Source organism: Xiphophorus couchianus, chromosome 19, assembly GCF_001444195.1.
Source record: "Xiphophorus couchianus chromosome 19, X_couchianus-1.0, whole genome shotgun sequence".
Lineage (NCBI taxonomy): Eukaryota > Metazoa > Chordata > Actinopteri > Cyprinodontiformes > Poeciliidae > Xiphophorus > Xiphophorus couchianus.
The window spans coordinates 23924362-23996450 of record NC_040246.1 but is presented as its reverse complement, the minus strand read 5'-3'; the positions used below and the strand labels follow the sequence as shown (position 1 = coordinate 23996450).

General features: G+C 48.8%; 5 protein-coding genes across 6 annotated transcripts; 2 read left to right on the top strand and 3 right to left on the bottom strand.

Annotated features, from left to right (window-relative positions):
- Positions 1–32193: 32193 nt before the first annotated feature.
- gnmt (glycine N-methyltransferase) lies at positions 32194–36919 on the bottom strand. Its single transcript, XM_028000987.1, has 6 exons — positions 36616–36919; positions 36002–36129; positions 35765–35878; positions 35555–35697; positions 34370–34491; positions 32194–32701 (listed from the first exon to the last, which is right to left on the bottom strand). Exons 1-6 carry the CDS (start codon positions 36822–36824, stop codon positions 32530–32532), a joined length of 888 nt encoding a protein of 295 aa, XP_027856788.1. The 5' UTR covers positions 36825–36919; the 3' UTR covers positions 32194–32529.
- A 1485-nt stretch (positions 36920–38404) lies between these two features.
- LOC114134466 (uncharacterized) lies at positions 38405–42840 on the bottom strand. Its single transcript, XM_028001087.1, has 3 exons — positions 42147–42840; positions 41275–41427; positions 38405–41205 (listed from the first exon to the last, which is right to left on the bottom strand). The coding sequence occupies exons 1-3, from the start codon at positions 42838–42840 to the stop codon at positions 40235–40237; spliced, it is 1818 nt and encodes a 605-aa protein (XP_027856888.1). The 3' UTR covers positions 38405–40234.
- On the top strand, positions 42782–45571 carry LOC114134377 (complement component C1q receptor-like). Its single transcript, XM_028000974.1, has one exon. It carries the CDS (start codon positions 43106–43108, stop codon positions 44912–44914), a length of 1809 nt encoding a protein of 602 aa, XP_027856775.1. The 5' UTR covers positions 42782–43105; the 3' UTR covers positions 44915–45571.
- Positions 45572–47528: 1957 nt separating this feature from the next.
- Positions 47529–55456, top strand: LOC114134373 (calpain-A-like). Its single transcript, XM_028000967.1, has 22 exons — positions 47529–47658; positions 48938–49191; positions 49372–49444; positions 49510–49631; positions 50127–50260; positions 50348–50525; positions 51009–51083; positions 51358–51443; positions 51519–51593; positions 51689–51849; positions 52091–52245; positions 52402–52413; positions 52487–52695; positions 52976–53015; positions 53099–53167; positions 53978–54020; positions 54099–54160; positions 54235–54303; positions 54392–54470; positions 54902–55018; positions 55128–55180; positions 55282–55456. The coding sequence occupies exons 2-22, from the start codon at positions 48955–48957 to the stop codon at positions 55306–55308; spliced, it is 2076 nt and encodes a 691-aa protein (XP_027856768.1). The 5' UTR covers positions 47529–47658; positions 48938–48954; the 3' UTR covers positions 55309–55456.
- A 2537-nt stretch (positions 55457–57993) lies between these two features.
- Positions 57994–71676, bottom strand: LOC114134374 (calpain-8-like). 2 transcript variants are annotated; one of them, XM_028000968.1, is made up of 22 exons: positions 71545–71676; positions 68422–68752; positions 68275–68344; positions 68086–68204; positions 66721–66854; positions 66470–66644; positions 66183–66257; positions 66026–66111; positions 65839–65913; positions 65580–65740; positions 64550–64695; positions 62932–62943; positions 62638–62846; positions 62471–62510; positions 62323–62391; positions 61636–61693; positions 59809–59870; positions 58798–58866; positions 58592–58670; positions 58374–58490; positions 58245–58297; positions 57994–58174 (listed from the first exon to the last, which is right to left on the bottom strand). In XM_028000968.1, the coding sequence occupies exons 2-22, from the start codon at positions 68656–68658 to the stop codon at positions 58148–58150; spliced, it is 2073 nt and encodes a 690-aa protein (XP_027856769.1). In that variant the 5' UTR covers positions 68659–68752; positions 71545–71676; the 3' UTR covers positions 57994–58147. The 2 variants fall into 2 exon arrangements, with proteins under 2 accessions (XP_027856769.1, XP_027856770.1); XM_028000969.1 differs by lacking the exon at positions 71545–71676 and adding an exon at positions 71343–71538.
- Positions 71677–72089: the final 413 nt, after the last annotated feature.

Genomic DNA, 72089 nt, shown 5'->3' with positions numbered 1-72089 from the left:
ATCCAACCAACCATCATCCATCCATCCAGCATCCAACCAACCATCATCCATCCATCCAGCATCCAACCAACCATCATCCATCCATCCAGCATCCAACCAACCATCATCCATCCATCCAGCATCCAACCAACCATCATCCATCCATCCAGCATCCATCCAACCATCATCCATCCATCCAGCATCCAACCAACCATCATCCATCCATCCAGCATCCAACCAACCATCATCCATCCAACCAGCATCCATCCATCCATCCAGCATCCATCCAACCATCATCCATCCAGCATCCAACCAACCAGCATCCAACCAACCATCATCCATCCATCCAGCATCCAATCAACCATCATCCATCCATCCAGCATCCAACCATCATCCATCCATCCAGCATCCAACCAACCATCATCCATCCAACCAGCATCCATCCATCCATCCAGCATCCATCCAACCATCATCCATCCAGCATCCAAGCAACCAGCATCCAACCAACCATCATCCACCCATCCAGCATCCAATCAACCATCATCCATCCATCCAGCATCCAACCATCATCCATCCACCAAGCATCCATCCATCCAGCATCCATCCAACCATCATCCATCCATCCAGCATCCAACCAACCATCATCCATCCATCCAGCATCCAACCAACCATCATCCATCCATCCAGCATCCAACCATCATCCATCCATCCAGCATCCAACCAACCATCACCCATCCATCCAGCATCCAATCAACCATCATCCATCCATCCAGCATCCAACCATCATCCATCCATCCAGCATCCAACCAACCATCATCCATCCATCCAGCATCCATCCAACCATCATCCATCCACCCAGCATCCATTCAACCATCATCCAGTCATCCATCCAGCATCCAACCAACCATCATCCATCCATCCAGCATCCATCCAACCATCATCCATCCATCCAGCATCCAACCAACCATCATCCATCCATCCAGCATCCAACCAACCATCATCCATCCACCCAGCATCCAACCAACCAGCATCCATCCACCCAGCATCCAACCAACCAGCATCCATCCATCCAGCATCCAACCAACCATCATCCATCCATCCAGCATCCATCCAACCATCATCCATCCACCCAGCATCCATTCAACCATCATCCATTCATCCATCCAGCATCCAACCAACCATCACCCATCCATCTAGCATCCAACCAACCATCATCTATCCAACCAGCATCCATCCATCCAGCATCCATCCAACCATCATACATCCAACCATCATCCATCCAACCAGCATCCAACCATCCAGCATCCAACCAACCATCATCCATCCAGCATCCAACCAACCATCACCCATCCATCCTGCATCCATCCATCCAGCATCCAACCAACCATCATCCATCCATCCAGCATCCAACCAACCATCATCCATCCATCCAGCATCCAACCAACCATCATCCATCCATCCAGCATCCATCCAACCATCATCCATCCAACCATCATCCATCCAACCAGCATCCAACCAACCATCATCCATCCAACCAGCATCCTTCCAACCATCATCCATCCAACCAGCATCCAACCATCCAGCATCCAACCAACCATCATCCATCCAGCATCCAACCAACCATCACCCATCCATCCAGCATCCATCCAACCATCACCCATCCATCCAGCATCCATCCAACCATCATCCATCCAAACAAAAAGCATCCATCCAACCAGCATCGAACCAAACATCATCCATCCAACCATCATCCAACCAACAATCATCCATCCATCATCCATCCAAACATCCAGCATCCAACCAACCATCTTCCATTCATCCATCCAGCATCCAACCAACCATCACCCATCCATCCAGCATCCATCCAACCAGCATCCTTCCAACCATCATCCATCCAACCAGCATCCAACCATCCAGCATCCAACCAACCATCATCCATCCAGCATCCAACCAACCATCCACCCATCCATCCTGTGTCCATCCATCCAGCATCCAACCAACCATCATCCATCCATCCAGCATCCAACCAACCATCATCCATCCATCCAGCATCCAACCAACCATCATCCATCCATCCAGCATCCATCCAACCATCATCCATCCAACCAGCATCCTTCCAACCATCATCCATCCAACCAGCATCCAACCATCCAGCATCCAACCAACCATCATCCATCCAGCATCCATCCAGCCATCATCCATCCAACCAAAAAGCATCCATCCAACCAGCATCCAACCAAACATCATCCATCCAACCATCATCCAACCAACAATCATCCATCCATCATCCATCCAAACATCCAGCATCCAACCAACCATCTTCCATTCATCCATCCAGCATCCAACCAACCATCATCCATCCATCCAGCATCCATCCATCCAGCATCCAACCAACCATCATCCATCCATCCAGCATCCAACCAACCATCATCCATCCATCCAGCATCCAACCAACCATCATCCATCCACCCAGCATCCATACCAACCATCATCCATCCATCCAGCATCCAACCAACCATCATCCATCCATCCAGCATCCAACCAACCATCATCCATCCAACCATCATCCATCCATCCAGCATCCAACCAACCATCATCCATCCATCCAGCATCCATCCAACCATCATCCATCTATCCAGCATCCAACCAACCAGCATCCATCCAGCATCCAACCAACCATCATCCATCCATCCAGCATCCATCCAACCATCATCCATCCACCCAGCATCCATTCAACCATCATCCATTCATCCATCCAGCATCCAACCAACCATCACCCCATCCATCTAGCATCCAACCAACCATCATCTATCCAACCAGCATCCATCCACCCAGCATCCAACCAACCAGCATCCATCCACCCAGCATCCAACCAACCAGCATCCATCCATCCAGCATCCAACCAACCATCATCCATCCATCCAGCATCCATCCAACCATCATCCATCCACCCAGCATCCATTCAACCATCATCCATTCATCCCATCCAGCATCCAACCAACCATCACCCATCCATCTAGCATCCAACCAACCATCATCCATCCAACCAGCATCCATCCATCCAGCATCCATCCAACCATCATCCATCCAGCATCCAACCAACCAGCATCCATCCAACCAAAAAGCATCCATCCAACCAGCATCCAACCAAACATCATCCATCCAACCATCATCCAACCAACAATCATCCATCCATCATCCATCCAAACATCCAGCATCCAACCAACCATCTTCCATTCATCCATCCAGCATCCAACCAACCATCACCCATCCACCCAGCATCCATCCAACCATCATCCATCCAACCATCATCCATCCAACCAGCATCCAACCAACCATCATCCATCCAACCAGCATCCTTCCAACCATCATCCATCCAACCAGCATCCAACCGTCCAGCATCCAACCAACCATCATCCATCCAGCATCCAACCAACCATCACCCATCCATCCTGCATCCATCCATCCAGCATCCAACCAACCATCATCCATCCAGCATCCAACCAACCATCATCCATCCATCCAGCATCCAACCAACCATCATCCATCCATCCAGCATCCATCCAACCATCATCCATCCAACCAGCATCCAACCAACCATCATCCATCCAACCAGCATCCTTCCAACCATCATCCATCCATCCAGCATCCAACCAACCATCACCCATCCATCCAGCATCCATCCAACCATCACCCATCCATCCAGCATCCATCCAACCATCATCCATCCAACCAAAAAGCATCCATCCAACCAGCATCCAACCAAACATCATCCATCCAACCATCATCCAACCAACAATCATCCATCCATCATCCATCCAAACATCCAGCATCCAACCAACCATCTTCCATCCATCCATCCAGCATCCAACCAACCATCTTCCATCCATCCATCCAGCATCCAACCAACCATCATCCATCCATCCAGCATCCAACCAACCATCATCCATCCATCCAGCATCCAACCAACCATCATCCATCCATCCAGCATCCAACCAACCATCATCCATCCATCCAGCATCCAACCAACCATCATCCATCCATCCAGCATCCAACCAACCATCATCCATCCATCCAGCATCCATCCAACCATCATCCATCCATCCAGCATCCAACCAACCATCATCCATCCATCCAGCATCCAACCAACCATCATCCATCCAACCAGCATCCATCCATCCATCCAGCATCCATCCAACCATCATCCATCCAGCATCCAACCAACCAGCATCCAACCAACCATCATCCATCCATCCAGCATCCAATCAACCATCATCCATCCATCCAGCATCCAACCATCATCCATCCATCCAGCATCCAACCAACCATCATCCATCCAACCAGCATCCATCCATCCATCCAGCATCCATCCAACCATCATCCATCCAGCATCCAAGCAACCAGCATCCAACCAACCATCATCCACCCATCCAGCATCCAATCAACCATCATCCATCCATCCAGCATCCAACCATCATCCATCCACCAAGCATCCATCCATCCAGCATCCATCCAACCATCATCCATCCATCCAGCATCCATCCAACCATCATCCATCCATCCAGCATCCAACCAACCATCATCCATCCATCCAGCATCCAACCATCATCCATCCATCCAGCATCCAAACAACCATCATCCATCCACCCAGCATCCATCCAACCATCATCCATTCATCCATCCAGCATCCATCCAACCATCATCCATCCACCCAGCATCCATTCAACCATCATCCATTCATCCATCCAGCATCCAACCAACCATCACCCATCCATCTAGCATCCAACCAACCATCATCTATCCAACCAGCATCCATCCACCCAGCATCCAACCAACCAGCATCCATCCACCCAGCATCCAACAACCAGCATCCATCCATCCAGCATCCAACCAACCATCATCCATCCATCCAGCATCCATCCAACCATCATCCATCCACCCAGCATCCATTCAACCATCATCCATTCATCCATCCAGCATCCAACCAACCATCACCCATCCATCTAGCATCCAACCAACCATCATCCATCCAACCAGCATCCATCCATCCAGCATCCATCCAACCATCATCCATCCAGCATCCAACCAACCAGCATCCATCCAACCAAAAAGCATCCATCCAACCAGCATCCAACCAAACATCATCCATCCAACCATCATCCAACCAACAATCATCCATCCATCATCCATCCAAACATCCAGCATCCAACCAACCATCTTCCATTCATCCATCCAGCATCCAACCAACCATCACCCATCCACCCAGCATCCATCCAACCATCATCCATCCAACCAGCATCCAACCAACCATCATCCATCCAACCAGCATCCTTCCAACCATCATCCATCCAACCAGCATCCAACCGTCCCAGCATCCAACCAACCACCATCCATCCAGCATCCAACCAACCATCACCCATCCATCCTGCATCCATCCATCCAGCATCCAACCAACCACCATCCATCCAGCATCCAACCAACCATCATCCATCCATCCAGCATCCAACCAACCATCATCCATCATCCACAACCATATCCATCCATCCAGCATCCATCCAACCATCATCCATCCAACCAGCATCCAACCAACCATCATCCATCCAACCAGCATCCTTCCAACCATCATCCATCCATCCAGCATCCAACCAACCATCACCCATCCATCCAGCATCCATCCAACCATCACCCATTCATCCAGCATCCATCCAACCATCATCCATCCAACCAAAAAGCATCCATCCAACCAGCATCCAACCAAACATCATCCATCCAACCATTATCCAACCAACAATCATCCATCCATCATCCATCCAAACATCCAGCATCCAACCAACCATCTTCCATCCATCCATCCAGCATCCAACCAACCATCTTCCATCCATCCATCCAGCATCCAACCAACCATCATCCATCCATCCAGCATCCAACCAACCATCATCCATCCATCCAGCATCCAACCAACCATCATCCATCCATCCAGCATCCAACCAACCATCATCCATCCATCCAGCATCCAACCAACCATCATCCATCCATCCAGCATCCAACCACCATCATCCATCCATCCAGCATCCATCCAACCATCATCCATCCATCCAGCATCCAACCAACCATCATCCATCCATCCAGCATCCAACCAACCATCATCCATCCAACCAGCATCCATCCATCCATCCAGCATCCATCCAACCATCATCCATCCAGCATCCAACCAACCAGCATCCAACCAACCATCATCCATCCATCCAGCATCCAATCAACCATCATCCATCCATCCAGCATCCAACCATCATCCATCCATCCAGCATCCAACCAACCATCATCCATCCAACCAGCATCCATCCATCCATCCAGCATCCATCCAACCATCATCCATCCAGCATCCAAGCAACCAGCATCCAACCAACCATCATCCACCCATCCAGCATCCAATCAACCATCATCCATCCATCCAGCATCCAACCATCATCCATCCACCAAGCATCCATCCATCCAGCATCCATCCAACCATCATCCATCCATCCAGCATCCAACCAACCATCATCCATCCATCCAGCATCCAACCAACCATCATCCATCCATCCAGCATCCAACCATCATCCATCCATCCAGCATCCAAACAACCATCATCCATCCACCCAGCATCCATCCAACCATCATCCATTCATCCATCCAGCATCCAACCAACCATCATCCATCCATCTAGCATCCAACCAACCATCATCCATCCAACCAGCATCCATCCATCCAGCATCCAACCAACCATCATCCATCCATCCAGCATCCATCCAACCATCATCCATCCATCCAGCATCCAACCAACCATCATCCATCCAACCAGCATCCATCCATCCATCCAGCATCCATCCAACCATCATCCATCCAGCATCCAACCAACCAGCATCCAACCAACCATCACCCATCCATCCAGCATCCAATCAACCATCATCCATCCATACAGCATCCAACCATCATCCATCCATCCAGCATCCAACCAACCATCATCCATCCATCCAGCATCCATCCAACCATCATCCATCCACCCAGCATCCATTCAACCATCATCCTGTCATCCATCCAGCATCCAACCAACCATCATCCATCCATCCAGCATCCATCCAACCATCATCCATCCATCCAGCATCCAACCAACCATCATCCATCCATCCAGCATCCAACCAACCATCATCCATCCACCCAGCATCCAACAAACCAGCATCCATCCACCCAGCATCCAACCAACCAGCATCCATCCATCCAGCATCCAACCAACCATCATCCATCCATCCAGCATCCATCCAACCATCATCCATCCACCCAGCATCCATTCAACCATCATCCATTCATCCATCCAGCATCCAACCAACCATCACCCATCCATCTAGCATCCAACCAACCATCATCTATCCAACCAGCATCCATCCATCCAGCATCCATCCAACCATCATCCATCCAACCATCATCCATCCAACCAGCATCCAACCATCCAGCATCCAACCAACCATCATCCATCCAGCATCCAACCAACCATCACCCATCCATCCTGCATCCATCCATCCAGCATCCAACCAACCATCATCCATCCATCCAGCATCCAACCAACCATCATCCATCCATCCAGCATCCAACCAACCATCATCCATCCATCCAGCATCCATCCAACCATCATCCATCCAACCATCATCCATCCAACCAGCATCCAACCAACCATCATCCATCCAACCAGCATCCTTCCAACCATCATCCATCCAACCAGCATCCAACCATCCAGCATCCAACCAACCATCATCCATCCAGCATCCAACCAACCATCACCCATCCATCCAGCATCCATCCAACCAGCATCCATCCAAACAAAAAGCATCCATCCAACCAGCATCCAACCAAACATCATCCATCCAACCATCATCCAACCAACAATCATCCATCCATCATCCATCCAAACATCCAGCATCCAACCAACCAGCATCCATTCATCCATCCAGCATCCAACCAACCATCACCCATCCATCCAGCATCCATCCAACCAGTATCCTTCCAACCATCATCCATCCAACCAGCATCCAACCATCCAGCATCCAACCAACCATCATCCATCTAGCATCCAACCAACCATCCACCCATCCATCCTGTGTCCATCCATCCAGCATCCAACCAACCATCATCCATCCATCCAGCATCCAACCAACCATCATCCATCCATCCAGCATCCAACCAACCATCATCCATCCATCCAGCAACCAACCAACCATCATCCATCCATCCAGCATCCATCCAACCATCATCCATCCAACCAGCATCCTTCCAACCATCATCCATCCAACCAGCATCCAACCATCCAGCATCCAACCAACCATCATCCATCCAGCATCCATCCAGCCATCATCCATCCAACCAAAAAGCATCCATCCAACCAGCATCCAACCAAACATCATCCATCAAACCATCATCCAACCAACAATCATCCATCCATCATCCATCCAAACATCCAGCATCCAACCAACCATCTTCCATTCATCCATCCAGCATCCAACCAACCATCATCCATCCATCCAGCATCCATCCATCCAGCATCCAACCAACCATCATCCATCCATCCAGCATCCAACCAACCATCATCCATCCATCCAGCATCCAACCAACCATCATCCATCCATCCAGCATCCAACCAACCAGCATCCATCCATCCAGCATCCAACCAACCATCATCCATCCAACCATCATCCATCCATCCAGCATCCAACCAACCATCATCCATCCATCCAGCATCCATCCAACCATCATCCATCTATCCAGCATCCAACCAACCAGCATCCATCCAGCATCCAACCAACCATCATCCATCCATCCAGCATCCATCCAACCATCATCCATCCACCCAGCATCCATTCAACCATCATCCATTCATCCATCCAGCATCCAACCAACCATCACCCATCCATCTAGCATCCAACCAACCATCATCTATCCAACCAGCATCCATCCATCCAGCATCCATCCAACCATCATCCATCCAACCATCATCCATCCAACCAGCATCCAACCATCCAGCATCCAACCAACCATCATCCATCCAGCATCCAACCAACCATCACCCATCCATCCTGCATCCATCCATCCAGCATCCAACCAACCATCATCCATCCATCCAGCATCCAACCAACCATCATCCATCCATCCAGCATCCAACCAACCATCATCCATCCATCCAGCATCCATCCAACCATCATCCATCCAACCATCATCCATCCAACCAGCATCCAACCAACCATCATCCATCCAACCAGCATCCTTCCAACCATCATCCATCCAACCAGCATCCAACCATCCAGCATCCAACCAACCATCATCCATCCAGCATCCAACCAACCATCACCCATCCATCCAGCATCCATCCAACCATCACCCATCCATCCAGCATCCATCCAACCATCATCCATCCAACCAAAAAGCATCCATCCAACCAGCATCCAACCAAACATCATCCATCCAACCATCATCCAACCAACAATCATCCATCCATCATCCATCCAAACATCCAGCATCCAACCAACCATCACCCATCCATCCAGCATCCATCCAACCATCATCCATCCAACCATCATCCATCCATCCAGCATCCAATCAACCATCATCCATCCATCCAGCATCCAACCATCATCCATCCATCCAGCATCCAACCAACCATCATCCATCCAACCAGCATCCATCCATCCATCCAGCATCCATCCAACCATCATCCATCCAGCATCCAAGCAACCAGCATCCAACCAACCATCATCCACCCATCCAGCATCCAATCAACCATCATCCATCCATCCAGCATCCAACCATCATCCATCCACCAAGCATCCATCCATCCAGCATCCATCCAACCATCATCCATCCATCCAGCATCCAACCAACCATCATCCATCCATCCAGCATCCAACCAACCATCATCCATCCATCCAGCATCCAACCATCATCCATCCATCCAGCATCCAAACAACCATCATCCATCCACCCAGCATCCATCCAACCATCATCCATTCATCCATCCAGCATCCAACCAACCATCATCCATCCATCTAGCATCCAACCAACCATCATCCATCCAACCAGCATCCATCCATCCAGCATCCAACCAACCATCATCCATCCATCCAGCATCCAACCAACCATCATCCATCCAACCAGCATCCTTCCAACCATCATCCATCCAACCTGCATCCAACCATCCAGCATCCATCCAACCATCATCCATCCAGCATCCAACCAACCATCCACCCATCCATCCTGTGTCCATCCATCCAGCATCCAACCAACCATCATCCATCCATCCAGCATCCAACCAACCATCATCCATCCATCCAGCATCCAACCAACCATCATCCATCCATCCAGCATCCATCCAACCATCATCCATCCAACCAGCATCCTTCCAACCATCATCCATCCAACCAGCATCCAACCATCCAGCATCCAACCAACCATCATCCATCCAGCATCCATCCAACCATCATCCATCCAACCAAAAAGCATCCATCCAACCAGCATCCAACCAAACATCATCCATCCAACCATCATCCAACCAACAATCATCCATCCATCATCCATCCAAACATCCAGCATCCAACCAACCATCTTCCATTCATCCATCCAGCATCCAACCAACCATCATCCATCCATCCAGCATCCATCCATCCAGCATCCAACCAACCATCATCCATCCATCCAGCATCCAACCAACCATCATCCATCCATCCAGCATCCAACCAACCATCATCCATCCATCCAGCATCCAACCAACCATCATCCATCTAACCATCATCCATCCATCCAGCATCCAACCAACCATCATCCATCCATCCAGCATCCATCCAACCATCATCCATCTATCCAGCATCCAACCAACCAGCATCCATCCAGCATCCAACCAACCATCATCCATCCATCCAGCATCCATCCAACCATCATCCATCCACCCAGCATCCATTCAACCATCATCCATTCATCCATCCAGCATCCAACCAACCATCACCCATCCATCTAGCATCCAACCAACCATCATCTATCCAACCAGCATCCATCCATCCAGCATCCATCCAACCATCATCCATCCAACCATCATCCATCCAACCAGCATCCAACCATCCAGCATCCAACCAACCATCATCCATCCAGCATCCAACCAACCATCACCCATCCATCCTGCATCCATCCATCCAGCATCCAACCAACCATCATCCATCCATCCAGCATCCAACCAACCATCATCCATCCATCCAGCATCCAACCAACCATCATCCATCCATCCAGCATCCATCCAACCATCATCCATCCAACCAGCATCCAACCAACCATCATCCATCCAACCAGCATCCTTCCAACCATCATCCATCCAACCAGCATCCAACCATCCAGCATCCAACCAACCATCATCCATCCAGCATCCAACCAACCATCACCCATCCATCCAGCATCCATCCAACCATCACCCATCCATCCAGCATCCATCCAACCATCATCCATCCAACCAAAAAGCATCCATCCAACCAGCATCCAACCAAACATCATCCATCCAACCATCATCCAACCAACAATCATCCATCCATCATCCATCCAAACATCCAGCATCCAACCAACCATCTTCCATTCATCCATCCAGCATCCAACCAACCATCACCCATCCATCCAGCATCCATCCAACCATCATCCATCCAACCATCATCCATCCAACCAGCATCCAACCAACCATCATCCATCCAACCAGCATCCTTCCAACCATCATCCATCCAACCAGCATCCAACCATCCAGCATCCATCCAACCATCATCCATCCAGCATCCAACCAACCATCCACCCATCCATCCTGTGTCCATCCATCCAGCATCCAACCAACCATCATCCATCCATCCAGCATTAACCAACCATCATCCATCCATCCAGCATCCAACCAACCATCATCCATCCATCCAGCATCCAACCAACCATCATCCATCCATCCAGCATCCATCCAACCATCATCCATCCAACCAGCATCCTTCCAACCATCATCCATCCAACCAAAAAGCATCCATCCAACCAGCATCCAACCAAACATCATCCATCCAACCATCATCCAACCAACAATCATCCATCCATCATCCATCCAAACATCCAGCATCCAACCAACCATCTTCCATTCATCCATCCAGCATCCAACCAACCATCATCCATCCATCCAGCATCCATCCATCCAGCATCCAACCAACCATCATCCATCCATCCAGCATCCAACCAACCATCATCCATCCATCCAGCATCCAACCAACCATCATCCATCCATCCAGCATCCAACCAACCATCATCCATCCATCCAGCATCCAACCAACCATCATCCATCCAGCATCCAACCAACCATCATCCATCCAACCATCATCCATCCATCCAGCATCCATCCAACCATCATCCATCCATCAAGCATCCAACCAACCATCATCCATCCATCCAGCATCCATCCAACCATCATCCATCCATCCAGCATCCAACCAACCATCATCCATCCAACCAGCATCCATCCATCCATCCAGCATCCATCCAACCATCATCCATCCAGCATCCAACCAACCAGCATCCAACCAACCATCATCCATCCATCCAGCATCCAATCAACCATCATACATCCATCCACTATCCAACCATCATCCATCCATCCAGCAGTCAACCAACCATCATCCATCCAACCAGCATCCATCCATCCATCCAGCATCCATCCAACCATCATCCATCCAGCATCCAAGCAACCAGCATCCAACCAACCATCATCCACCCATTCAGCATCCAATCAACCATCATCCATCCATCCAGCATCCAACCATCATCCATCCACCCAGCATCCATCCATCCAGCATCCATCCAACCATCATCCATCCATCCAGCATCCAACCAACCATCATCCATCCATCCAGCATCCAACCAACCATCATCCATCCATCCAGCATCCAACCATCATCCATCCATCCAGCATCCAAACAACCATCATACATCCACCCAGCATCCATCCAACCATCATCCATTCATCCATCCAGCATCCAACCAACCATCATCCATCCACCCAGCATCCACCCAACCAGCATCCATCCACCCAGCATCCAACCAACCATCATCCATCCACCCAGCACCCATCCAACCATCATCCATTCATCCATCCAGCATCCAACCAACCATCATCCATCCACCCAGCATCCATCCAACCATCATCCATCCAACCATCATCCATCCAACCATCATCCATCCAACCAGCATCCAACCAACCATCATCCATCCAACCAGCATCCTTCCAACCATCATCCATCCAACCAGCATCCAACCATCCAGCATCCAACCAACCATCATCCATCCAGCATCCAACCAACCATCACCCATCCATCCAGCATCCATCCAACCATCACCCATCCATCCAGCATCCATCCAACCATCATCCATCCAACCAAAAAGCATCCATCCAACCAGCATCCAACCAAACATCATCCATCCAACCATCATCCAACCAACAATCATCCATCCATCATCCATCGAAACATCCAGCATCCAACCAACCATCTTCCATTCATCCATCCAGCATCCAACCAACCATCATCCATCCATCCAGCATCCATCCATCCAGCATCCAACCAACCATCATCCATCCATCCAGCATCCAACCAACCATCATCCATCCATCCAGCACCCAACCAACCATCATCCATCCATCCAGCATCCAACCAACCATCATCCATAGATCCAGCATCCAACCAACCATCATCCATCCATCCAGCATCCAACCAACCATCATCCATCCATCCAGCATCCAACCAACCATCATCCATCCATCCAGCATCCAACCAACCATCATCCATCCATCCAGCATCCAACAAACCATCATCCATCCAACCAACCAGCATCCATCCAACCATCATCCATCCAGCATCCAACCAACCACCATCCATCCATCCAACCATCATCCATCCAGCATCCAACCAACCAGCATCCAACCAACCATCATCCATCCATCCAGCATCCAATCAACCATCATCCATCCATCCAGCATCCAACCATCATCCATCCACCCAGCATCCATCCATCCAGCATCCATCCAACCGTCATCCATCCATCCAGCATCCAACCAACCATCATCCATCCATCCAGCATCCAACCAACCATCATCCATCCATCCAGCATCCAACCATCATCCATCCATCCAGCATCCAAAAAACCATCATCCATCCACCCAGCATCCATCCAACCATCATCCATTCATCCATCCAGCATCCAACCAACCATCATCCATCCACCCAGCATCCAACCAACCAGCATCCATCCACCCAGCATCCAACCATCCAGCATCCATCCATCCAGCATCCAACCAACCATCATCCATCCATCCAGCATCCATCCAACCATCATCCATCCACCCAGCATCCATTCAACCATCATCCATTCATCCATCCATCATCCAACCAACCATCACCCATCCATCTAGCATCCAACCAACCATCATCCATCCAACCAGCATCCATCCATCAGGCATCCATCCAACCATCATCCATCCAGCATCCAACCAACCAGCATCCATCCAACCAGCATCCAACCAAACATCATCCATCCAACCATCATCCAACCAACAATCATCCATCCATCATCCATCCAAACATCCAGCATCCAACCAACCATCTTCCATTCATCCATCCAGCATCCAACCAACCATCACCCATCCATCCAGCATCCATCCAACCATCATCCATCCAACCAGCATCCAACCAACAATCATCCATCCATCATCCATCCAAACATCCAGCATCCAACCAACCATCTTCCATTCATCCATCCAGCATCCAACCAACCATCACCCATCCATCCAGCATCCATCCAACCAGCATCCTTCCAACCATCATCCATCCAACCAGCATCCAACCATCCAGCATCCAACCAACCATCATCCATCCAGCATCCAACCAACCATCCACCCATCCATCCTGTGTCCATCCATCCAGCATCCAACCAACCATCATCCATCCATCCAGCATCCAACCAACCATCATCCATCCATCCAGCATCCAACCATCATCCATCCATCCAGCATCCATCCAACCATCATCCATCCAACCAGCATCCTTCCAACCATCATCCATCCAACCAGCATCCAACCATCCAGCATCCAACCAACCATCATCCATCCAGCATCCATCCAGCCATCATCCATCCAACCAAAAAGCATCCATCCAACCAGCATCCAACCAAACATCATCCATCCAACCATCATCCAACCAACAATCATCCATCCATCATCCATCCAAACATCCAGCATCCAACCAACCATCTTCCATTCATCCATCCAGCATCCAACCAACCATCATCCATCCATCCAGCATCCATCCATCCAGCATCCAACCAACCATCATCCATCCATCCAGCATCCAACCAACCATCATCCATCCATCCAGCATCCAACCAACCATCATCCATCCACCCAGCATCCAACCAACCATCATCCATCCATCCAGCATCCAACCAACCATCATCCATCCATCCAGCATCCAACCAACCATCATCCATCCAACCATCATCCATCCATCCAGCATCCAACCAACCATCATCCATCCATCCAGCATCCATCCAACCATCATCCATCTATCCAGCATCCAACCAACCAGCATCCATCCAGCATCCAACCAACCATCATCCATCCATCCAGCATCCATCCAACCATCATCCATCCACCCAGCATCCATTCAACCATCATCCATTCATCCATCCAGCATCCAACCAACCATCACCCATCCATCTAGCATCCAACCAACCATCATCTATCCAACCAGCATCCATCCACCCAGCATCCAACCAACCAGCATCCATCCACCCAGCATCCAACCAACCAGCATCCATCCATCCAGCATCCAACCAACCATCATCCATCCATCCAGCATCCATCCAACCATCATCCATCCACCCAGCATCCATTCAACCATCATCCATTCATCCATCCAGCATCCAACCAACCATCACCCATCCATCTAGCATCCAACCAACCATCATCCATCCAACCAGCATCCATCCATCCAGCATCCATCCAACCATCATCCATCCAGCATCCAACCAACCAGCATCCATCCAACCAAAAAGCATCCATCCAACCAGCATCCAACCAAACATCATCCATCCAACCATCATCCAACCAACAATCATCCATCCATCATCCATCCAAACATCCAGCATCCAACCAACCATCTTCCATTCATCCATCCAGCATCCAACCAACCATCACCCATCCACCCAGCATCCATCCAACCATCATCCATCCAACCATCATCCATCCAACCAGCATCCAACCAACCATCATCCATCCAACCAGCATCCTTCCAACCATCATCCATCCAACCAGCATCCAACCGTCCAGCATCCAACCAACCATCATCCATCCAGCATCCAACCAACCATCACCCATCCATCCTGCATCCATCCATCCAGCATCCAACCAACCATCATCCATCCAGCATCCAACCAACCATCATCCATCCATCCAGCATCCAACCAACCATCATCCATCCATCCAGCATCCATCCAACCATCATCCATCCAACCAGCATCCAACCAACCATCATCCATCCAACCAGCATCCTTCCAACCATCATCCATCCATCCAGCATCCAACCAACCATCACCCATCCATCCAGCATCCATCCAACCATCACCCATCCATCCAGCATCCATCCAACCATCATCCATCCAACCAAAAAGCATCCATCCAACCAGCATCCAACCAAACATCATCCATCCAACCATCATCCAACCAACAATCATCCATCCATCATCCATCCAAACATCCAGCATCCAACCAACCATCTTCCATCCATCCATCCAGCATCCAACCAACCATCTTCCATCCATCCATCCAGCATCCAACCAACCATCATCCATCCATCCAGCATCCAACCAACCATCATCCATCCATCCAGCATCCAACCAACCATCATCCATCCATCCAGCATCCAACCAACCATCATCCATCCATCCAGCATCCAACCAACCATCATCCATCCATCCAGCATCCAACCAACCATCATCCATCCATCCAGCATCCATCCAACCATCATCCATCCATCCAGCATCCAACCAACCATCATCCATCCATCCAGCATCCAACCAACCATCATCCATCCAACCAGCATCCATCCATCCATCCAGCATCCATCCAACCATCATCCATCCAGCATCCAACCAACCAGCATCCAACCAACCATCATCCATCCATCCAGCATCCAATCAACCATCATCCATCCATCCAGCATCCAACCATCATCCATCCATCCAGCATCCAACCAACCATCATCCATCCAACCAGCATCCATCCATCCATCCAGCATCCATCCAACCATCATCCATCCAGCATCCAAGCAACCAGCATCCAACCAACCATCATCCACCCATCCAGCATCCAATCAACCATCATCCATCCATCCAGCATCCAACCATCATCCATCCACCAAGCATCCATCCATCCAGCATCCATCCAACCATCATCCATCCATCCAGCATCCATCCAACCATCATCCATCCATCCAGCATCCAACCAACCATCATCCATCCATCCAGCATCCAACCATCATCCATCCATCCAGCATCCAAACAACCATCATCCATCCACCCAGCATCCATCCAACCATCATCCATTCATCCATCCAGCATCCATCCAACCATCATCCATCCACCCAGCATCCATTCAACCATCATCCATTCATCCATCCAGCATCCAACCAACCATCACCCATCCATCTAGCATCCAACCAACCATCATCTATCCAACCAGCATCCATCCACCCAGCATCCAACCAACCAGCATCCATCCACCCAGCATCCAACCAACCAGCATCCATCCATCCAGCATCCAACCAACCATCATCCATCCATCCAGCATCCATCCAACCATCATCCATCCACCCAGCATCCATTCAACCATCATCCATTCATCCATCCAGCATCCAACCAACCATCACCCATCCATCTAGCATCCAACCAACCATCATCCATCCAACCAGCATCCATCCATCCAGCATCCATCCAACCATCATCCATCCAGCATCCAACCAACCAGCATCCATCCAACCAAAAAGCATCCATCCAACCAGCATCCAACCAAACATCATCCATCCAACCATCATCCAACCAACAATCATCCATCCATCATCCATCCAAACATCCAGCATCCAACCAACCATCTTCCATTCATCCATCCAGCATCCAACCAACCATCACCCATCCACCCAGCATCCATCCAACCATCATCCATCCAACCAGCATCCAACCAACCATCATCCATCCAACCAGCATCCTTCCAACCATCATCCATCCAACCAGCATCCAACCGTCCAGCATCCAACCAACCATCATCCATCCAGCATCCAACCAACCATCACCCATCCATCCTGCATCCATCCATCCAGCATCCAACCAACCATCATCCATCCAGCATCCAACCAACCATCATCCATCCATCCAGCATCCAACCAACCATCATCCATCCATCCAGCATCCAACCAACCATCATCCATCCATCCAGCATCCATCCAACCATCATCCATCCAACCAGCATCCAACCAACCATCATCCATCCAACCAGCATCCTTCCAACCATCATCCATCCATCCAGCATCCAACCAACCATCACCCATCCATCCAGCATCCATCCAACCATCACCCATTCATCCAGCATCCATCCAACCATCATCCATCCAACCAAAAAGCATCCATCCAACCAGCATCCAACCAAACATCATCCATCCAACCATTATCCAACCAACAATCATCCATCCATCATCCATCCAAACATCCAGCATCCAACCAACCATCTTCCATCCATCCATCCAGCATCCAACCAACCATCTTCCATCCATCCATCCAGCATCCAACCAACCATCATCCATCCATCCAGCATCCAACCAACCATCATCCATCCATCCAGCATCCAACCAACCATCATCCATCCATCCAGCATCCAACCAACCATCATCCATCCATCCAGCATCCAACCAACCATCATCCATCCATCCAGCATCCAACCAACCATCATCCATCCATCCAGCATCCATCCAACCATCATCCATCCATCCAGCATCCAACCAACCATCATCCATCCATCCAGCATCCAACCAACCATCATCCATCCAACCAGCATCCATCCATCCATCCAGCATCCATCCAACCATCATCCATCCAGCATCCAACCAACCAGCATCCAACCAACCATCATCCATCCATCCAGCATCCAATCAACCATCATCCATCCATCCAGCATCCAACCATCATCCATCCATCCAGCATCCAACCAACCATCATCCATCCAACCAGCATCCATCCATCCATCCAGCATCCATCCAACCATCATCCATCCAGCATCCAAGCAACCAGCATCCAACCAACCATCATCCACCCATCCAGCATCCAATCAACCATCATCCATCCATCCAGCATCCAACCATCATCCATCCACCAAGCATCCATCCATCCAGCATCCATCCAACCATCATCCATCCATCCAGCATCCAACCAACCATCATCCATCCATCCAGCATCCAACCAACCATCATCCATCCATCCAGCATCCAACCATCATCCATCCATCCAGCATCCAAACAACCATCATCCATCCACCCAGCATCCATCCAACCATCATCCATTCATCCATCCAGCATCCAACCAACCATCATCCATCCATCTAGCATCCAACCAACCATCATCCATCCAACCAGCATCCATCCATCCAGCATCCAACCAACCATCATCCATCCATCCAGCATCCATCCAACCATCATCCATCCATCCAGCATCCAACCAACCATCATCCATCCAACCAGCATCCATCCATCCATCCAGCATCCATCCAACCATCATCCATCCAGCATCCAACCAACCAGCATCCAACCAACCATCACCCATCCATCCAGCATCCAATCAACCATCATCCATCCATACAGCATCCAACCATCATCCATCCATCCAGCATCCAACCAACCATCATCCATCCATCCAGCATCCATCCAACCATCATCCATCCACCCAGCATCCATTCAACCATCATCCTGTCATCCATCCAGCATCCAACCAACCATCATCCATCCATCCAGCATCCATCCAACCATCATCCATCCATCCAGCATCCAACCAACCATCATCCATCCATCCAGCATCCAACCAACCATCATCCATCCACCCAGCATCCAACAAACCAGCATCCATCCACCCAGCATCCAACCAACCAGCATCCATCCATCCAGCATCCAACCAACCATCATCCATCCATCCAGCATCCATCCAACCATCATCCATCCACCCAGCATCCATTCAACCATCATCCATTCATCCATCCAGCATCCAACCAACCATCACCCATCCATCTAGCATCCAACCAACCATCATCTATCCAACCAGCATCCATCCATCCAGCATCCATCCAACCATCATCCATCCAACCATCATCCATCCAACCAGCATCCAACCATCCAGCATCCAACCAACCATCATCCATCCAGCATCCAACCAACCATCACCCATCCATCCTGCATCCATCCATCCAGCATCCAACCAACCATCATCCATCCATCCAGCATCCAACCAACCATCATCCATCCATCCAGCATCCAACCAACCATCATCCATCCATCCAGCATCCATCCAACCATCATCCATCCAACCATCATCCATCCAACCAGCATCCAACCAACCATCATCCATCCAACCAGCATCCTTCCAACCATCATCCATCCAACCAGCATCCAACCATCCAGCATCCAACCAACCATCATCCATCCAGCATCCAACCAACCATCACCCATCCATCCAGCATCCATCCAACCAGCATCCATCCAAACAAAAAGCATCCATCCAACCAGCATCCAACCAAACATCATCCATCCAACCATCATCCAACCAACAATCATCCATCCATCATCCATCCAAACATCCAGCATCCAACCAACCAGCATCCATTCATCCATCCAGCATCCAACCAACCATCACCCATCCATCCAGCATCCATCCAACCAGTATCCTTCCAACCATCATCCATCCAACCAGCATCCAACCATCCAGCATCCAACCAACCATCATCCATCTAGCATCCAACCAACCATCCACCCATCCATCCTGTGTCCATCCATCCAGCATCCAACCAACCATCATCCATCCATCCAGCATCCAACCAACCATCATCCATCCATCCAGCATCCAACCAACCATCATCCATCCATCCAGCAACCAACCAACCATCATCCATCCATCCAGCATCCATCCAACCATCATCCATCCAACCAGCATCCTTCCAACCATCATCCATCCAACCAGCATCCAACCATCCAGCATCCAACCAACCATCATCCATCCAGCATCCATCCAGCCATCATCCATCCAACCAAAAAGCATCCATCCAACCAGCATCCAACCAAACATCATCCATCAAACCATCATCCAACCAACAATCATCCATCCATCATCCATCCAAACATCCAGCATCCAACCAACCATCTTCCATTCATCCATCCAGCATCCAACCAACCATCATCCATCCATCCAGCATCCATCCATCCAGCATCCAACCAACCATCATCCATCCATCCAGCATCCAACCAACCATCATCCATCCATCCAGCATCCAACCAACCATCATCCATCCATCCAGCATCCAACCAACCAGCATCCATCCATCCAGCATCCAACCAACCATCATCCATCCAACCATCATCCATCCATCCAGCATCCAACCAACCATCATCCATCCATCCAGCATCCATCCAACCATCATCCATCTATCCAGCATCCAACCAACCAGCATCCATCCAGCATCCAACCAACCATCATCCATCCATCCAGCATCCATCCAACCATCATCCATCCACCCAGCATCCATTCAACCATCATCCATTCATCCATCCAGCATCCAACCAACCATCACCCATCCATCTAGCATCCAACCAACCATCATCTATCCAACCAGCATCCATCCATCCAGCATCCATCCAACCATCATCCATCCAACCATCATCCATCCAACCAGCATCCAACCATCCAGCATCCAACCAACCATCATCCATCCAGCATCCAACCAACCATCACCCATCCATCCTGCATCCATCCATCCAGCATCCAACCAACCATCATCCATCCATCCAGCATCCAACCAACCATCATCCATCCATCCAGCATCCAACCAACCATCATCCATCCATCCAGCATCCATCCAACCATCATCCATCCAACCATCATCCATCCAACCAGCATCCAACCAACCATCATCCATCCAACCAGCATCCTTCCAACCATCATCCATCCAACCAGCATCCAACCATCCAGCATCCAACCAACCATCATCCATCCAGCATCCAACCAACCATCACCCATCCATCCAGCATCCATCCAACCATCACCCATCCATCCAGCATCCATCCAACCATCATCCATCCAACCAAAAAGCATCCATCCAACCAGCATCCAACCAAACATCATCCATCCAACCATCATCCAACCAACAATCATCCATCCATCATCCATCCAAACATCCAGCATCCAACCAACCATCACCCATCCATCCAGCATCCATCCAACCATCATCCATCCAACCATCATCCATCCATCCAGCATCCAATCAACCATCATCCATCCATCCAGCATCCAACCATCATCCATCCATCCAGCATCCAACCAACCATCATCCATCCAACCAGCATCCATCCATCCATCCAGCATCCATCCAACCATCATCCATCCAGCATCCAAGCAACCAGCATCCAACCAACCATCATCCACCCATCCAGCATCCAATCAACCATCATCCATCCATCCAGCATCCAACCATCATCCATCCACCAAGCATCCATCCATCCAGCATCCATCCAACCATCATCCATCCATCCAGCATCCAACCAACCATCATCCATCCATCCAGCATCCAACCAACCATCATCCATCCATCCAGCATCCAACCATCATCCATCCATCCAGCATCCAAACAACCATCATCCATCCACCCAGCATCCATCCAACCATCATCCATTCATCCATCCAGCATCCAACCAACCATCATCCATCCATCTAGCATCCAACCAACCATCATCCATCCAACCAGCATCCATCCATCCAGCATCCAACCAACCATCATCCATCCATCCAGCATCCAACCAACCATCATCCATCCAACCAGCATCCTTCCAACCATCATCCATCCAACCTGCATCCAACCATCCAGCATCCATCCAACCATCATCCATCCAGCATCCAACCAACCATCCACCCATCCATCCTGTGTCCATCCATCCAGCATCCAACCAACCATCATCCATCCATCCAGCATCCAACCAACCATCATCCATCCATCCAGCATCCAACCAACCATCATCCATCCATCCAGCATCCATCCAACCATCATCCATCCAACCAGCATCCTTCCAACCATCATCCATCCAACCAGCATCCAACCATCCAGCATCCAACCAACCATCATCCATCCAGCATCCATCCAACCATCATCCATCCAACCAAAAAGCATCCATCCAACCAGCATCCAACCAAACATCATCCATCCAACCATCATCCAACCAACAATCATCCATCCATCATCCATCCAAACATCCAGCATCCAACCAACCATCTTCCATTCATCCATCCAGCATCCAACCAACCATCATCCATCCATCCAGCATCCATCCATCCAGCATCCAACCAACCATCATCCATCCATCCAGCATCCAACCAACCATCATCCATCCATCCAGCATCCAACCAACCATCATCCATCCATCCAGCATCCAACCAACCATCATCCATCTAACCATCATCCATCCATCCAGCATCCAACCAACCATCATCCATCCATCCAGCATCCATCCAACCATCATCCATCTATCCAGCATCCAACCAACCAGCATCCATCCAGCATCCAACCAACCATCATCCATCCATCCAGCATCCATCCAACCATCATCCATCCACCCAGCATCCATTCAACCATCATCCATTCATCCATCCAGCATCCAACCAACCATCACCCATCCATCTAGCATCCAACCAACCATCATCTATCCAACCAGCATCCATCCATCCAGCATCCATCCAACCATCATCCATCCAACCATCATCCATCCAACCAGCATCCAACCATCCAGCATCCAACCAACCATCATCCATCCAGCATCCAACCAACCATCACCCATCCATCCTGCATCCATCCATCCAGCATCCAACCAACCATCATCCATCCATCCAGCATCCAACCAACCATCATCCATCCATCCAGCATCCAACCAACCATCATCCATCCATCCAGCATCCATCCAACCATCATCCATCCAACCAGCATCCAACCAACCATCATCCATCCAACCAGCATCCTTCCAACCATCATCCATCCAACCAGCATCCAACCATCCAGCATCCAACCAACCATCATCCATCCAGCATCCAACCAACCATCACCCATCCATCCAGCATCCATCCAACCATCACCCATCCATCCAGCATCCATCCAACCATCATCCATCCAACCAAAAAGCATCCATCCAACCAGCATCCAACCAAACATCATCCATCCAACCATCATCCAACCAACAATCATCCATCCATCATCCATCCAAACATCCAGCATCCAACCAACCATCTTCCATTCATCCATCCAGCATCCAACCAACCATCACCCATCCATCCAGCATCCATCCAACCATCATCCATCCAACCATCATCCATCCAACCAGCATCCAACCAACCATCATCCATCCAACCAGCATCCTTCCAACCATCATCCATCCAACCAGCATCCAACCATCCAGCATCCATCCAACCATCATCCATCCAGCATCCAACCAACCATCCACCCATCCATCCTGTGTCCATCCATCCAGCATCCAACCAACCATCATCCATCCATCCAGCATTAACCAACCATCATCCATCCATCCAGCATCCAACCAACCATCATCCATCCATCCAGCATCCAACCAACCATCATCCATCCATCCAGCATCCATCCAACCATCATCCATCCAACCAGCATCCTTCCAACCATCATCCATCCAACCAAAAAGCATCCATCCAACCAGCATCCAACCAAACATCATCCATCCAACCATCATCCAACCAACAATCATCCATCCATCATCCATCCAAACATCCAGCATCCAACCAACCATCTTCCATTCATCCATCCAGCATCCAACCAACCATCATCCATCCATCCAGCATCCATCCATCCAGCATCCAACCAACCATCATCCATCCATCCAGCATCCAACCAACCATCATCCATCCATCCAGCATCCAACCAACCATCATCCATCCATCCAGCATCCAACCAACCATCATCCATCCATCCAGCATCCAACCAACCATCATCCATCCAGCATCCAACCAACCATCATCCATCCAACCATCATCCATCCATCCAGCATCCATCCAACCATCATCCATCCATCAAGCATCCAACCAACCATCATCCATCCATCCAGCATCCATCCAACCATCATCCATCCATCCAGCATCCAACCAACCATCATCCATCCAACCAGCATCCATCCATCCATCCAGCATCCATCCAACCATCATCCATCCAGCATCCAACCAACCAGCATCCAACCAACCATCATCCATCCATCCAGCATCCAATCAACCATCATACATCCATCCACTATCCAACCATCATCCATCCATCCAGCAGTCAACCAACCATCATCCATCCAACCAGCATCCATCCATCCATCCAGCATCCATCCAACCATCATCCATCCAGCATCCAAGCAACCAGCATCCAACCAACCATCATCCACCCATTCAGCATCCAATCAACCATCATCCATCCATCCAGCATCCAACCATCATCCATCCACCCAGCATCCATCCATCCAGCATCCATCCAACCATCATCCATCCATCCAGCATCCAACCAACCATCATCCATCCATCCAGCATCCAACCAACCATCATCCATCCATCCAGCATCCAACCATCATCCATCCATCCAGCATCCAAACAACCATCATACATCCACCCAGCATCCATCCAACCATCATCCATTCATCCATCCAGCATCCAACCAACCATCATCCATCCACCCAGCATCCACCCAACCAGCATCCATCCACCCAGCATCCAACCAACCATCATCCATCCACCCAGCACCCATCCAACCATCATCCATTCATCCATCCAGCATCCAACCAACCATCATCCATCCACCCAGCATCCATCCAACCATCATCCATCCAACCATCATCCATCCAACCATCATCCATCCAACCAGCATCCAACCAACCATCATCCATCCAACCAGCATCCTTCCAACCATCATCCATCCAACCAGCATCCAACCATCCAGCATCCAACCAACCATCATCCATCCAGCATCCAACCAACCATCACCCATCCATCCAGCATCCATCCAACCATCACCCATCCATCCAGCATCCATCCAACCATCATCCATCCAACCAAAAAGCATCCATCCAACCAGCATCCAACCAAACATCATCCATCCAACCATCATCCAACCAACAATCATCCATCCATCATCCATCGAAACATCCAGCATCCAACCAACCATCTTCCATTCATCCATCCAGCATCCAACCAACCATCATCCATCCATCCAGCATCCATCCATCCAGCATCCAACCAACCATCATCCATCCATCCAGCATCCAACCAACCATCATCCATCCATCCAGCACCCAACCAACCATCATCCATCCATCCAGCATCCAACCAACCATCATCCATAGATCCAGCATCCAACCAACCATCATCCATCCATCCAGCATCCAACCAACCATCATCCATCCATCCAGCATCCAACCAACCATCATCCATCCATCCAGCATCCAACCAACCATCATCCATCCATCCAGCATCCAACCAACCATCATCCATCCAACCAACCAGCATCCATCCAACCATCATCCATCCAGCATCCAACCAACCACCATCCATCCATCCAACCATCATCCATCCAGCATCCAACCAACCAGCATCCAACCAACCATCATCCATCCATCCAGCATCCAATCAACCATCATCCATCCATCCAGCATCCAACCATCATCCATCCACCCAGCATCCATCCATCCAGCATCCATCCAACCGTCATCCATCCATCCAGCATCCAACCAACCATCATCCATCCATCCAGCATCCAACCAACCATCATCCATCCATCCAGCATCCAACCATCATCCATCCATCCAGCATCCAAAAAACCATCATCCATCCACCCAGCATCCATCCAACCATCATCCATTCATCCATCCAGCATCCAACCAACCATCATCCATCCACCCAGCATCCAACCAACCAGCATCCATCCACCCAGCATCCAACCATCCAGCATCCATCCATCCAGCATCCAACCAACCATCATCCATCCATCCAGCATCCATCCAACCATCATCCATCCACCCAGCATCCATTCAACCATCATCCATTCATCCATCCATCATCCAACCAACCATCACCCATCCATCTAGCATCCAACCAACCATCATCCATCCAACCAGCATCCATCCATCAGGCATCCATCCAACCATCATCCATCCAGCATCCAACCAACCAGCATCCATCCAACCAGCATCCAACCAAACATCATCCATCCAACCATCATCCAACCAACAATCATCCATCCATCATCCATCCAAACATCCAGCATCCAACCAACCATCTTCCATTCATCCATCCAGCATCCAACCAACCATCACCCATCCATCCAGCATCCATCCAACCATCATCCATCCAACCAGCATCCAACCAACCATCATCCATCCAACCAGCATCCTTCCAACTTTTCCATCCAACCAGCATCCAACCATCCAGCATCCAACCAACAATCATCCATCCAGCATCCAACCAACCATCACCCATCCATCCTGCATCCATCCATCCAGCATCCAACCAACCATCATCCATCCATCCAGCATCCAACCAACCATCATCCATCCATCCAGCATCCAACCAACCATCATCCATCCATCCAGCATCCATCCAACCATCATCCATCCAACCATCATCCAACCAACCATCATCCATCCATCCAGCATCCAATCAACCATCATCCATCCATCCAGCATCCATCCAACCATCACCCATCCATCCAGCATCCATCCAACCATCATCCATCCAACCAAAAAGCATCCATCCAACCAGCATCCAACCAAACATCATCCATCCAACCATCATCCAACCAACAATCATCCATCCATCATCCATCGAAACATCCAGCATCCAACCAACCATCTTCCATTCATCCATCCAGCATCCAACCAACCATCATCCATCCATCCAGCATCCATCCATCCAGCATCCAACCAACCATCATCCATCCATCCAGCATCCAACCAACCATCATCCATCCATCCAGCACCCAACCAACCATCATCCATCCATCCAGCATCCAACCAACCATCATCCATAGATCCAGCATCCAACCAACCATCATCCATCCATCCAGCATCCAACCAACCATCATCCATCCATCCAGCATCCAACCAACCATCATCCATCCATCCAGCATCCAACCAACCATCATCCATCCATCCAGCATCCAACCAACCATCATCCATCCAACCAACCAGCATCCATCCAACCATCATCCATCCAGCATCCAACCAACCACCATCCATCCATCCAACCATCATCCATCCAGCATCCAACCAACCAGCATCCAACCAACCATCATCCATCCATCCAGCATCCAACCAACCATCATCCATAGATCCAGCATCCAACCAACCATCATCCATCCATCCAGCATCCAACCAACCATCATCCATCCATCCAGCATCCAACCAACCATCATCCATCCATCCAGCATCCAACCAACCATCATCCATCCATCCAGCATCCAACCAACCATCATCCATCCAACCAACCAGCATCCATCCAACCATCATCCATCCAGCATCCAACCAACCACCATCCATCCATCCAACCATCATCCATCCAGCATCCAACCAACCAGCATCCAACCAACCATCATCCATCCATCCAGCATCCAATCAACCATCATCCATCCATCCAGCATCCAACCATCATCCATCCACCCAGCATCCATCCATCCAGCATCCATCCAACCGTCATCCATCCATCCAGCATCCAACCAACCATCATCCATCCATCCAGCATCCAACCAACCATCATCCATCCATCCAGCATCCAACCATCATCCATCCATCCAGCATCCAAAAAACCATCATCCATCCACCCAGCATCCATCCAACCATCATCCATTCATCCATCCAGCATCCAACCAACCATCATCCATCCACCCAGCATCCAACCAACCAGCATCCATCCACCCAGCATCCAACCATCCAGCATCCATCCATCCAGCATCCAACCAACCATCATCCATCCATCCAGCATCCATCCAACCATCATCCATCCACCCAGCATCCATTCAACCATCATCCATTCATCCATCCATCATCCAACCAACCATCACCCATCCATCTAGCATCCAACCAACCATCATCCATCCAACCAGCATCCATCCATCAGGCATCCATCCAACCATCATCCATCCAGCATCCAACCAACCAGCATCCATCCAACCAGCATCCAACCAAACATCATCCATCCAACCATCATCCAACCAACAATCATCCATCCATCATCCATCCAAACATCCAGCATCCAACCAACCATCTTCCATTCATCCATCCAGCATCCAACCAACCATCACCCATCCATCCAGCATCCATCCAACCATCATCCATCCAACCAGCATCCAACCAACCATCATCCATCCAACCAGCATCCTTCCAACTTTTCCATCCAACCAGCATCCAACCATCCAGCATCCAACCAACAATCATCCATCCAGCATCCAACCAACCATCACCCATCCATCCTGCATCCATCCATCCAGCATCCAACCAACCATCATCCATCCATCCAGCATCCAACCAACCATCATCCATCCATCCAGCATCCAACCAACCATCATCCATCCATCCAGCATCCATCCAACCATCATCCATCCAACCATCATCCATCCAACCAGCATCCAACCAACCATCATCCATCCAACCAGCATCCTTCCAACCATCATCCATCCAACCAGCATCCAACCATCCAGCATCCAACCAACCATCATCCATCCAGCATCCAACCAACCATCACCCATCCATCCAGCATCCATCCAACCATCATCAATCCAACCAAAAAGCATCCATCCAACCAGCATCCAACCAAACATCATCCATCCAACCATCATCCAACCAACAATCATCCATCCATCATCCATCCAAACATCCAGCATCCAACCAACCATCTTCCATTCATCCATCCAGCATCCAACCAACCATCATCCATCCATCCAGCATCCATCCATCCAGCATCCAACCAGCATCCAACCATCCAGCATCCAACCAACCATCATCCATCCAGCATCCAACCAACCATCATCCATCCATCCAGCATCCAACCAACCATCATCCATCCATCCAGCATCCATCCAACCATCATCCATCCAACCATCATCCATCCAACCAGCATCCAACCAACCAGCATCCATCCAACCAGCATCCTTCCAACCATCATCCATCCAACCAGCATCCAACCATCCAGCATCCAACCAACCATCATCCATCCAGCATCCAACCAACCATCACCCATCCATCCAGCATCCATCCAACCATCATCCATCCAACCAGCATCCAACCAAACATCATCCATCCAACCATCATCCAACCAACAATCATCCATCCATCATCCATCCAAACATCCAGCATCCAACCAACCATCTTCCATTCATCCATCCAGCATCCAACCAACCATCACCCATCCATCCAGCATCCAACCAACCATAATCAATCCAACCTGCATCCCACCAACCATCATCCATCCAACCATCATCCATCCAACAATCATCCAACCAACCATCATCCATCCAACCTTCATCCATCCAACCATCATCCATCCATCCAGCATCCATCCAACCATCATCCATCCATCCAGCATCCAACCAACCATCATCCATCCATCCAGCATCCAACCAACCATGATCCATCCACCCAGCATCCATCCATCCAGCATCCAACCAATCGTCCATCCAACCATCATCCATCCAACCTTCATCCAACCAACCATCATCCATCCAGCCAACCAACCAGCATCCAGCAACAGTGTTGCTAATGAGAGCAGCGTTAGCTTCTGAGTGGCGCTGTAACAAAAACAAACTCTTCCTCCAGTCAACACTTAATATCAACAATTTTTATTTAATTATAAAGCATAAATATTTGGAGTCATTTTAAAGGTTAAGTTACAATTTAAATTAGAAACAACACTTTAAAACTAAATATTTAGTCAACAAGCTAAGCTTTAGCTCCAACCTAAAGAATTAGCTCTGAGCTACTAAATATTTAGCTATTGCTGAGTTTGAAACTGACATTTATAAATGAATGAATGATACGCTGAAAAAATAACTTTAAAAATGAACCCTCAGTTTTGTTTCTTTTATGACAAAATAACCCAAATTATTGGCATTAGGTTTTGACTGAAACATGAGAGAATATTGAAGCGTCACTCGGAGCAGAACCCGGCCTGCGGGTCGGCCAATCAGAACCCGGTCCCGGTGTTCTGTTGTCTCCTTCACTGGTTATCCAACACACACACACACACACACACACACACACACACACACACGATGGGGTGTGGGCGATTTACCATCATTTGTCAACAAAGAACTGTGGCAGCTCTGCGTTGCCATGGGAACTGTGTTGGCGAGGACTGGCTTTACATCACAATGTCTGGAAATGGCCTCCATTCAGAACCAGAAAAACGGTAAGAACCCAAACCCGACCAGAACCAGAACCCAAACAGAACTGAGCTGCGTCCAGTTTCCACTGGAAGCAGGCATGCGGTGAAATGGCGCCCTCTAGTGTCCTGGATGAGTTTTGAAGTGTTTTCTACTCAACACGGTTTTGCTGCAGAGGTCCAAAAGGTTCTGGAGCATTTACTGATTTATCTTCAGCACCAAAGAGCAGTAACACAATCCGGTCTGGTCCAGTTCAGGTTGGGTTCCGGGTCTGACTGAAACCGCTGGAGGAGATGCTCCAAGGTTGTAGGGTCTCCATGGCGACGGCTGCAGATGAAACGGGTCCAGCTGGGTCCATCCAGAACCACCTTGCCGCCACTGCAGAGCATAAGGCCTTTCAACCATGACTCAGCAAAACACGACAAGCAGCCTCATACTTCAGAGTTTTATTAAAAGATCAAGAATCAGAACCACTTCTGGACCGCAGATTAATCAGAACATTGTTTCAGAACCGGCCGGCCGGCCAACAGCAGCTCTTCAAATATCTTTGGCAGATTCATCGTCTTCAGTAATTTCATCACTGCGACGTTTTGGTCGGTGTTGCTTCGGTTCGGACCGCCGGCAGAAAGAGTAAGAGGTCTAAAACATGAGGAAGCAGCTTCCTGTTGGCTCTCAGCAGCTTCAAGGCAGAAAGGAAACCGGTCTCTGCTCAGAGGAGGAATTATTGCCGAGACGCCCGGACCCGGCTCGGCCTAGAAGAACCGGCTTCAGGTTGTTCTCTTGCAGACGTGGATGAAGTAGCAGGGCGGCGGGTCCTGGCCCGGCCGGAAGGCCTTGAAGTCTCCGTAGACGGTGTGCTCCATGTTGGCGCTGAAGGCGTCGCTCAGCAGCTCGCCGAAGCTCTGCAGGCGGTGAGGGTAGTAGGACAGCCGGAACTTACTGCACAGAACCAGAACAGGGATTACTCAGGACGGTTCTCAGAGTCGTTTACTGACATTATTCTGGTTGTCGGGTCAGACTGGAGAAAAACAGCTCAGCGACCGTCTGGACCGACCGCCTGGACCCCGCCTGGCGACAGACCGCCTGGCGACCGACTGCCTGGCGACCGACCGCCTGGGGACCGACTGCCTGGCGACCGACCGCCTGGACCCCGCCTGGCGACAGACCGCCTGGCGACCGACTGCCTGGCGACAGACCGCCTGGCGACCGACTGCCTGGCGACCGACCGCCTGGACCCCGCCTGGCGACAGACCGCCTGGCGACCGACTGCCTGGCGACCAACCGCCTGGGGACCGACCGCCTGGACCCCGCCTGGCGACCGACCGCCTGGGGACCGACCGCCTGGCGACCGACCGCCTGGCGACCGACCGCCTGGACCCCCGACCGCCTGACCCCGCCTGGCGACCGACCGCCTGGCGACCGACCGCCTGGACCCCGCCTGGCGACCGACCGCCTGGCGACCGACCGCCTGGACCCCGCCTGGCGACCGACCGCCTGGCGACCGACCGCCTAGACCCCGCCTGGCGACCGACCGCCTGGCGACCGACCGCCTGGACCCCGACCGCCTGGACCCCGACCGCCTGGACCCCGCCTGGCGACCGACCGCCTGGACCCCGACCGCCTGGACCCCGACCGCCTGGACCCCGACCGCCTGGACCCCACCTGGCGACCGACCGCCTGGCGACCGACCGCCTGGACCCCGCCTGGCGACCGACCGCCTGGCGACCGACTGCCTGGACCCCGCCTGGCGACCGACCGCCTGGCGACCGACCGCCTGGACCCCGCCTGGCGACCGACCGCCTGGGGACCGACCGCCTGGCGACCGACCGCCTGGCGACCGACCGCCTGGCGACCGACCGCCTGGACCCCGACCGCCTGGACCCCGACCGCCTGGACCCCGACCGCCTGGACCCCACCTGGCGACCGACCGCCTGGCGACCGACCGCCTGGACCCCGCCTGGCGACCGACCGCCTGGCGACCGACCGCCTGGACCCCGCCTGGCGACCGACCGCCTGGACCCCGACCGCCTGGACCCCGACCGCCTGGACCCCGCCTGGCGACCGACCGCCTGGCGACCGACCGCCTGGACCCCGCCTGGCGACCGACCGCCTGGCGACCGACCGCCTGGACCCCGCCTGGCGACCGACCGCCTGGACCCCGACCGCCTGGACCCCGACCGCCTGGACCCCGCCTGGCGACCGACCGCCTGGCGACCGACCACCTGGACCCCGCCTGGCGACCGACCGCCTGGCGACCGACTGCCTGGACCCCGCCTGGCGACCGACCGCCTGGCGACCGACCGCCTGGACCCCGCCTGGGGACCGACCGCCTGGCGACCGACCGCCTGGCGACCGACCGCCTGGACCCCGACCGCCTGGACCCCGCCTGGCGACCGACCGCCTGGCGACCGACCGCCTGGACCCCGACCGCCTGGACCCCGACCGCCTGGACCCCACCTGGCGACCGACCGCCTGGCGACCGACCGCCTGGACCCCGCCTGGCGACCGACCGCCTGGCGACCGACCGCCTGGCGACCGACCGCCTGGACCCCGCCTGGCGACCGACCGCCTGGCGACCGACCGCCTGGCGACCAACCGCAAGCTCACCTGACTTCAGGAAGCTTCTGCAGCGCCGCCTGAGGCACCTGGATGGTGTAGTCCAAGGTGATCATGTGAGGCTTACTGTTCACCCATAGAACCGAGGTGGTGATGTCCTGGGTCAGGTCGCTCTGCAACAGAACCACAGAACGGGTCAGACACGGTTCTGCTCAAGGCTCTGATTAGACCTGCTTCTGTGGCGTTAACTCTGATGAAACAAGCCAAAGCTAACTAGCTAAAGCTAATGAAACAAGCCAAAGCTAACTAGCTAAAGCTAATGAAACTAGCCAAAGCTAACAAAAGCTAATGAAAGTAGCCAAATTTAATTAAAGTAGGCAGAACTAATGAAATTAGCCACAGCTAATTAAACAGCGAGAAAATCATCTCCAGATTATTTTAATCCGCATTAAAGAAACTAAATCTGCAATATGGGAAATTTATCAAAGTTTAAAATAATATTACATGATATTAATCAGGTGAATTCCCATAAATAAATCAAATATGGCAAAATATAAAAACAGAAAATAAAAATAAACTGAAAATAAAAACATGTAACCTGTCTGCAAAGTGTCAATTACAAATTAAATATGAATACTTGGAAAACAAAAATTTATTTAAAAAGTGATAAAAATGAGAATAATAAAACTAAAACAGATATAGTTTAACATCTTAGCTTACACTTAATAATAAATTAAAAATGAAAAAAAATGAAAAATGAAAAAGATTTTTCTAGTTTTATAGATTCACTGATAAAATCGTTCATCCAGAATCAGTTCTGATATTTGGTTCTGTTCGGACCGGTCCTGTTCAGCAGCAGAACCGGTTCTGGTCAGCACCACCAAGCAGGCCCTGGGTTCCAGTTAGCATGCTAACGATAGCATAAAAAGTTAGAATTAGCATGCTAACAGCTAGCATGCTAACACTAGCAAACAGGGTTACTACCACTAGGCAGCATGTGAACAATAACAAGGTTGAAGTTAGCACGATAACACTAGCATAGTTCTGTATGCTAGTGTAGGGTTAGCTCTGTTAGCAGAGCTAGCATCAGCATGCTAGTTAGCTATGACTCTTTAGTTGTTTTGCCTGGATGAGATGAATCCATGTGGAGCTCTGAGCCTCTGAACCAACGTTTAGCTTTTGCTGTCTGGATTTCTGAAGCCGTGAAAAACGCAGAGAGAACCGACTTCCTGTTACCTTGTAGTAAATGTTCTTGCCCTGCGGGGCGCGCCCCGTCTCCAGGATGTAGTCGTAGTTACGGTGATCGATGATGAGGATCCCGCCGGGTCGCACCATGCCGGCGATGTTACGGAGCGCCAGGCGCTGCTCGCTCTGGTCCCCTACGATGAACAGCAACGCATCACTGTCTGAAGGTCAAAGGTCAACACCACACAGTACTGTCCAAACCTTTGAAGTCCGGCAGGTGAGCGAAGGAGTTCCCGAGGCAGATGACGGCGTCGTAGCCGTCCGCGGGTCTGTGGATGTCATCAGGCAACGTCAGCCAGTTGGCCTCTTCGATCACTGGACACACACCGAGAAGCTTCAGGACCGGTTATGGTTCTGGTCAGTAGAACTGGTACTGTTCGGTAGAACCGGCTCTGATCGGTATAACCGGTTCTGTTTCCGGTCGGGTTCTGGTCCTACCCCACTGGTCGAAGGCGGCCTCCTTGCGGCGCTCCCAGCGCGCCTTCAGGGCGAACTTCAGCATCTTGTCGCTGGCGTCGACGCTCACCATCTGGAAACCTTCCTCCACCAGCATGATGGAGTCCACTCTGCACAGACGGGACAGAACCGGGTCAGAACCGTGTCGGATCTTGCCGTTATTTACACTGGTGTTTTATTGAAGGCTGCCGTTGTTCGTGTGGTTCATAAATCATCTTGTTGCTAAGTGACAGCTGCTAACGTTTCTGGATTTAAAGGCCTGCGTCACCAGCCCAACATTTCCAGTTTGTGTACCGTTGCATTGCTCCTCTTTGTTGTGTTGTTGCCAGTTTGCTAAAGAAAGCAACCTGGAAGGTAAACATCCTGCCTGAGCTGGTGGCCGCATGGGGCCCTTCTGGCCCCTAAAACATCTGGAGACACACCTGGATTGATCTATTATTCACTCAGCTTCAGGTCGCTCAGAAAATCTCAGAGAACATTCAAAATAAAACATCATCCGGGTCACCTGAAACCCATCAGCTCAGCAACAAGTGGAAAACGTCACTACCGTAACTCATGGAGATGTCGCGCACAGCGAACCGCGGCTGGCCGCTTACCCGGTCCCGCAGGCCACGTCCAGCACCTTCCGCACGCCGTGCCGCTTCAGCAGGGAAACCACCCAGCTCTTGTATTCCTGGGTCCGGCTCTGGATATCTCCGATGTACAACTCCCACACTTTGGCCGCTTTCCCGTCCGCGTACTGATCCGGAAGTCCCTCGGCGGCCACGCCGAGAGAGCGGGTCCTGAAGACGCTGTCGACCGACATGCTGCCCGCCTGTTCCCCGCTGCCAGGGTAGTTCTGTGGGTAGAAGATGAGCTGGAGGCAGCCTGCCCCTCCGGCGGGTTGCTGGTGTTTATATAGGAACCGCAGCACGACAAACTTTCAGCCAATGGCGCTCTGCTGCGGAAGGACGCCTACTTTCTCATTGGCTGGCTCTCGGACGCTCCGCCCCTTTATTGTTGACGTCAGCGGAAACTCCTCTTCAACTCTGCCCTGAGTTTAGTCTCGAAGGTTCTCCTGAAGCCGAGCTTTCTCATTGATTTTGCGCTAAAATCTGAGCAGATGTTTAGAGTTTTAAAGAGTTTTAAAGTGTTTTGCAGGTTTTTAGAGGTTTTGAGCTCACGCTGGATGTTATGAGGATTCTGGGTTCGTTTCCCGTTTCTTACCTGAACTCACCTCTGACCCCGCCTGTCATCTGGAACATTTCGTACCGTTAACTGTGGAACATGAGGCGTGTTTTAGTATTTCAGTGAATTCAGATGACAGATTGTTAAAATAATATTCAGAGGTAATTATTGAAGCAGTCGCAGAGTCCAGGAGCAGAAGTGGAGCTGGACCTATTCAGAACCTGCTCTGATAAAATAAACAAACGGTTTAATTATTAACAAAGATGATAAAAACGGACAGAAAAATATCCAACATTTTAATACTGAGTGTAGTGACTGCGATCACGGCGGCCGGATGCTAACTTACAGTTCACTCATTCTTCCCTAAAAATGAACCATTTTCAAATGATCATTAAATAAACACAAAACCACTGTTTCTTTTCTTCGTCCTTATGATCTATGTTGATTATGAAATGCTAACAATATTCAGAGAAAAATCAGCGTTGACAGCAGAATAATTCAGTTTTTCTTCATGAGGGATGATAATCTGAGGTCTGTAGGTTTAATGCACAAAAAGCTAAAGAAATACATAAAATTATTTCTGTTATTGGAGTATATAACCAAATTGATAAAAATATATAACCAAATGAAAAACAACCTGATTTTAGGATGATTAAGTTATATCCCGACATGAATGTAGATAATTTAATAATCTTTATAACCAAACTGATCAAACAGAAAAACTCCAGGTAACAGAAAAAGAGCGTTACCATGGAAACCATTAAACCCCGTCAGCTTGAACACTTCCTGTTTATGCAGAATAATAAACATATTTTCTTTTCAGAAGTAATATTATTTACCACTAAATTATGGAAAAACTAATAATAACAATAATATTTAGTAACAAACAAATTCAAACAAATGATGCTAAACTTAAAATTCAAACTGAAAGTGAATGAAATCAGATTTTAGACAAAAACATTAAATGAACTAAAATATTTTCTAAAGAAAACAGAATGTTATATTGTTGATTAATATGTGGACAACTGAAAAAATGAAACAAGAAAAAATAATTTTAACTGCATCAGATTATTTTCTTCCTACTAATGAAATCTTTCTTACGTTGCATTTTTTACAATGTTATGATTTATGACGACGAATTAAGACAGAAAGTTTATTGGATATTAAAAATAACTTCCTCAGAGGGATTCATGTGTGAAAATATTTCTGAGTCAAAACTGAGTTTTTCCACTCTTTAATAAAATTAAGTAATTTGATAAACTAATACAACAAGGATTGATTATTGATTTAGATTCCTTGGAGGTTTAGAGAAATCTGCAGAAAAGATTTTCCTGTTTTCATTTTAATAATTCTTCAGAAAGTCTTTGTGTTGTTGCGTGGACAGGAAGTTAAATGTTATATTTTTTTAGCATTGTGTGTTTCTGACTTGTGGATATTAAAAAGTAAATCTCTTAAACTGCTGCAGGATGAAGCCTGAGCCGTTTCTGCCCCGCAGGTTCAACATTCAGCAACCGCTGAGCCTCCTCCCGCTCTGATTGGCTGAGCCTCCTCCCGCTCTGATTGGCTGAGTGCAGCTCGGCTCGGCTGCAGCCGGTACCGTCCGGGTTCGGTTGGAGCAGCCAGTCTTATCAGCGCCGAGCCGCAGCTTCAGCCGACCCGGTTCACTCTGAGCAGAACCTAAGCACCGGGTCAGCGGCCGCCCTACTGGGCCGGTTCCGGTCCGGTTCGACCTGAACCGGCAGGCCTGCAGGTGGAGAACTGAAGCAGTTTTCCTCCGCTAGAGGGCGCCGCATTCAGGGGACGAGAGGCTCCAACCAGCAGCAACATTATGGGATGCATCACCATGGAAACATCAAATCTACAGCTGGAGAATTTCTTCAAAATGTTAGCCACTGTTCTGGACCTGAACAGAACTCAGCGGGTCGGTTCTGCTCGGTTCTGTATGGAGCTAAATTAGGGCCATGTAGTTTTTTTTTCTTTGAAACGGAAACAAATCTGAATTTAAACTGAACTGAAAAAAATAACAGAACAAAATGTTTTGAAACGTTTTTTCCCCTCAGATGAGAAAAAGCGATTGAACAAACTAAAGTCCAACTCGGCTCCGTGGGGCAATGAGAAATAAAAGCCGTTGAACAAAAACAGAAATACTTTGTGTAAAAGCTTTAAACATGAGCAATAAAAACAAACAGTTACAGTTTGATTTAAAATCCTAGTAAAAGCAGAAAATATAAAATAACATTTACTTATTGATTACTTTAGGAATCAGATCATTTCATTAGAATGAATGTTCAGTTTGTCTCTATAGCATCAAGATTTGATCATTTCTCATAAACTAAATGTCTGGACATTTCTAAACATTTCCTCTGAAGGATTTTTCTGAAATTGCATTAAAGCTGCAGTTTATAACTTTTCTAAAAATATTTTCTACATATTTGTTTATACTGCCGAGACAATCTGCTCTTCCTTCTCTGAGCGCTAACTCCAAACGATCAGAGGCAGGAGGCGGGTCTTAGCGCTAGCGATGCTCCGATTGGTCCGTGCTGATTTGCCTCATTTTACCAACATTTTAGACAAAAAAAATTGATATTGGCCAAAATCGGAACTGGCAGGTCAGGACTTTTAATAGATCGGTGCAGCCAGACTTAGCGCTGTTAATCACAACCTTCTGTGGCGCTGCTCATCTCCCCCTGCTCTCTGCTACATTCAGCTAGCACAGGCTGTCATGAATGCTAAGGCTAGTTAGCATAGCCACCGATGACGGCCAAGTTGTTTCTCTGCCATTAGCACATTTAGCAGCAAGTACATGGTGGTGATTAGCAGCACTAAGCTCCGCCTCCTGGCTCTGACTGACTGTTTTCGGAGGAGATTGATGTTTCAGATGATCTGTCTCCTAACAAACTGTTATGGTAACCATGGCAACAGTTTGAAGAAAAGTTACAAACATAATTCTACATGGAGAGAAGGCGGCCATTTTAATGTTTAACTACCACCCTGAATGCCGACTGCCAGGTTCTGTCCTCCACAGCGTAAAGGTTCCAAAGCTGTGGTTCAGAGGTCCGGGGGAGGAGCGGAAGCGGCCGGCTGCTGGCCGGAGCTTCGCTCTCTGTGTTTCTGACGCCGAACAACGTAAAGTCTGAGCAGAAACACGGCTGCCACCAGAACCACGGCGGCCCCCACCCAGACCCAGAGGAAGGGCCCCGGCAGAGCCGAGGCGGCCCTCAGAGTGCTGTTGCGATCCGCCGGGGTCACGACCTCACCTGCTGCCACGGCGACGCACCGCACCTGTCCCGTCAGCAGGAAGCCTCGGCGGCAGGAGCACAGGAAGCTGCCGAAGGTGTTGAGGCAGATCTGGTCGCACTGCCCCATGTGACACTCGTCGATGTCCTCACACCGCCGCTCCTCCAGCAGGAAGCCGTCCGCGCAGCGGCACGCCGCGCCGCCCGCCGCGCACACCGCCGGACAGCTCTGCTGGGCGCAGTGCTGCCGGCAGCGCCGCGGGTCCTCGCTGTCCGGGACGTAACCATGGAAACAGGAGCATCTGACCCCGCCCTCGGCGTCCGCACACCGTTGCTGGCAGGGGGCGTCGTCGCACCGGAAGGGGCCGTTGAAGAAGAGCTCCTGCTCCCAGCATGCATTGCTGTCTGCGGTTCCGCACAGAAACCCGTCTGGTCTGTCGGAACACGGCTGCTCCGTCCAGACCCGGTACCGGGCCAGCGCCACGCAACTGGGCGAGCAGACCACGGCGCCGGCCTCCCACCGGACCCAGGACGAGTTGAAGGTGCCGTTGGCAGCACCGGAGGTCCAGCGATACCCTCTAAGCGGTTCTGCCGGGTCGCTGCAGGACCCGGCCGGCAGCCGCAGTCCCATCCAGAAGCTACCGGACAGAACCGGAGCCAGGCGGGCCAACAGCCGGTGGCTGCTTTCAGCCTGCAGCGTCAGCAGCTCTCCGCCCCGCCTGTGGCACGCCGCCGACGCCGAGTCAAAGTCCAGTCCAGCCCGGTTCACCGTCAGGCAGCGGCCTTCAGAACACAGAGGCAGGCAGGCCTGCTGCCGGCCCGGCCTCCAGAACCGGCAGCATCAGAACCCACAGCAGAAGAGCCATTCCAGCAGCCAGCCGCTGAGGTTCTGAGCCTCGACCCGCCTGAGGCATCCGCTCCGGAAACCCGGGCCCCAACCGGTCCCGGGGGCCCAGAGAGCAGGAAGGAAACCAGAGGCAGAGACCCGGATCGGAACCAGCACGGCTAAAACAAACACTCCCATTCTGTTCAGGGATCTGGTCACAGCTGGGCTGAACAGAACCACCAGAACCAGCAAAACCCAACAAAACCAACAGAACACAATGGGACTGAACAGAACCAGCAGAACTTCTAACCGTGTCTGTTGAGTCTGAGAAGGAAGCAGAACGTTTAGTTTTTTTTTTTACCCCTCCAGGGTCTTTGTGGCTCTAGTGTCCCTTATATCTGACAGCAGGCTGACAGGAAACGGGGGAAGACATGCAGCAAATGTCGTCGGGTCCGGGAGTCGAACCCGCGACGGCCACGTCGAGGACTCTAGGCCTCCAAATACGGGTCGCACTAACCGCTACGCCACCACGGCACGCCCCAGAACGTTTAGTTAAAACCTGACAGAACCAGCAGCCCGGCCATGTTCCTCTGTGGGTCAGCACCAGAACTTTAAACCGGCTGGGAGCCGGAGGAGAGACAGGAAGGACTGAGACAGCAGGAGGATTTATCCAGCAGGTCAAAGGTCGTTACAGTAACAGAGCAGGTGAGACTAAAGCAGGAAGGATTTCCTGCAGATCAGCTAGAAAAGTTTCTGTAATCAAACACAAACGGCCTCAACGTGAGTCGCAGCCTGATGACGAGTCAAACGAGTCGCCTGGAGTTTTTCCTTCCATTTCACTAAGAAGGTTTCAGCATCAGGCCGATACTGTGGTGCAGAAAACCAGTTTCTGTCTTACAGCAGTTTAAAACCAGAGAGTTACTGGGGAGACCATCACTGACCAGGAAAACATGAGGACGTAAAAACAGGTCCAACACTTCCAACAGGTCCAACACTTCCAACAGGTCCAACACGTCCAACAGGTTCAACAGGTTCAACAGGTCCAACACATCCAACAGGTCCAACACGTCCAACAGGTCCAACAGGTCCAACAGGTTCAACAGGTCCAACACATCCAACAGGTCCAACAGGTCCAACAGGTCCAACAGGTTCAACACGACCAAGACGTCCAACACGTCCAACAGGTCCAACAGGTCCAACAGGTCCAACACGTCCAACAGGTCCAACAGGTCCAACACATCCAACAGGTCCAACAGGTCCAACAGGTCCAACAGGTTCAACACGACCAAGACATAACATAACAGGAACATAACAGGAACATAGCAGACCAGGACCGGGACCAGGAGACCGGGATCAAGACCGGGACGGGGACCGGGAGACCGGGACCAGGACCAAGACCGGGACGGGGACCGGGAGACCGGGACCAGGACCGGGGGACCGGGACCAGGAGACCGGGAGACCAGGACCGGGACCAGGACCGGTACCAGGAGACCAGGACCGGGAGACCGGGACCGGGACCGGGACCAGGACCGGGACCAGGACCGCGACCAGGAGACCGGGACCAGGAGACCATTGTTGGCTTCATTGTACATTATAAAAAGTTGCTCAGCTGATTTCTTGCAAGGAAACAATGGTAAAGGTCAAAGGTGAATTCCCAGCAGCAGCTCTGTCCTGCATTGTGAGGCGGCACAATAACAGCTTTCTGTTTCCAGCCTCTGGAGTCGGCTGCAGCCGGAGACATCTGGAGGCGCAGTCATAACAGAACCCTGCCTCTCATTGTTTTCTGCTGCAGAACGGAACCGGCCCGGTTTCTGCTGCTGGACAACACTTCCGTCTTCAGTTTGGCTCCCAAACAGGATGCCTGCTGAGAGCACCAACATCTCAGCAGGCTCACATCAGTTCTCCTTCAGCCATGACTGGACCGCTGCAGACCGGTCTCCGTTCTCCCTGAAACTCTGCACAGATCCAGCTTTGTTGCTCTACACAGCAGCCATGTTGCTGATCTTCCTCCTGCCGCTCATTAGCAGCTTGAAGGGATCAACTGGAGCCAAACAGGAGATGCTGTGCACCTCTAAAGCCTGCTTCGTCCTGAACATGGAGCCCGTTGGCTTTCACAAGGCCCAGAACCTCTGCGAGGACGACGGCGGGTACCTGATGACTCTCAGAGACAGAAAGGAGGAGGAAGATCTGCGCTCACTTCTCTTGCTGGTTGAAAAACAACATCCTGACCAGGTTTTAAAGGTCTGGATCGGATTGAAGCTGAAGAAAAAGGACTGCGTTCTCCCTGACAAGCCTCTCCGAGGATTCAAATGGGTCTCTGGGGACGAAGATTCCCAATATTCCAACTGGGAACAAGAGCCTCTCGTCACATGCACCTTTGAGAGATGTGTGAAGGTGGTTTACACCTTCTCAGTCCAGGATCAGCTGAAATGGACCCAAGGAGTTTGTAGAAAAGAAGCTTCTTATGCTTGTAAGTTTTACTTCCAGGGAATGTGTCCCTCTCTGGTTCTGCAGGGGCCTGGAAAGATCGTCTATGAGTCGATTTTTTTAAAACAGCCTCTAAAAACTGAGCTGAAGCTGCTTCCGTACGGGACGAGGGCCGGAGTCTTTTGCGGTGGCCAGGAGACGACGTCCTCTCAGTGCATAAAGCTGGACGGCGCCTACGTCTGGAGCCCTCCGGGGCCGTTCTGCAAGCCAGAAACCCAGAACTGTCAGAAGAACAACGGAGGCTGTGCACAGGAGTGCCGGCAGGAAGGAGGAGCTGTTCGCTGCTCCTGCAGAGAAGGTTGGGAGCTGGAAGAGGACGGGTTCTCCTGCCGGATAACGGACCTGTGCCAACCCGATACCTGCGAGCACAGCTGTGTGACGGGCCAGGCCGGCGTTTCCTGCAGATGTCCCAGTGGCTTCAGACTGAGTGAAGACCAGCGGAACTGCTCCGACGTGGACGAGTGCCTCTCTCAGGCCTGCCACAACGGCGGCTGCGTCAACACGCCCGGCAGCTACAGGTGTGTGTGTGGGGACGGCTTCCGCCTGACGGGCGGCGAATGCAGGCATGTGAACGAGTGCGACGGCGCGGTGTGTGAGCATGGCTGTGTGAACACTGGGGGATCCTTCTCCTGCCTCTGCCAGCAGGGTTTCCGTGTGTCCGGAGACGGACTGTCCTGTGTGGATGTGGACGAATGCACCGGTGACCCCTGCCCCCGTCTCCTCACATGCATCAATACGGTCGGCAGCTTCAGCTGCTCGAAGCTGGAGACTCGGGAGACCGTGACCTCCGCGTCGTCCCAGTCGCCCGTCACCTCAGCTGCCCCGGCAGAGGACAGGAGGACACACAGGATGGCTGTGCAGCTGCAGCACTGGTCCCCCCACACCGAGGCCCCGCTGCCTGAGCTGGTCAATGTCACAGACCAGATCGGCAACCGGTCGCCGGTGTCGGCTGAGGACGCCTCGGCCAGGAACAGGGTGCTGATCTGCGTCCTGAGCTCGGTCGTCCCGCTGCTCGCCCTCGTCGCTCTGACTCTCTTCATCGCCATCTTCCGCTGCAGTCGCTCCAAAACGGAGGTGAAGAAGAAGAAAAGCACGGCGGACGGCTACTGCTGGGTGTCCTCGGGTCTGGATCCACGGCTGGAGAAGCTGTACGAGTCCATCCTGACTGATGACCTCTGACCCCAGAGAGAGAGCAGGCACTGCATTTCATGTTAATTTATGGAGATCTGTATGGATATCATCAGCATATTTTCATCCAGATTCATTTCTAAATGTTTTGTAAGTAAAGTTTATTACAGATGTAAAAACAATCCAATAAAAATACAGCAGGTTGTTTAGATTTTATACGTTTAAATAAAATAACGTCATCCACTGTGTCGCCATGTTGTTTACGCCACAATGCATCCTGGGTAGTTGATGTGTGCTAGGTGCTAATGCTAACACAGTAAACAGATTAATGGCTGCCCTGGTCAGCCTCCACCACCCTGACTGTTTTGTTTATGTGTGTGTGTTTGTGATAGTGTGTGTGTGTTGACGCGTGGGGTGTGTGTGTGTGTCCCCGTGTGTTTGTGCGTGTGTGTGTCAGGAACACCTGCAGGAACTGGAGATGACTGATTTATAGCTGACAGCAGATATTAACTTTAATCCAACAGAAACTCATTTTTCAGAATGAAGCGTCTCTGATGACAGAAACAATTTGACAGATCCACAATTGGTACTGTCTCTTTAAGCAACAGGTAGCTCACCTGGAGGCTCACCTGGTCCAGGAGAGGCATGATGGGAAGGTCTGACCACAGTCAGGAAGGAATCGGTTCCAGTTCCAAATAGCTTCAGGTTGAGGAAATAAAAGTTTCTATTGGGTGTATGTAAACTTGTGGTTTCATCACATGATCAGCTGACCTGGACGGACCTGAAGGTTCAGGAAATCAGTGAAGGTCGAAGCTGCTGCCGCCGTTAGATGCCAGGTGAATTCTGGGACATGTTATGGAGGACAACCTCATATGAAGCGTCCCAGTGTGACCCGGTTCTTCTGGTTCTTCTGCTTTGCACACATCAGCCTGGCTGTCAGGTTTGACACCTATTAAAGACAAATTAAACAAACACAGAAAAGACAAGAGAGTTAGATTTTTTGATCTCGCGAGGAGAACGGATAGAGATGTGTTTACAGTCACAAATCTCCAACCGCTCTGAAACACATTTGTCCGCTCCTCTCTTTTTATTACTTTCGGAGTCCCTATCACAGAGAGCACTGCAACTCTAAAGGGTGGGGGCAGAACACTTCATCACTTAGTTGCAGTGCTAATGGCAATCACTAACTAAACACATGGTATCTTGCATTAGATTATTCGGCTCCAGACACAGTAAAACAGAGCAAGTTGTACGTCTTCACAGCAACAGTTTTTTATCTAGCAGGTCAGGATGCAGAGGTTTCTGCTGAACGATAAACCTGCTGCCCTGTTCCTCTCTGCTCTTCCTCAGAGAGAAAGGAATCAAAGTAATTCAACAACACAGAAACATTCTTTATGCTAAGATGAAACAAAACAAATTAAGGCATATAAGACAAGAACATTATAAAGGCACATGAAACAACAAATATTTGATAATAATATATACAATTTACCTAACAGTGGCCTGGAGGAAGGAAGCCAGAGAATCCTGCGAGCCGCGCGGCGCCACCTCAGGATGCTGCTGGGATCCATCAAGCTGCTCCTTCACAGCAACAGGCTTTCACAGCAACAGGCCGTCACAGCAACAGGCTTTTACAGCAACAGGCTTTCACAGCAACAGGCCTTCACAGCAATAGGCTTTTACAGCAATAGGCCTTCACAGCAACAAGTCTTCACAGCAACAGGCCTTCACAGCAACAAGCTTTCACAGCAACAGGCCTTCGCAGCAACAGGCCTTCACAGCAACAGGCCTTCACAGCAATAGGTTTTTACAGCAATAGGTCTTCATAGCAATGGGCCTTCACAGCAACAAGTCTTCACAGCAACAGGCCTTCGCAGCAACAGGCCTTCACAGCAACAGGCCTTCGCAGCAATAGGCCTTCGCAGCAACAGGCCTTCACAGTCTTCCTGGTTTGTCCACACTGCGATTCATGCAGCAAAACAAATGAGAGATCAGTAAACCCTAAATTTGCTTCAATGCACTGAATGTCCAACCAGGGAGTTTCGCTGTGAATCAGCTGTTGGTGCAACAAATCTGTTACAGAGTCGTTCTGTTCTTTGTTTGTGTCAATGAACCAATAAATGAACTGAAATCAAAAGTGTTCAGTCGTGCTTCATGTAGCTCTGCTCAGAGCTTTATGCTTTCAGCTCATGCTGCTTCCCTCCCAGCAGAAACGTGTTCCAGCAAGAACACTGATCCAAATCCCAACCTGGGCCAGTAGAAACACATCCCAACCTTCCTCCTCCTCCTCTGCTTCACTTCTCATAAAACACTTTGGGCAGTGACCGCAGGCTCCCAGCTCCTTCAGCATTAGTGCTGCACAGGGCCGTTTCTCTCCATGCTGTGACCTCTGCAGCACATTGGAGCATGATGTGTTGCATGGCGCCCTCTGGCAGTCATTTCCTGTCCTGCTGGACGGCTCCAGCACCTGACTCTCCTCCTGGCAGGTCAGCAGCTTCTACAGCAGAGATTCATCTAGAAGCTGCTGACCTGCTGGAGTCTCTCCAACAGGTACAGAACATGTTCACACCTGACGGCGGCTGGCAAGAGGCCAAGCTGTTCCTGTAACATCTACGGTCTTTCTAGAGAAACAAACCGGGGGGAGGAGGAGGAGGAGGAGGAGGAGGAGGAGGAGGAGGAGGAAGAGGCCTTGTTGATTGTAAAAGGACTTACTGACAGATTTCCAGCCCTGAAAGCCAGAACACCTGTTGCTCTGTTCTCCGTCTGATCGGAACGTTTTCTCCAGAACCCGTGAGGTAAAGTCTTCATTTTGTCTTTAATATCACAGTTTTGTGTTTGAAGCCTGATGCATAAATCTCTCTTGTTGACGACTTTCATTGGAAACATCAACTTCCTTATTAAGATTTGCAGGAATAATCAGGTGGACCCAAAGGAAGCAGGAAGCTGGACGAATCCCTCTGTGATGAGGGAACGCTGCTCTGATCCGCATCATAATGTTGATCTTGTTTCCTAATCAGCGTCTTCACAGTGACTGGATCCTGATCGAGTCTGAGGGCCGACACTAACTGGTCCTGTTTGAAAAATAATCAACCCTGCTGTCCGGTACTGTCAGGGTGCAACCCAACAGATTTACTTTCACTAGTGGAGCGTTACGGCTTTCACTGGATTAGAAATGACTTTGGGTTTGTTAAGATGTGAAAGACATGGAGACAGAAAATAGAGGAAGGTGATAGAAAAGGTTTAAAGGGAAAGAAGGAGCTAAGAGGAGATCAAGACTACGAGACAAACAGAAAGAGAGAGAAACCACAGCAGCAAATACATACAGAACATACAACGCGCCAATTTCCTTCATATTGGGAGATGGGTTACCGGCCCATTTTCACATGTGAAGCTGATCTTATCCACCGGGCAAAGGTCAAAACTCAGCCGCTGCCCTCTGTCTCCGTTAGAGAGGTTTGACTGACTCACCAACCAGGTCATTTGAACCTTTACAGTTATCAACCCAGTGTTACCAACTCAGCAACTTTCTTGCGACATTGAGCAACATTTCACACAAAATAATGGTTCAGGTTCTCCTTGCTTCAGCCCAGGTGACTTCAGTTCAGTTTTTGCTGACTTGCAATCAGCCGAATCAGGGAAACGTGTGAAACATGCAGTACCAACTACAACATCACTGAGAGCAGGCAGTACAAGTTAAACAAGATGCTTTAGAAGGAGCTGCAGCCCAACGAAGAGCGTCTCAGAAACACGGGCATCTATATCAGCCTGACGCACTAACTGGATGCTCCGGGCTTGGACTAGTCAGTCGCTTTCTCCTCCGCTGGATCTCTGGATCAGAGCTTAGAGATTTCTCAGCCTACTTCATGTTGTCAGCCAGGTTCTGTTTCCATGGTTCTACAGGTCTGGGTGTAGCTGGTGGATCGAACCAGAGGAAGAATGATTTAACACACACGCACACACTATATCACCTGTGCTTTCCTTTCTCTGTGATTGTGCTGATAGCATAGCTCGTTGTTAGCTCCTCTCCATACGGACTGACGGAGCTAACAGGAGGGTGATGTGTGTGTGTGCCAGACCCCGAACCAGCAGCCATGCCTCTTCACGGTGTGTGTAAGAACATCATGAGCGCTCGGCAGAAGGAACACGGCTATGGGACATCACAGAACCCGGACCGGTTCCAACAGCAGGACTACCTGCAGCTGAAACGGTTCCTCCTGACCCAAAACAAGCTGTTCAGAGACGAGATGTTCCCTCCGGACCAGCACTCCATCGGCCAGGGCAAGCTGGAGCCGGCGGAGCTGGCTCAGGTGCAGTGGCTCAGACCAAGAGTAAGCACAGCTGATCTTCCTACTGGATCTACTGGATCTGTTGACTCTGTTGAATGTGAATCTGCTCAGGCTGACTGACCTCTGGACTCGGCCTCGTTGGAGGTTTTTCAGAAAAGTTTACATTTCTTTCCTGCTCCAACATTTAGGAACAACTGAATGATTTTTTGTCGTTTATTTCAGGACATTTTGATGTCCAATCCGTTCTTCATCCTCGATGGCGTCTCCAGGTTTGACTTCGGTCAGGGACAAGTTGGTGAGTTAGGTAAACCAGGTATCTGCAGGCGTGCGATCCGTCGGTCACCAGCTGTCTTTTCTCAGGAAACTGCTGGTTCCTGGCGTCTCTCGGAGCGCTGACCTTCCACAAAGAGATCTTCAAGCTGATTGTTCCTCTGGACCAGACCTGCGTGGGGAAGGACTACTGTGGGCTGTTTCACTTCAGGGTAATGGACAGAAGGGGGCGCCTTCCAGCAGCCTGTTTGCCATGAATCGGCCGAATCTTCTCCAGGTCTTCCAACTGCATCTCCAAACTGATCTGCTCCGGTCCGTCTGCAGCCCAGCTGGCCTCAGATCAGATACACAAAGGAAACGTTCCACATCTGTTGAGATGATAAAATAATGAACTGATAGCGCCTCATATAGGTGGAAAGTCAATAATTCCCAGCAATAATGTTGGTTATTCGGTCTACTATGAGCCTGTCAAGAGAAAAACTAACTGTTTAGTTTTCAAGCTAAACGTTTAGTTAGAATATTTAGCTTCAATATTAGAAAGCTTATATTGAAGCTAAATATTTAGCTTAGTGCTAAATAAATGTAATATTCAGTGTGCAAGCCAACCAAACATTTAGCTTGAAGCTAAATCATTTTCTGCAGACGAGGTATCTTCCTCTCCTCTCTGTCCGCTGAGACAAACGTCTGCCTCTAAATGTTCCTTCCAGTTCTGGAGGTTTGGGAAGTGGGTGGACGTGGTGATTGACGACAAGCTGCCAACAATCAAACGGAAACCCATCTTTGCCCGTTCCAAAGACGAGCGTGAGTTCTGGCCCGCTTTGCTTGAGAAGGCCTACGCCAAGTATGTAAAGACCTCCGGTCTGTTCCTCAGAGATGGGATCAGTGAACTGTCTGACGCCAGACATAACCTCCTACCTGAATACGGCAGGGTTTGCGGATCCTATGCGGATATGACGTCTGGGACTCCGGCAGAGGCCATGAGGGACTTCACCGGCGGCGTCCACATGTGCATCCAGCTGTCAGATCCTTCCCCTGATCTCTGGAAGCTCCTGTGCAGAGCTGGACGCTCCAGGACGTTCATGAGCTGCAGCACCATCCCAAAAACGGTGAGAAAATATACAGACCTGAATGGGGAACGCCGTGCAGACACTGACCTGTCTTTCCTACAAGGCTGCCGCCATGTTGGAGGACAAATGTAGCTGTTTATCAAATGAAGAAGGGTCATTTGTTCTGATATGTAAATATGATCAGATTGATTTAAAATTTCACCGCTGGAAATAAAAGTCCTGAAAGACCAGCAGTGAGACCAGCGGTCCTCAACTCCAGGTTGGGTGTCCGGCTTCCTGTCAAAGCGTCTCTGCTCCAACACACCTGAGAGAAACAATGAGGTCATCAGCAGGATGGAGAGCCTGCTGATGACCTCACGACTGAACGCAGTTTGGTTCCGATGTGTTGGACCAGGGGCCCGTCTACAGCGGACGCTTCAACGTCCCTTAATGTTTTCCAAATGTTCTCTGGCGGAGGGACCACACCCACCATGGAGATCCCCCAGGGAGAATCTAAGACCTGTGCTTGTGTGTCTTCATCAGGAAACAACTTCTGGCGACAGGCTACCGAACGGACTGGTCCCGGGCCACGCCTACACGGTGACGGGTCTGAAACAGGTAACGGCTCTCTGGAGCTGACCTGAACAGAACCTGAGTTCTCCTTTAGCTCATCTCTACCCACTCAGTTCATCCATGAAAAACTCGAATTTAACCTAATTAAAATAGTTTTTACTTTCATTCCTATGCAACCCAAATCGATCAGTTACCCCAGATACACAGGGTAACCATGGCAACTGAGATTCAATAGCTTTACATACAAATGCAGACCTCAGGACAAACTTGGAGGAGTTGATGTCAGTGCTGACAGTGTGTTTGTATGCTGACCAATCAGCTGCAGAGCCAGGAGACGGAGGTGAACCTGGTGCGCCTGTGGAACCCCTGGGGGCACGGAGAGTGGAACGGAGACTGGAGCGACAAGTGAGACCTCGCAGCTGGCAAACTCGTTTATTCTGCTGAAACCTATAAATAAATGCTTCCTCCTTGTTCTGCGAGGTCTCCTCTGTGGCGAAGCGTCAGCACAAAGGACCGCGAAAAGTGCCTCACTGTGGAGAATGATGGAGAGTTTTGGTAAATGACTGAAGTTACAACTTCTGTGAATTAATGCGAAATATTGAAAACGCTCCAGTGCACAGAATACAGTCAGTATATGAAAATGTGTTCAGGATGAGCCTGGAGGATTGCTGCAGATATTACACCAACATTGAAATCTGCGGCATGAGACCCGACTTCCTGGACGAAGAACCGGCCTGCCACTGGAAGACGTCCATGTATGAGAACCGCTGGGTGGCAGGAACCACGGCTGGAGGCTACATCAACCACAAAGGTAAGAACCAGAACCAGAACTCCACCATGGCCCAGCATCTCTGCTCTGCAGTCAGGACCTTTGACCTGCTAATGGAGGCCTGTGCAGCCAGAGGTGGACCTCTGGGTCGTTTCTCTGAGCTCCACTAAAACGTTGCTGTTATGGTTCTAAACCTGTGAAAGTCTCCTGGTAGAGAAACTGCTGAGCCTCGATGTTTTCCTTTCGTCGGTTCAGTTAAAGTTCCACGTTCCTGTTATTCCAGAGACTTTCTGGACCAATCCCCAGTATCGGATCAAGGTCTGCGGAAAAACCGATTCCTCTCAGACCAGGAACACCCTGGTGTCTCTCATGCAGAAGTCGGACAAGAGGAACAGGCGTTTGGCGCAGCTCTTCTTCATCGGCTTCATCATCTTTGAGGTAAACATGTTTCTACAGGAAGTATAATGTCCTAACTTTCCATAACTGGATCAAACCAGCAACTCGATTTTTCCATTTTGTTCAATGTTGGACATTTATAATTCTTCACCTTTTTTTTCCTCCAACATGGACAATTTTCCACTGATTTTCCTCAAGGTGTCAGAAAAAGTAAGTGTGTGTTCTGAGTAACGGCTCCCGGAACCTGCTCCAGAAATAACCAGGCACGTTCATTTTCCTGCAGGATGAGAAACGTGCCGGAAAGTTCCCAGCATCGTTCTTCAGCAGCCATAGACCCGTTGCCCAAACCAGGAAGTTGATGAAGTCCCGTGAAGTGACGGAGTTCCTCACACTGAAGCCCGGAGAATACGTCATCGTGCCGTGCACCGACGAGCCCAACCAGACCGCCTCCTTCCTCCTGACCATCTTCTCCCGGGAGGAGACCCGCTGCTAGTAGGTCCAGACATTTCCAGGGTGCAACTCATCAACCCGTCAGAAGAATCTGGACTGGGTCGTTACTTATCCATCTGTTAGGTCTAAGATAGGAGAGCTGTTGGTGAACTGGTGAACGGTCCCTGACCAGGTTCTCAGGGCCCTCGGAACCGGTTCATTGACACTGGTTGGTTTCTCTGGACCTGCCTGGCTTTTGTTATTTGTCTCTGGAATAAAATGACAGTTCATAAATGGTGGATGTCCATGATGTGGAAACTTTATTTTATCTCTTTCTCCCCAGTGAAAACTCTGGACACAATTTGAACAATCCAGTTGAAAAGGTTTGTTTCTGCAGACACGTTTTATTGATCCTGTTGTTGAGATGTTTTGATCTTCACATTTCTCTGAACTGCTTCATTAACAGGCGAAGAAAGAGAAAAACTGCCAGGATGTTGAAAAGAAAATGCTACTCTTCCGTCAGTACTCAGACAAGGTAACCTGCTTTAGACCAATGCAGCCTCCAGTGGTGAGCACTGCTAACTGAAATGCTAGCTGCTTTGACACTAAAACATTAGTTCCGCTAACGCTAAAGCGCTACACCAACACAGTATGTAGTAAAACTGAAGCACTATACCAACAAAGTAATTACTAGAGACTAGTGCTAAAGCTACTATTGATGATGTTGCTACTGACCATGTGATATTGACAATATGTGCTGCAACATAAAGTGTTGCCCTCGTCAGGATCAAATTTGTCATGATTTAGCTTCCTGTAAGGTTTGGCTTCAGTTCCTGATTCTCCTGGTTTCAGTTTTATAGTTGCTGAATTTTACGAAATCTGCTGCTGATTTTGTTTACTGTTTACTGTAGAGCTACAGCGATGCATTCTGGGTACAAAATAAATGTCATCTGGTGCACCGCGTCATATGTGGAGAACATGAGGAGCGTTCTGCAGCAGAATAAATATATAATTACTTGAATAATTCTTAACAGTTGAAAAGCAGAACTTTATTCAACTGAAAGATTACAAAACAGCTGAGTAAATTAGTGCTTTAGAATTTATCTGGAAAAGTAAAATGCTTTTAATATTAGCTAAAGCGCTAAGCTAAATATTAGCTTTGCTTTTAGCTCATTTACAGACTAGCAGAAATGTGTCCAATATATTTCAAACTTAAACGTTTTTATTTACTGAAATCAGTTGACCCGATTTAATACAATCTGAGGTTTGAAAGTCATTGTAGGAGGAACCGGTCGTTCTGTTGTCATGCCAACGTGGATCTGTTCAGCTCTGTTCTCTTTTTCAGTATGAAGAAGTCGATGCTGAGCTCCTGCAGCAGCTTCTGAAAGGTTTGAACATGAAGGGCAGTAATTCACAGATTAAGGAGATCCTGCCACAATGAATAACCTCTGACCTTTTCCCTGCAGGTGACCTGATATCAGGAAGCTTTAGCATCGATGCATGTCGCAGCATGGTGGCTCTGATGGATGTATCCTGCTAGGGTGGAAGGAACTTCACTGCTTACAGAGCAAACTCTTGTTGCCTTAACAGCTCATTCAACAGGAATCTGGAGATGGAAAGCTGGACAGTCAGGAGTTTGGCTATCTGTGGCACAAGGTTATGAAATATAAGGTAGTAGAACCAAGCCAAGGTGAAATCTGGGCAGTGTGGTTCTGCTTTAGTCTACAGATATTAAATAGTTCCTGTTTCCTTTCATCAGCGAGTTTTTGCCAAAATGGATGTTTCTCAAACGGGAACGCTGTCACTGACGGAGCTGAGGAACGCTTTGAGAGACTCGGGTAAATCCATTCCAAGAACGTTAAGGAGCCTCATGTTTCTGTGCAGAGGATCAGGGTGACTGATCGGAGTCTGAGACTGAAGACTTAACATCTGCGCTAAAGTCATTAGCTAAAGTCTTGAGCTAAAGCCATTAGCTAAAATCATTACCTAAAGTCCTGAGCTAAAGTCATTAGCTAAAGTCAATAGCTAAAGTCCTGAGCTAAAGTCATTAGCTAAAGTCAATAGCTAAAGCATTAGCTAAAGTCCTGAGCTAAAGCCATTAGCTAAAGTCATTAGCTAAAGCCAGTAGCTAAAGCCAGTAGCTAAAGTCATTAGGTAGAGTCATTAGCTAAAGCCAATAGCTAAAGCCATTAGCTAAAGTCATTAGCTAAAGCCAGTAGCTAAAGCCATTAGCTAAAGCCAGTAGCTAAAGCCCTGAGCTGTTTTCCAGGTATGAGCATCAGCGATGAACTGCTTAACCTGATGGCGGTTCGTCACGGCGCCTCCTCGGGTCACATGACCCTGGAGAACTTCATCAGCCTCAGCCTCCGCCTGAGCCGCATGAACAGTGAGTGAAGCTCTGAGCAGACATGTTGAACCCTGACCCTGGGTCAGTGGTCTGCCTGGTGTAAACCTGCCCCGGTTTGACAGTCGCCTTCCTTCTGTTTGTTCTGCAGAAATCTTTACAGAGCTGTCGGATGGGAGAAACGTCACGCTGTCCAGGTCAGAGGTAAGAAAGCTCCAGGACAGATTTCACTTCCAGATTAAATCTGAATATTGATGATTCTGGTCGCCGATGGTGGTTAATAATCTGCCTCTGTGTGATTTTAGTGGCTGTTTCTCTCCATGTACACCTGACCCAGCAGGTAGAAGACAGGAGAGAAGATCTGCAGAAACACTTTGTTGGAATTTCAGAGGAAATTAAACTTTTTTACTCTTTTTCATAAAAACCTTCTGTGGCGATTTACTTTTTGTCTTCCTTTAAATGATTACATTTTGAAGAACATCTGAGCTGCTTTATCTTTTATTACCCAAAGTGGGTCCTGGAGGCCCGGCATTGTTAGAGGCCAAAGAAGAACATTGACCTGCTGAAAGGTTGTTGGTACCAGGGAAAGAACTAAAACAATAGGATACCGGGCCTCCAGGACCCACTTTGGGCTCCACTGCTTTATTATTTTAACATATGGAGTCCATCATCAGTCTTGCTGGTTATTTTAACTCCACATTTGATGCTATTTGTCTTCAGTGTTCTTGACCTTTTACCTGGCCTGGAGTTGTAGGCTTTCTTAATAATAATAATGCATTTTATTTTTTGGTACATTTCTCTGCACTCAAGGACACCTTACAAAATTAATAAAATCAAATAATAAAATCACTTGAATAGAGAGCAAACAGCATCAGACAGAATAAACAGTTGTAGACGTGTTTCGATGTGAATTTGATTTGATTGGTTCCTCTGATCTGCATGGCAGACGAACCTGATGCTCTTCTTGGTGACCTTTGACTCTGAAAAAACAATTGCCAACTGGGAAAGTCCAACGTCAGGTTGCATCATTTCACCGACCCTGTATGAGCCGCTTCAGTCCAATTCCAGTCCATTTGTCTAGTCAAAGTCCCGTTCAATTGGTGAGGTGCGAATGCTAATCGACCTCTGACCTCTGATCCTCCAAATCTTGGTCTGGGTTCAGTTTGAATGTGAACGCCAAGCAGACCAGAGACCGCTCCAAAAGCAGGAAGTGGACTAAAGTGCAGGGCATTCTGGGTAAATACAACCAAAACTAACATGCTAGCCTAGCGCTAGCAGCAGAAATGGCTGCTGGTCTTTAGCCAAAGACTAAAGAGAAATCCTCCAACCGCTAAAATCTGACGCCTCCATCTTGTTTCTATTTAAGAAGGACCTGGCTGAAGCAAACAGGAAGGGCGGGACGGACCACTCTGAGTCTCTTACCTAATTTGGAAATGGGGCCATTGCACTCCAGAAGTGAAAAGGGCGCTATTTCCTATATTATCCGCAGTCTCTCGTTTTTATTTTCTTTTGAAATCTGTGATATATCTTCATCTTTATTAAGGGTTAGGGTTATAGCGACAGGGCTAGTCATGACCGAAAGAACGAGATCACGGATACAAGCGGCCGAAATGGGTTTTCTCCGTAGGGTGTCTGGGCTCTCCCTTAGAGAGAGAAGCTCAGTCATCCAGGAGAGACTCAGAGTAGAGCCGCTGCTCCTTCACAGCGAGACGAACCAGTTGAGGGGCATCTGGTCAGGATGCCTCCTGGACGCCTCCCTGGTGAGGAGTTCAGGTCCCACCAGGAGGAGGGGAAAACCCAGGACACGCTGGAGGGACGATGTCTCTCGGCTGGCCTGGGAACGCCTTGGGATTCCTCTGGAGGAGTTGGAACAAGCGGCTGGGGAGGGAAGTCTGACCCCGCGACCCGACCCCAGATAAAGCCGAAGAAAATGGATGGATGGCATAAGACTACCAACAAAAAGTCTCTTAGAATAACAACACCATAAATGTAAAAATGTGAATTTTATCTTGTATCTGTTTAACAATCCTAGTTGTAGCAACCAGATTTGTTGTTCTTTATTGACGTTTGCTCAATAAAATTTCTTATGTATACATTGTAACTGGTATTTTTATCATAGTTCATCATGTTTTTCATGTCTCCTTATTAAATGTATTCCTCCTATAATTGATGGAGATATTATTTATAACATATAAAGGTCTTGTTTATGGCATTTAATTAGCTCTACATCCTTAAGAAAATGAAAAAATATGGTGTTTTATAATTTATATTTTACGGGTCCAGTAATGCCGGAATTAATAGCAAATTCTGATTTAGTAATGTAATTATATTAGTTGTGTTACCACCCCCACACCACTAGAGGCAGTATCAGGCCAAAAAAGATGCGACTAAGGAGCAGATTTAGAAGTTCACAGAAAACTACAGAATCTGTTAAAAACTGTGAGCTGCACTGAAGTAAATAAAAGAGAGAAGTTCAAATTCATGCTGAGAGTGAAAATCCTTCCTAAAGATAAAAATATATCACAGTTTTCAAAAGAAAATAAAAAACGGGAGGCCGCGGATAATACAGTATAGTAAATAGCGCCCCCTTCACTTCTGGAGTGCAATGGTCCCATTTCCAAATAAGGCAAGACACTCACAGTGGTCCGTCCCGCCCTTCCTGTTTGCTGCAGCCGGTGAACTTGTTCCATTTGGCGAAACAGGAAGTTGCTCTCAGTGTCTTCAGAGGTTTTTGTGTCGTTTCCGTCAGTGGTTCTTGTTGCAGCGCCCCCATAGGCCAGGAAGGGAACAGGTAGCTCAAAGCAGCTAGAGATGGAAGAAATGTTTTGGTTTCTGCAGAAGTGAGTCCGGACCATCAGGAGGAAACGTCATGAAATTGGGAATCCTTTGGGATCCTCCGAATGAGCTGGAGGGTCGAGGATCTGCCACCTCTCCCACTTCCTCTCAGACAACCAGACAACATGGAAGGAAGGATAAACCTGAGACCACCTGCGACATAAATTAAAACCATCATGCAGTAAAATTTGAAATGTGATTTTATTTAATCAGTTGTGAGGTTGTAAAGTTTTCCACAGAAAATACACATGAAATTAATTGAAGGTAGATTTTTCTGGCTCAGTTTGAGGTGAGAGGGAACCGATCTTCTTCCTGTGTGCCTGTCCTCCTGCAGACTCACGTGTACATGGAAACGTAGATCCACTGGAAACAGAGAGAGCAGCATTAGAAGTTCCTTCTGCTCCACTCAGAGGAGTGAGGCTGACGTCTTCACCTCTGACTCCTGCAGGCTCATCGTTTTCCCATCAGACAGCTGCCGGAAGATCTCTGGCACAGAAACCGAGACGTTAGCAACTTTAAACCCGATTAGACATTTGATCTGGACCGGAACCGGCCGACTCACTGAACATGCAGTCCAGACGCAGGATGAGGCTGATGAAGCTCTCCAGCGTCATGTGACCAGAGGAGGCGCCGTAGCGCAGCGCCATCAGGTTCAGCATGTCGTCAGAGACTCTCATCCCTGGAAACACACAGACACAAACCGGGTCAGGATTGGGTCAGAATCGGGCCCAGCTCAGAGCCAGGTCACATGACCAGGAGGTTCTGCAGAACCTGGAGTACCTGAAGCGACGAGTGCGTTCCTGAGCTCCGTCAGCGACAGGGTTCCGGTCCGAGAAACATCAGTTTGAAAGAAAATGTCCTGACAAACAAACGTTACACGCCAATAAAACACGGAAGTTTGTGGAACAGGAACGTGGAAACACGTCTGGGTTTGAATACTTTAGGAAAGCCGTACAGCAGCTCAGAGCCAGAGTTGATGTTGTTACCTTGTAAATGATGACTTTGTTCCACAGTCGGATGAACTCACTGCTGTTCAGTCTCCCAGTTACTGACGTCTTTAAACTGATTGTAAAGGAAGAAAACATCTGACCTGCTGCTTCTCATTAAACCTGCAGAAACCTCAGAAAGCAACAAATGGGGTTTCCCACGGCTTAGTACAGGGGCCTTTTCTATTTAATATCCATTAGCTCAGGTTATAACTCAAATCTGATTAGTTACCGTGACAACGCAAATGATACACACCTCTACCTTACAATGTCACCAGGTGACCTTTGACCCCATCCAATCACTGAACAGACAACAGATCAATGTCTGAAGGTGACAAAACTTTCTCCGGCTGAACAGAAACTGAAGTTATCTTCGGACCTAAAGAGGAACGCTCTAGAGTTACAGATCTAGAGTTACAGATCTAGAGTTAACACAGTTTCAGTTCTTCCAGCTGGAAACTAGAGATCTGGCTGACCTCTGACCTCTGCCCTGACCCTCCATTGCCACTTAAAGCTGGTTCCAAAGTGGGTCTTCTAGCAGCTGCAGAACATTTCCAGAACCAGAGGCCTAAAGTCTCAGATCAGAGGAGCTCATCCAGGCGTCTAGTGGCGTTGATTCCTGCAGATCTGTGACCCGGTGGAGCAGCGTGTTGTAAGTTCACCATGGAATTTGTTGGATTGTGTGTGAAAAAACAAAATGAACAAACTGAATTAACAACTGCAGCAGCGTCTTCACAGGTCCTGGTTCTGACTTGGTTCCCGGCCTACTTCCTGCTGTCAGACGGGTTCTGTTCACATCATTTCATGAGGTTAGAGGTCAGGCAGCTCTCAGGTCTGGGTGTTACTATGGCAACTCAACAGAAACAGTTTGGTTGTTTTTCTCTTATTAAATAAAATGTTCATTTAAAAGCTGCTTTTTGTGTTTACTCCATTTGACGTTAGCGTCTGACGTTAGCAAAGGAGAACCCTGCCAAGACGGGCTGGGCGGTTCTGAACATGGCAGCAGGATACGTCCATGAGGGCCACCATGCACCGACAGGCGTCGATGCTGAAACCTCCGGACTTCAGGTCTCCTGCAGATCCAAGCGCAAAGCGTTAGCATAGCAGCGATGGCAGTGATCGTTAGCAGCATCAGTTAGCAGCTTTAGCAGCGATAGTTAGCAGCAATAGTTAACAGCGACAGTTAGCAGAGTTAGCAGCAGCGTTAGCAGTGGTAGTTAGCAGCGACAGTTAGCAGCGATACTTAGCAGCAACAGTTAGCAACGATAGTTAGCAGAGTTAGCAGCAACAGTTAGCAACGATAGTTAGCAGAGTTAGCAGCAACAGTTAGCAGCAATAGTTAGGAGCAATAGTTAGCAGCAACTGTTAGCAGCAACAGTTAGCAGCAACAGTTAGAAACATCAGTTAGCAGCAATAGTAAGCAGCGATAGTTAGCAGAGTTAGCAGCAACAGTTAGCAGCAATAATTAGCAGCAACTGTTAGCAGCAACAGTTAGAAACATCAGTTAGCAGCAATAGTTAGCAGCGATAGTTAGCAGAGTTAGCAGTGACAGTTAGCAGCGGTAGTTAGCAGCAACAGTTAGCAGCGATAGTTAGCAGAGTTAGCAGCAACAGTTAGCAGCAATAGTTAGCAGCAACTGTTAGCAGCAACAGTTAGAAACATCAGTTAGCAGCGACAGTTAGCAGCGATAGTTAGCAACATCAGTTAGCAGCAACAGTTAGCAGCGATAGTTAGCAGCAACAGTTAGCAGCAACAGTTAGCAGCGATAGTTAGCAACATCAATTAGCAGCAATAGTTAGCAGCGACAGTTAGCAGCGATAGTTAGCAGCAACAGTTAGCAGCAACAGTTAGCAGCAACAGTTAGCAGCAACAGTTAGCAGCGATAGTTAGCAGCGACAGTTAGCAGTGATAGTTAGCAACATCAGTTAGCAGCAATAGTTAGCAGCGATAGTTAGCAGCGACAGTTAGCAGCGATATTTAGCAACATCAGTTAGCAGTGACAGTTAGCAGCGATAGTTAGCAGCGATAGTTAGCGACATCAGTTAGCAGCGATAGTTAGCAGCGACAGTTAGCAGCGACAGCTAGCAGTGATAGTTAGCAACATCAGTTAGCAGCAATAGTTAGCAGCGATAGTTAGCAGCGACAGTTAGCAGCGATATTTAGCAACATCAGTTAGCAGCAACAGTTAGCAGCGATAGTTAGCAGCAACAGTTAGCAGCAACAGTTAGCAGCGATAGTTAGCAACATCAATTAGCAGCAATAGTTAGCAGCGACAGTTAGCAGCGATAGTTAGCAGCAACAGTTAGCAGCAACAGTTAGCAGCGATAGTTAGCAACATCAGTTAGCAGCGATAGTTAGCAGCGACAGTTAGCAGCGACAGTTAGCAGTGATAGTTAGCAACATCAGTTAGCAGCAATAGTTAGCAGCGATAGTTAGCAGCGACAGTTAGCAGCGATATTTAGCAACATCAGTTAGCAGTGACAGTTAGCAGCGATAGTTAGCAACATCAGTTAGCAGCGATAGTTAGCAGCGACAGTTAGCAGCGACAGTTAGCAGTGATAGTTAGCAACATCAGTTAGCAGCAATAGTTAGCAGCGATAGTTAGCAGCGACAGTTAGCAGCGATATTTAGCAACATCAGTTAGCAGTGACAGTTAGCAGCGATAGTTAGCAACATCAGTTAGCAGCGATAGTTAGCAGCGACAGTTAGCAGTGATAGTTAGCAACATCAGTTAGCAGCAATAGTTAGCAGCGATAGTTAGCAGCGACAGTTAGCAGCAACATTTAGCAGCGATAGCTGCTCAAGTTGATGATCACTGAAGGATTTCGCGGTCTGGACCTTTCAGAAGGTTCTCGTTTAGGATTCTCTGGAGCTGCTCTGCATCCATCTCTTCATACTGCAGGAAACAAACGACACTCAGCTGATGTTTCTAACCCGGCGTTTCTGCAATCCGTCTCTAAAAACTCAGAACTGTTTACCTGCGTCTGGATTAAACTAGCGGTGGGACTCATTAAATTGTTTGAGTTAATTGCAGGGTCTGTAATTAATCATATCAACATTTTCAACTCAAAACCCCTTTATACACATAAATTATTGAAAAAAATAACATTTATGGTTTTTAATCTTCAGGTTCTTCAACCACCACATTGGAGTAAAACGTTCATCTTTCCTGAGTTTCAGGAACTCCAGATCATTCATGGAGCTTCTGCAGAAATGTGGACTGTAGACGCTGACATTAGCTTTAGCTGCTACATGTTTAGCATAGAGATGCTATTTTAGACCAGAATAGCTTTGCTGATAGGCTAACTCCTTTTAGCCCAATTTGAATGGAGAGTTTTGTCTTTTTCAGCGTCCAATCAGATTGTTTAGAAGCAGATAAATGCTCAAAACAGCAGCTATGTTGTCCATTGCTGCCTTTAACGTTATGTTGAAATATTTAACTCATATAAAAACCCTGTAATTAATTAATTGAAGTTAAAGTACTAAAGTTCTGGTCTTGGTCTAAATAAATGTTGATAAACGTACCTTGTCTGAATGTTGACGGAAGAAAGCGTTCTTATTTTCATCCTCCGGTCTGTTCTTCACCTTCATCGCCTGAAAACACATCGGCCATGTTTGAATTCAGTCAATGCCTCGTCAGCCAGACATGATCTGTGATGATGTGATCTGGTACCTCTGGAACCGGTTCTGGAGAGCGCTCACCAGAGTTCTCACTGTGAGCAAAAACATTCACACAAAGTGTCTTTACAAACAAACACTCCTTATTCCAGAGTAGAAGCTGAGCGTCCGTCCATAACAGACGTAGGACAGGACGACCGTGTTGATGATGCAGAGACGTACTAGCAGCGGGTCTCGGTCTTGGACAGGATGGTCAGGAGGAAGGACGCCGTCTCGTTGGGATGGAAGGTGGACGGGACGATCATGTAGTCTCCAGGCTTCAGCGTCAGCAGCTCCATCACTTCCCGAGCGTTCATGAAGGTCTTCGTTTGGGCGACGGGTTGTTGAGAGCTGAAGAACGAGGCCGTGAATTTCCCCCTGTGTGCCCGATGCTGTGGCAACACAGAACGTCTCAGGTCTCCAACACTGATTTATTAAATATGAAATGAATGTTGAAACTGTGAAAATATGTCTTACCTGTTCTTTCACCTGGAAGCAAATCAGATGAAAAGAAATCAGCTTATATTTAGACATGAAACAAACAACCTTATGCTTACCTGCAGGGTGCCAACAGAGAACCACGATGGATTTATGTCTCCTGTATATTCATAGGATGCTGAGCTGTTATTTACTCACAGGGAACCGTTGGTGGCGGGTTCAGGGTGTCTACAAGTAGTGTTGTAGAACTGGAGACCGGTCTCGGTCTTGGGCGTTGAGGATTTTATTTCAAGACTCGTCAAAACCACAACTGTAAAATTATCACTAAATTGTCAGCAAACTGTCCAGTTTATTTGTTGTCGCATGTACGGGACAACGCTGTGACCAAAAGTCTGCAATACAGTGATGTTACATTCATGAACGATCTGATTTTACTAAACGGGTCTTTACTAAGAACGATGGGACTGGAGCCTCACCGAGAGCCGCTCTTTGTTCTTGTGATGCTCTGGTATTCTGCAGTAGCTATGATCATTTTATTTAATTATATACATTGATATTTATTAGTAAATAAATAAAACCCAAGAACTTAAGAGCAACAGAGCATGCTCATTGCTCTCTGACTGTTTCCGTCTCCTGTCAGATGTTACAGCTCTGAGCTGCTGGGCTTCATGCAGCAGGAGAGAAAGTCGGTCGCCTTGTGCTTGGTTCCTTCTGGCTTGTTGCGCCTTGCACGGTGTTCATAGATGAACGCCGTTTACCGTTGGGGAACGGCGTTCATCCTCCGTTTAATGTGCAGACAGTGGTGGTTTCTGACATGGGCCATATGGGCAACCGCCCAGGGCGCCGTCTTTTTGGGACAGCAAAGGAACAGAGATGGAAGCAAGGCAGAATGAAGAAGAGTTTTTATTGGTAATGATACAGGTTAAATTTATTTCAGCTCTAAGTATTTAATATCTAGGTGTTTTTATGGGAATGTGAATCTTTCAGATCAATTGGAGAAGCAATTTTGATCATATTTCACATTTTATTGGGTCGTGTAGCGCGGGGCGCTGGTCTTGGTCTCAGGTCAGGTGGTCCTGACTACAACACCATCTACAAGTTCACCTGGTGGAGCCCTAAAGGGCTCCCAGGGTCCCAAATGTTTCCCAACATGGTGCTCCAACCTGGTTCACACAGCGAGATTTCTCTACACTTTTCCCCTGATCATCGAGATGCTGTGAAGATGATTTTCGGAGAATTGCAGTGTAATAATTAGAGTAATCTGCTGGATACCTACTGAACAGCAGTTTGGTAAATCACAGATTTCCTGACTTCTGGGGACCACCAGCAGGAAACATGCAGGTTACTGTCTGAGGAACCTGCAGTGCTTTTGGTTGTGAATCGGCCTTCATTTTTAAGAAAAGCCAGAGGAAATGCTTCCTGTGTGCAGCAGGATTCAGTCTCAGACTCGACATGTGGAGGAAAACTAACTCAGTGGATTTACTGGTGTGTGTGTTACATGTTCCTCTGATAAACTGGATTCTATGGTGCAGAACCAGCCTCCTCCTCCATGCTCACAGCTTAAACTGTTCCTGTTTGGTGCAACTGAAACACAGCACTGACCCAGATCTGACCCAGTCAGTAGGAGGACTCCTGGTGTCAAACGGCTGAGATTTACCTGAAATATGGAGAAGCCGATGTGGAGGTTCTGGACCAGGTGTCGGTTCCTCTTGTCAGGTTTTTGCATCAGAGACACCAGGATGTTTTTCTCAGCCTTCTCGCCACACAGCTTGACTCGGTACTGCGGATTGGTCCAGAAGCTGTCTGCAGACAGAGGTCAGGCTTCTCAGCAAGGAATGGACAACTAAAGCCAAGAGGCTGCATGAACTGGGTTAGTGAGAAGAAATCTGTCAGATTTTCTGCCTTGCATCGTGCTGGGGTCCGGTTCAGGGTTCAGGGTTCAGGGTTCAGGGTTCAGAGCTACGCTGCGGTGCGCAGCACTCCATCAGCCAGAGTTCAGGGGAACCTTCTTCATGCTGTACTATGTACTTTCGGTCATAAAGGTCTGACATTATTTAACTTGTTTTGTCTTCATATGTTTGTCTTACTGGGAAACAGGATCAGTTTCCGGAAAGCTGCAGTTTTTATTGACAGAAGACTTTCTGTTTTCTGATGTTGAAACAATGTGTCATAAACTTCTACCTGCTCTTATCAGAAACAAGTTTACTGAAGTTCATGTTTGAATTTTAAGAATTAATCATTAAAACTGAAACTGAAAACTTGGACTGAGATCTTTTCTGTTGGACTCCTGCTGAACCTTGTGCAGGTTTTCAGTCCAAAGTGACGCCTTCCAGTTCGGCTTCATCCAGCTGCCTTCATGTGACCGACCAGAGCAGAGACGCCGCTTCGCCCTGATTTACATCCCAACATCTTCCCATCAACTGACCAGTTTTCAAAACTCCAGTTTGGATGGATTATGTAAGAGAAAAGTTGCTGCTTCCTTCTACATATCTATCTTTACTTTTATTCTAAGCAGTTGGTTTTCCCTGGAATATTTTTAATTCACATATTTGACTGTAAAACCTCCAAACAGTTTTGGTTTTGTCCACACTGAGCCTTTCAGCCTTTCCTCTGTTGGATTTACTGGAAAGATTGCTTACATTGTTTAAAGCATTTTGGTATTTTCTGCAGCAGTTGTAATCGATTACCTTTGTAATTCATGCAGCCTCCAGCCGTTGTTCCCGCCACCCACCGGCCCTCCGCCACAGAGGTCGTCCACTGGGAAGACGAGTCTTCGTCCAGGAAGTTCGGGTTCAGACCACAGATGTCAAGATCTGTGAAGAACTTGGAGAAGTCCTCCAGTGTCATCCTGTCATCATTAATGATGTCAAATAAAACGTCAACTTTAAGCTTTTAGGGGAAATAAAACGAGACGTCTGGATAACTAATTTAACTGAGTTCACTCACCAAAACTCTCCGTCGTCGACCACTGAAAGGCATTTCTCTCGATCTTGGGAGCTCACGGTTTGCCACAGAGACGAGCTGTAGGGACAGTAGCGGTCGTTAACTGTTTGCATCATTATTTAACATCAGATGAATGAACCATCCTCAGCTGCAGAGCCATTTATCATGAATCAGAGATGAAGTTCTTCACCGGTCGCTCCAGTCTCCGTTCCACTCTCCTTTTCCCCAGGGATTCCACAGACGCAGCATCTTCACCGGCTTCCCTCTGCTCATCATCTGACCAGCAACACACACCGTCAGCAACAGCCATGTTTATTACAACCATGCCTGCTGGTGGGAGCCTTCACCTGGACGACGCCAGTCACAGTGTAGGCATGGCCCTGGACTAGGCCGTTGGGAGACAAAGTCAACGAGGATGACTCCTACAGATGCAAAACAAGAATTCATGTTTCTGACAGCAGTAGATGCTGCAAATCCAATGGTGGTTTATTCAACCCATTCCAATTAGATGTTAGTAGAAAACTAATAAAGAAACTAGAAAAAAGCTTTCTAGGTTTTTAATGATCCTTTATAGATAAACTGGCATTCCTTGAGGTGAACGTCATGAGAAAATGGAGGACAGATTTCTTCGTACCCCTTGTGGCGTACTACAGCTGAGCAGAGCGCTAAAGTTCCCGGCTCTGGACATCAGCCCCCACAGGTCTGGAGGAGGATCCGACAGCTGGATGCTCATGTGGACGCCTCCAGTGAAGTCCATCATGGCCTCTGCAGGAGTCCCAGCATTCATGTCGGTGTAGGAGCCACACACCCTGATGGAGGAAGGCATGAACGTTAACACACAGACCACAGAGAGGAAGCTGCTGAACACCAGCGGTCCGAGTGTACTTGGCATATGCTTTCTCCAGCAGGGCGGGCCAGAACTCGTTCTGTTTCTTGGAATGAACGAAGATCAGGCTGCCGTTGATGGTTGGCAGCTTGTCATCAATCACGACGTCCACCCACTTCCCAAATCTCCAGAACTAAACAGAGGAAAAACTTTCTGTTATCCCAGAGAACCAACTGCCAAATACACATTTGTGTTCAGAAGTTTACATACGCCTATCATGGTGACTACGGTCAGAACAATCGGAGGTTCTAATGCTTTCTGTTTGAACCCTTTATTTCCTCCATAGTTTTCCTCACTTACAGGTTTGGATGTTCAGGAACAATCCAGACTACGAGCTGCTGCTCCTCTGTTCAGAGGAAACAAAGACTGAACAATTACAGATTGTTCAGTCTTGTAGATCTCAATTGTAGATCTCAATGAAAAGTCAGGCATGGTGGTGGCAGTGTCATCCTGTGGGAGTGTTTCATTAGCAGCAGTCCTCTGCATCGTACAAATTGTAGATCTCAATGAAAAGTCAGGCATGGTGGTGGCAGTGTCATCCTGTGGGAGTGTTTCATTAGCAGCAGTCCTCTGCATCGTACAAAACGACTAACGAAGGAGGTCAGGCTCCAGATTTAGTTCCAACCTGGACCCAGTTGGACAACGATCCCAAACACACGTTACGGTTCTGGTTCCCAACGCTCCGACCTCAACGGACTTCAGCGCCAGGAAACCAAGCCGGGGTCAAATATCCACCATGTTACTCAGCCAAATGCAGAACCTTCTGCCTGTGGGGAAGTTGAACCTACAACCCTGTATGAAACTGGATGAGGAAATATGCAGACGGAACCAGAGTGAAGAAAAACCCACGGACTTCATCAGACTGCAGCGGAACTGAGAAGAATGAATGAATAAATGAATGAAATTAATAAAATTAAAATGAGCTCAATAAGTTCAGTTTGGACAACGGTCGTTAAAGACACGTTTCCCTCAAATATCAATGAAAATCTGGGGATTTTGCCAGTTTGCCCTGTCCAAGTTGAAATATTAATATTGAGAATCATCATAATCCATTTTAATTATTGTTCTTTTGTTTATTTTAAATGTTTTACAGCTCCATTGTGGAATGTTCTTGATAGTAATTATTAGATTAGTTGACGATGGTCTCAAAATGACAGCTATGCTGCTGCTGGCAATAATTTCTGGGACAGTAAATTGAGTTATTGCGGCGCAGACAGAAGAGACCAAGCCAGGTCGGAACGGCTCCATCCAGGACGTTACGGATCATCGAGTGTCACTCAGAAAGCCACACCGACGGCCTGGCAGGACGAGCGCTTGTAAAAACCGCTGCCAGGCCTGTTTCCATGGAGACGGACGTGTTTTACCCTGAAATGAAACAGGCCGCAGTAGTTCTCATCAAAGTCTTGTTCCTGAGGGACGACCTGCTGGAGGATTTGATCCTGGAACGTCAGCGCTCCGATCGACGCCAGAAACCAGCAGTTTCCTGCTCAGAGAAACAAACAAGTTACCAGGAAATCCGATGGAACGGCGTACAACAGGAACGGCGGCCTCACCCAGAACTCCTTGACCGAAGTCAAACCTGGAGAACCCTTGCAGGACGAAGGACGGGTTCTGAGCAATTCTCTGCAAGAAGCAACAAGTCAACCAGATTCTCATCTGACACCTGCAGCGTCTGATCAACCTAATCCGAAACCACTCACCGCTGGCCGGAGCCAGACGACCCGGGCCAGGTCCGAGGGGCTCAGGACTCCCTGTCCGATGGACTTGCTGTCAGGAGGGAACATGTCGTCAATGAACTTGAGCCGCCTGCCGACACAGAACTCCTTCAGCTGCCGGAAGTCCTGTCCGAAGAGTCGGCCGGGACAGCAGGCGTGGCCGAAGCCGTCCCGGCGCTGGCGGGCCTCCATGATGCTCAGACAGGCTCCTGGAGGCGGCATGGCTGCGGGCCGACGGCTGGGCTCGTTACAGGTCAAAGGTCGCCGGACTCCGAGTCAAGGCGAGGCCTAGTTAACCTAAAGCTCCAGTAAAAAGCTTTATAGGAGATGAGAGTAAAAGAAAACAGCAAAACTCAGAGCTGGTTCATCAGTTCAGCAACAAGCTGTAACCATGTGCTGCTGTGGTGGAGAAAGTACTCAAACAATGTACTTAAGTAAAAGTAAAAGTACCACATTAACATTTTTACTTGAGTAAAAGTAAAAAAGTACGGGCTTTTAAAAATACTTAAGTATTAAAGTAAAAGTACTTGCTGAATGCATTACCTAATCGCTAATACAATATCATTAAGTGTATCCATCGTATTTAATTTTAATACATCATAAATGTTGCATTTTAATGAACAATGACAGATAAAGCATGTTGTTGTTATTGTGTTTACTCTGTAACATATTTAGACTTAGATATGTGATTCTATGGATCATAATTTCAGGGATGGAAACATTTTGTCTCCTGTTCTAACATAGAATAAACTTCACTTTTTTGCCACTAGTGGCATTTATTTTGAAAGAAATCCATCAGAAAGGGGATGGAAAGAAGGTGGAGGAGGACATGCAACCAAGGCAGCAGTGTCGTAGTCAAGGCCACCGAACCCGAGACCAAAACGCCGCGCTACATGACTCTATAAAATTAAGTGCACTTATAAAAATTGCTTCTCAAATTGATCTGAAAAATCCACGTTCCCATAAAAACACCGAGATATTAAATACTTAGAGCTGAAATAAATGTAACCAGCATCATTATCAATTCAAACTCTTCTTCATTCTGCTTTGCTTCCATCTCTGTGCTCTGCAGAGGTTTCCTGCCACCCCTAAAAAGATAACGCCCTGGGCGGCTGCCCACGCCAGAAACCACCACCGTCTGCACCATTAAACATAGAAACTAAGACAATGTATTAACGGTAAACAATGCTCAACTATGAACACTGTCCACGGCGCAACAAGCAAGAAGTAACAAGCAGAAGGAAGTGACTGTTGTCACCGTCTGCCACCATGACAGGAGACGAACTCGACCAAAGAGCAACGAGCAGCTCTGCGTTCTTACGTTCTTGTTTTATTTACTCGCCAATTAAATAAATCCATATATATTTCAATTACACAAAATAATAATAGCTACTGCAGTGTACAGTATCACAAGAACAAAGAGCGGCTCAGTCTTATTGGACTTAGTAAAGATCCGTTCAGAAGAATCGGATCGTTCATGAATGTTATATCTCTATATTGTAGACTTTGGTCACAGTGTTGCCCCATATATGCGACACCTCAGTCAGTCAACACCTCACAATAATTCAGCGCGTGAGAGACAACTTTTATTCATATGAGTCTCTGTACAGCTAGCTTTGCTAACATCATGTTAGCTTATCTTTCTTTTAGCTTCCCTTCCAAGTGACAATAAAAGTTGGACGAAGCGCTGCTGATTTTACATGTCGCTAAATCTGATGATTTATGTAGCAGATTTCTGTTACTGACTGACAGAATCTTCTCCCGCTCAGAGGAACCACTGCGCATGTCTGCAGGAGGCGATGGGAGACAACAGAATCAGGAAGTCACGTTACTGATGGGATTTTACGGCGCCACGTTCAGGCCCTGAACTTCACATCTTAACGGAAAAAAGCTCAATGCGACTCGGATGTAACGAGTAACGCGACGGTTTTGTAGAAATATAGTGAAGTAGAAAGTACAGATACTTACTGTAAAATGTAGTGGAGTAAAATTCGAAAGTATCCAGTATTAAATCTACTTAAGTAAAGTACAGATACAAGAAAATTGCACTTAAGTGCAGTAACAAAGTACTTTTACTTTGTTACTTCCCACCACTGGTAACTAGTAACTAGTTACCCCCCACCAGTGGAGACATTCAGGACTGCAGGTCCAGTTTCATATTCCACTTGATTTCCCAGAGAACAGCGTTTCGGTTCTGCAGTTTTCTACAGCAGAACCGTCTTTATCCTCTCGTCTTTCTAAACCTTTTTCCTTTCAGGTGAAACTTTGTTGAGCTCCTCATGTTTCCTCCAGACTCTGACCTTCATTCCTAAATAAAATCCAAGGTTTCCTTTCATCTGAATTTCCCTTTGGGAAAGGAGGACTTTGGAGCCCGACAGTCCGGTCCGTTCTCTCCGGCCCGGTTCTGATGTATCTGCTTCAGAAGCCATTTAGCATAAAGATGGCTGGAGTCCAGCTGCTGGAATGTCTTCCCATTAACGTACTTGGATGAAGCATTCTGCGCAGTTAGTGTCTTTAGCATTGACCTACTGTCTGGTCAAAAACAGCGGACAACAGGATTTAACTAGGCCAACAGGTTGGATCCTACAATTGGATCAGGTGGTGCAATGAGGAGCTTCTCATTTCTTACACACATCCTGTGTTTGATCTTTGGCATCAAGCAGAAGAATCGTCTACAAAAACTCCTAAAACCGGGTTAAGAAAAGTCCAAGGTTGAAATACAACAGGAAGGAAAGTGGGAAGCATAGAAAACCCAAACTAGAACTCAGGAATGGAAATAAAAGCATGTCCACACCATGTGAAGGAACTGGAGAGACAAAGACTGAACAGCTCACCAATCAGTGAGAAAAACGCTGATTGGTGAGCCTATTAAGGGGTTTACCCATCATGCCTAGCGCCTCCTGTACCTGTCTGCCATGTGGTTCTTACAGGAACGCAGAAATCACCCGGAGAAAGCGAAGAATCATCAAGGAGTCTCAGCATGTCACAGCGTCAGCTCCTCAGATGAAACTAAACATGTAAATAAGATTCCTGCGGCTAGCCGCTAGCAGCTAGCCGCTGCTGTGTGTCCTGCACTGAGAACCGGAGCAGAGACAAGTTAGAGCTCACCTTGGAGGCTGAGAGCGCGCAGGAGAGCTGAGACTTTAGGTCTGAAGCAACAGAGAAATGTTGTGAGCCACACCTGGAGGCACCTGCAGCCGACTGCGGCTTCCTGGCTGACGAGCCAACAGGTGAACCTGCTGCTGCGTTTATGACTTTCTGACAGGTAGAGCAGCAGCTCGCCTGTCAATAATTACCTGGATAATCAAAGCAGTTGGAGCAGCAGAGAGGTGACCCTGAACCGTTTCCTTACAGAAACACTTTGCCACCCTGCTGTGAGTTTAACAGCTCTGAACTGTTTGACAGCATCACAACATTCAGTGGTTTCATAAAGTCTCTGGCTTCGCTTCTCCTGGTGTCTGCTGTTCAGTTTTCATAAAGCTGCAGAAGCAAACAGCCGCGCCTTCCTGCTTCATGTTCAGCTCTTCCAGAGTTACTGAGGAATCTGGGTTTGGCCTGATCTCCCACAGAAACACCTCTGTGCTGGTTCTGGTTCTTGTCGCTGGTTTATTCCAGCCGTCTCTCTGAACTCGGCTTGTTGGACCACAAAACTC

Bases quoted from the DNA above. Each gene is read 5' to 3' on its own strand.
- gnmt (XM_028000987.1), bottom strand. From the start codon at position 36,824: ATGTCGGTCGACAGCGTCTTCAGGACCCGCTCTCTCGGCGTGGCCGCC. The intron at 36,130-36,615 runs GTAAGCGGCCAG...CCGTCTGTGCAG, and splicing joins GACGTGGCCTGCGGGACCGG to AGTGGACTCCATCATGCTGG. The intron at 34,492-35,554 runs GTAACAGGAAGT...GTTCTGTTGCAG, and splicing joins GCAAGAACATTTACTACAAG to AGCGACCTGACCCAGGACAT.
- LOC114134466 (XM_028001087.1), bottom strand. From the start codon at position 42,840: ATGTACAATGAAGCCAACAATGGTCTCCTGGTCCCGGTCTCCTGGTCG. The intron at 41,428-42,146 runs GTAAGACAGAAA...TGTTTGTTTTAG, and splicing joins CTCTCTGGTTTTAAACTGCT to CCGTGCTGGTTCCGATCCGG. The intron at 41,206-41,274 runs GTGGGTTCTGAT...TGTGTTCTGAAG, and splicing joins GCTGGAATGGCTCTTCTGCT to GCCGCTGCCTGACGGTGAAC.
- LOC114134377 (XM_028000974.1), top strand. From the start codon at position 43,106: ATGCCTGCTGAGAGCACCAACATCTCAGCAGGCTCACATCAGTTCTCC.
- LOC114134373 (XM_028000967.1), top strand. From the start codon at position 48,955: ATGCCTCTTCACGGTGTGTGTAAGAACATCATGAGCGCTCGGCAGAAG. The intron at 51,084-51,357 runs GTAACGGCTCTC...CTGACCAATCAG, and splicing joins CGGTGACGGGTCTGAAACAG to CTGCAGAGCCAGGAGACGGA. The intron at 54,304-54,391 runs GTAGTAGAACCA...TCCTTTCATCAG, and splicing joins ACAAGGTTATGAAATATAAG to CGAGTTTTTGCCAAAATGGA.
- LOC114134374 (XM_028000968.1), bottom strand. From the start codon at position 68,658: ATGCCGCCTCCAGGAGCCTGTCTGAGCATCATGGAGGCCCGCCAGCGC. The intron at 68,345-68,421 runs GTGAGTGGTTTC...TGCTTCTTGCAG, and splicing joins TCGTCTGGCTCCGGCCAGCG to AGAATTGCTCAGAACCCGTC. The intron at 58,671-58,797 runs GTAACAACATCA...TTTGTTTGTCAG, and splicing joins ACAAAGTCATCATTTACAAG to GACATTTTCTTTCAAACTGA.